The sequence below is a fragment of the Benincasa hispida genome, chromosome 4 (assembly GCF_027475165.1).
Source record: "Benincasa hispida cultivar pf3 chromosome 4, pf3_genome.v1.1, whole genome shotgun sequence".
NCBI classification, from domain to species: Eukaryota; Viridiplantae; Streptophyta; class Magnoliopsida; order Cucurbitales; family Cucurbitaceae; genus Benincasa; species Benincasa hispida.
The window spans coordinates 34,883,583-34,955,671 of NC_143481.1; the positions used below are offsets into that span (position 1 = coordinate 34,883,583).

The 72,089-nt window shown below is 38.5% G+C and overlaps 1 non-coding gene across 1 annotated transcript; it reads left to right on the forward strand.

Annotated features, from left to right (window-relative positions):
- Window positions 1-49,602: 49,602 nt before the first annotated feature.
- LOC120076950 (small nucleolar RNA R71) lies at window positions 49,603-49,709 on the forward strand. Its single transcript, XR_005481695.1, has one exon. It is a non-coding gene; the product is annotated as a small nucleolar RNA R71 (small nucleolar RNA).
- Window positions 49,710-72,089: the final 22,380 nt, after the last annotated feature.

Consider the following 72,089-nt stretch of genomic DNA (forward strand, 5'->3'; position numbering starts at 1 on the left):
GCCCATGCTAAATGATCATTTAGATTTGGCTATGCACTCGTGTAGAAAAGTTCTACTCGATCATATAGTATTTACTAAATGATCACATGACTAATGCTACACGATCAAGTAAAGAGTTTACTCGATCATGTTGCGTTGGCTACTCGATCGTGTAGATGCTGAGGTCAACAATCGCTGAGAATATGATACTCGACGCATGGTAGGCGCATGCATTAAACGATCGAGTAGGCCAGCATGCTCATCGCATAGTCACTGGCTACTTGATCACTCGGTATAAGCTACTTGATCATGTTACTCCACGATCGTTTAGACGATCATGCTTCATCGTATAGTTGTCGTCTACTCGATTGTTTAGGCATGCGTTACACAATGTGCACTGCACGATCGCATGGCCTTCATGCTTCATCGCATAGTCAAAGGCACTCGATCCATGCTACACGATCGTTTATACTCGATCAGCGTCACTCGCCGATCACAAAGAGTTGTTACATGATCAAGGAAAAAGGCTTCGCTTGGGCGGTTCAAGACCTAGTTCGCCTGTTTGTACTGGTTGACTCGATGGCTTATGTAGTAGATAGGCACATCGCATTCTTATCGAGCTATGCACATCGCATGTTGTGAGCCTTCGGGCTCGCACCTTATGCCTAGATTATAGTTTTCCCTAGGGATCACCATTTATGCTTATGACTGTGCCATTTGGGATTATTACTTATGAAAGTACGCTTCGGGTTCGCTCCTTATGTTTATGCATATACGTATGCCTATGATGCGTAATGTGCACCTAGTTTCGATAGGAAGCCTAACAGTTCACCTTGTGGGCCCGATAGTGGGTCGCTTACTGGGTATATTTGTATACTCATCCTTTTCCTTTCATGTTTTTTAGGTAAAGATAAAGACAAATCGGTGAATGACCAGAGAGATTGATGACTTGGCCATTGGGATATGTTATCGCTTCTGCCTTCATGTTGTCGTTTGATAGGAATTGGTTTAGTTGTCTAGCACATTTAAATTTTTTAGTGATTTCCTTCACTCCTGTTGGTTTATTTATTCAATTTATTCTAAAATAAAGTCAGGGGTATCCAAAATAGTGTTTTCAGGATTCTAATGTTTGAACTTTTCTTAAAGGCGTAAAAGTTTTATTTATTTTATTAAATTTATTTATTTATTTTATTAAATTTCTCTTCGAGGAGATTATTCTCAAGCCTAGGCATGCATTTAGTAACGTCCTAGAAGTATCATAGAAGTATGGGTTGTTACAGTTGGTATCAAAGCCTAAGTTTTAGGTTCTGTAGACTGACTTACATCGTGAGTCCAAAATGTCCCTTATGGCCACAAATGGATCTTTCATCATCGCCAAGTATGTTCGTTAAAAGAAAGTCCTCTAGGAATTTATTCATGAAAATTTATCTGAATTATAGTTGTAATTGACGAGATTTTTTGTAAGAGTTTTGTTAAAGTGTTTCTATGTGGTTATTAGGATTTGACACCATGAACTAGAGGAAGGGGCAATCGAGGTAATAATGTTATTGGGGAGCATGAACCCCGATGTATAAGACCTTGAGGTGCAAAGCCCATAGACGCGCGACCCGTCGCCTCTTGACCCTTTTGGGTCAACCTGGAAAAGGGCCTCGAAATTCGATCGTGCCCCCACCAGGATCGTCACCCTCAGAGATTTCGACGGAGTACACTGCCATGGATGCAACAATTGGGAATGTCATCATGAAGGCCGTGGTAGGGTAGCTAAGGGACATTGTGGCCGAGTAGATAGCTCAGCACGTGCAGTCGTAACAGATGTGTAACGACTCGACCCCCTAGGACTTAAGTTAGGCTGTTACTAAATACATGCATGCATGGAATTTAAAACAACACTCTGTTATGGTGAAATAAATGCTAATTAAATAAGGTAAATTTAAAATACTTTGCATTTAGTTTCAAATATTAAAAACAACGGTAGGGTATCCATAAATCATAAATGATAATAAATAAATCTGGAAGCGATTCTTTATAGTAAGTTTTAAACATCAACACCTAAAGCTAAGAAAAACATGAAAAGAAGTTTAAATCTCATGAGCGAAAGCATGAAACTAGTTCTAGTAGCTCGATCAGGGATTTCGCTTGTCACTCGCTAGTGCGCCCCTACTCTTACCTAAAACATAAACATGAGAAAGGGTGAGTATAAAAATACTCAGTAAGCAACCCCACTACTGGGGTCAGGCTAGGCATCTAGAGATGCCTACCCCTAGTGGAACATATAAACTGCTGAAGTCCTCCTGGGACACATACATACATGAAAAACTTGTTTCTATCCTACTGTAGTTAGGTATGCTCATTACCTCTAGTAAGTATCGTAGGACCCACAACCGCTAGTGAATCCTGAAGGAAACACAATCTCTTACGTACACGTGGTTATGCATACACCTCTTTTGTATACACATAACCCACTTAATGTGTACCTCTTTTATACATATTGTTATGTATACACCTCTTTCGTATACACATAACCTACTAAATGTGTACCTCTTTCGTATACCTCTTAAGTATACACCTCTTTTGTATACATATAACCCACTTAATGTGTACCTCTTTCGTACACATGGTTATGTATATACCTCTTTCGTATACACATCACCCACTGCGAGTGTGTACCTCTTTCGTACACCTGGTTATGTATATACCTCTTTCGTATACACATAACCCACTGAGTGTGCACCTCTTACGTACACCTGGTTATGTATATACCTCTTTCGTATACACATAACCCACTGAGTGTGCACCTCTTACGTACACCTGGTTATGTATATACCTCTTTCGTATACACATAACCCATTGAGTGTGTACCTTTTTCGTACAACTGGTTATGTATATACCTCTTTCGTATACACTAACCCACTGAGTATGCACCTCTTATGTACACCCTAGTACCCTCTAGGGATGTATCACTTTCATACATACCAGTCCTAGTACATCTCTTTCATGTACAAGCATCACTTTTATGCAGTCACATAGTCTAGAAAGGAAAAGAGATTACATCTAACTTCATATTACATATAACCTTCACATCATCATGAGTCCTCTAAAGTCTCCTCATCGTCAACCTCATGTTAATTAACCTCAACATACGTATTTAATCTAGTTTTAAATGGATCAACTGTAGCATATCACTTTCATGTACTAAATCATGTAAACAATAAAGTATTTGGGATTTCGTAATATATCATACAATCTACATATTCTCATAATAAGTCGCATAACTATATAGATCAACAAATGTCTAATCCTCATCTAGCTTTAAGGCACTCCAATAGGAGTGTTACTTAACTCATAATTTAAGGGTCATGCTCAATCATCATTTAATATCACTCATAAAATTCTAAATCGAGCTCATATATAATCATATTTCGATATATTACCACATGCTCATATATCCTTCATAAATAGTCCATCCAACCTCAGAACAATCAAAATTATTAAAAAAAAATTGCTATAGGATCCTCAATATTAAATCTACAGTGTATCGCCTGACACAAAAGCGATTCCAGTAATAAGATTACTTACCTTAGAGTTTGAGCTCAATCGAAACATATTTATCCCCTTCCTTACTTAAAAAGAATCTTGAATCGAACCCTATAGTGAAAAATCAAAATTAAACTCCAATCCTAAGAGTATAACCCAAATAAAAAATTCACATTAATACATCCAAAACACTTACTCGAAGTGTTTGCTCAAGTCGAACTACAGTCGAGCTTCAGACATGAAATTGACTGTAGATACATGCCGAATCGAAGTGTGTTACAAATTAACAAGAACCCAATTAAACTCACCAATTGCTCACAATCCTTGCTTGACAGCGACTCGGAATGACCCAATCTCCAATCCAAACTCCGATCACACTGAATTGTCAACCAAAAAAAATATCGAAACTTAATGCGCATCCAAGATATCTAAAACCCATCGTAAAAATCAACGAATAACTTACCGGTAACTCCAAAGTTCTGGCATCATCGACGACTAGAAAACTTGACGACTGCAAAACTCGAGGCTGGGCGTCGATGGCTTCATGGTGGCTGGGGGCTCGAGTTCGTTGCCACCGATCTGAGCGGTGGCAACCCACAGACGGACGAGAGACACTTCGACAGCTACGACAAGCGGCTGGGGAGAGACCTTGTGCATGTGTCTCAGACCATTGACGCGATGAGGTAGGGACGACGGCTAACCTGGAGGTGGGTCTTTGGGTAGTAGACGGAGAAGGGAGATCGACGCGTAGCTCGGCAGATCTGTAGCTTGCGATACGACCGGCCGTCGACCGAAACCTTCAGACGTGACGGCGCGACGTCGTCTAGAGCTTATGTGAACGACTGCGGCGACTAATTCAATGACGAGACAAAAACTGATGGCTTCAGGTCTAGCAGACGTGGGGGGCAGTTAGGGTTTTCTCAAAGGGGGGAAGGGCGTGGTGAGGTTGAAGAAGAAGCGTTTAATTTGTTTTATAAATAATAATAATAATAATAATAAAACTTAAAAACTAAAAAGGAAATAAAATAAACTCTATTTTATTCCTTTTCTTATTCCAATTTATTTTATTAACTTCATTTCTTTCCTAAAAAGTGAAAATAAAACCTGCCATTAATTTCTAAATTGAACAATTTTGTAAGATCAAAATTAAATTCTCGCACTTACACTTGAACTCCAAAATTCCAAAAATGGCCTCCACTAACAAAATTACTAAAATTACATTAATACTAAAGGAAAAAAAAAATACGGGGTGTTAAAAGATGTCACCACTGCTGGCCCTGACACCATAAGTTTAGAACCAAGATAGTGTACCGAATCAGGCTGTGGTAGGCCCTTCCTTGAGGACGGATGTCTATGGGACTTTAAGAAGTATGATCCTTCGATGTTTAATGGGTCCCTGAAAGACATCACTAAAGTAGAGTTGTGGTTGTTTACTATGGACGGGATTTTTCAGTACATGAAGTGCCTAGAAGAGCAGAAATTACAATATGCTGCCTTTGTTCTCATCGATAATGTCAAGCACTGGTGGCGCTTAGCTGAAAGAATGATAGAAGCTAATGGGGGCTAGGCAACGTGAGACCAATTCAAAGAGAAATTCTAAGAAAAGTACTTCTCTGCCCACGTGAGGTACAATAAATAGGCCGAGTTTATGAACTTGAAGCAGGGGACCATGACGATGGAAGAGTATGGGGATGAGTTTAACGGGCTATCTTGCTTCATCCCTGACCTAGTGTTCACTGAAGAGAAAAGCTAAGTAGAAAGCATCGGAGCCTCTGTAGAAGGTTCAGAACACAGACAGATCGCTAGGGCACATCAAGCAGCAAGCTGCTAATTTAGGAGGAGTTTGGAGGGATAGCCTGCATGCAATCGTGTGGGAAGCGTCATTGGGACATTGTTTGATCGGTATAAGGACTTGCTTCAGGTGTAAGCAAGTAGGACATACGACCGACCAATGCCTTAGTAGTGGTACTGGAAATGCGAGGGGTCAACTCTCGAATTCACATCAGGGAAGTTCAAGTAGACAACAATAGCAGGGTCGAGTTTATGACACGACTCGGTGTGAGGAAGAAAAGTTAAACTCAGTGGTGGTAGGTACACTCCCTATTCTGGGACATTATGCTTATGTATTGTTTGACTTTGGTTCGATGCATTCGTTCACATCATCTAGGCTTGTGAAGCATGCTAATATAGAATTAGAGTCGTTGCACTATGTATTGTCAATTTCTACTTCGTCTGGAGATGTTATTCATGTGGCTCAGAGAGTAAAAGCATGTCAACTTGTAATAGCAGAGCATATGTTAGATGTGACCTTGTTGGTCTTGGATATGACGAATTTTGATATGATTTTGGGCATGAATTGGTTGGTTGCCAACCATGCCATCTTAGACTATTTCCATAAAGAAGTTATATTTAGTCCACCGGCAGAAGCTAGCTTTAAGTTCAGAGGAGTTAAGGTTGAGGTTTCGCCTAGGGTGGTCTCAGCTTTAAAAGCTAGAAAGATGGTTAGTCAGGGTGCTTGGGGCCTTTTGGCCAGTGTGGTTGATATTTGAGACCCTGAGGTTACCTTGTCATCCAAGCTAGTGGTGAGGGAGTACCTGGATGTTTTTTTGAAGGACCTCCCTGGGTTGCCACCTTACAGGAAAATAGATTTCACCAATTGGAACCAGACACTACCTTAATCTCTAAAGCTCCTTATAGAATGGCTCCAATAGAATTGAAAGAACTTAAGATCCAATTGCAAGGGCTACTTGACAAGGGTTTTATATGCCTGAGTGTGTCACCATGGGGTGCGCCAGTGTTGTTCATTGGAGGAACTCTAATGAGAGAACCTTGAGCGAAAGCGGATCGACCAAATTCCATAATTCATTGAATATAAAGTTTACAGTAAATAAACAACAAGATATGCATTTACTATTAAATTAAAGCATGCTTTAAAAGAAAAAAAGGGTTTCAAGAAACCTCACATTTGAAGACCTTTTTCTTCACGTTTTCCTCGAACGGATCATGAACTTCTTGAAGATCTTCTTCAACATAAAACTCGAACCAAAACCCAAACACTACCACAATCGTAACCTTGGTATTCTCAGGGTAGGAACCCAGAAGTAGTGGGCTTTGACTATTTTGGTTCAGAGGGAATAGTTTAATGTGGAGGAGGAAGAAGATTAAGAACTCTCTCATAAAACTCAAAAGACACAAAACACTTTTGTCTTTTTTTTTTCTCAATCGTCCAACACCAACAATAACCAAAAGAAGAAATTTTTTTTCTTTTAATTCTCCTTGCCATAAAAATAATCACCCCCACTAATGTGGGTGGAGAGAAAAGATGGGGAAGGGAGTTGTATCTCCCTTCCTTATTATCAAAATAATAATAATATAATATAAATAAATATGATAACTAACTTATCATATCATATCATATATATATATATTATATTATATTATATGTTATATCAAATATAACATATAACCTATAGTTTTAATATTGTGTCACATACAATATAAACTATAGTTTCTTTTATCTATTACGTGGTATTTAATATAAATCATATTTATATTAGATTTAACAACTATGAATCCAATTGATAGAAACTATATTTGAATCTCATTCAAATATTTATTTCCTCCCATTAAGCTATAATGTATCAAATACATTATGACAATTATATCACATATAATTGAAATAACTTAATTATATCATATATAATTAAGTCCCTCTATTAATTTGAACAATTCAACTTAATCCAAAAACTGATTCTCAACTATATTGAGCTACCAAGGAGACCTCATGGACCTGTAGCTTAAAGCTCCAACTGTATATGAATAATTAATTAAACTCTTTAATTACATTATTCACCATTCGTTAGCTGTCGAGCACTCCACTAAAGATTGACATTTGCACTTTTTGTACTACAGATATATTTCTATGTCCATTGAATATAACCAATCAACAGTATGATGACCCTTCACAAATTGCTCATAAGTACAACTAGGCCAAATTACCGTTTTGCCTCTATAGCTACATCTAACTCCTTAAGTACCACTGATCCCTCTAATGAACAATAGATCATAGTCCAACTATGATTAAACCCCTCTCGAGCCAGGAGAGGGTGTGGCGTCACATTGTTCAAGACCCGAAATCAGCTCTTAAAGGAGCAATTTATCTACTTACCCTTGCCTCGGGGAAGGGGTGAATTACATCTTGTGTAGCTGTGTTCTCAGCTCCCCAATCAAACGAATCCCCAAAATGGTAGACTTATTGAGTCGGGGTCTGGCCACTCTCACCCATACAAATCAAAGAACCGCCCTCATAGGCAGAAGTTCACAAGTCACTCAGGATTCAGGTCATGTTACCTATGGTCATCCTGGTGAAATGTAAGTCTCTATTATGAACGACATTATATAACGAGACTAAACATTTCGTGGTTCGGTCTTATACAAACTCCTTTGTATAGAATATCCCCACTCGCATGTCTATACATGAAGATCAGGATCAAATCATTTATAGCACTTTACAATAATTGTAATACCTATAAAGCAGACTATACTTGTAGTGTCACTAGGATAAGGTACCCAACCTTATCCATCTACTACAGACCATTTAGGTTTTCACTTAAACATGATCCACCCATATGTCTCTACATACATGTTTAAGTTAAAGATAAACTTGGATGTTAGTTTATTGGTTTGTTGTTAATGCAACTAAAATATCATATATTTTATTAAATACATAAGAGGTTGTTCTACAATGTTTACAAACTATAGAACCCTACGAGAATTAAGGCATCAACCCTAACAATCTCACACTTGACCTAAAACTAGTGGGGTGTACAATATAATCAAAATAAAAAGTACACAAATAATAAACTAGGGCATAACACGTCCAGTACAATATCTCCCACTTGCCTTAGTCCAGACGTGACCTGTTCCATAGACCTATACTCTGCAGGTGACCATCAAACACTGTAGTCGTGAGAGCCTTTGTAAACGGATCAACAACGTTGTGCTCCAAAGCTATTTGCATGACAATCACGTCCCCTCGATGCACAATCTCTCGGATGAGATGATACTTTCACTCTATATGCTTGCCATGCTTATGACTTCTAGGCTCTCGGAAATTTGCCACAACACCACTATTATCACAATAAAGTGTGATAGGCTTTGACATGTCTGGAACAACTTCCAGACCAGTCAAGAATTTCCTGAGCCAAACGGCTTCCTTAGAAACTTCACAAGCTGTTGTATCAACCTCCATGGTGGAGTCAGCGATGCACCTTTGCTTGGTGCTTTGCCAAACTATTGCCCCTCCGTTAAGAGTGAACACTGATCTTAAAGTGGATTTCCTAGAATCCTTATCAGTCTGAAAATCAGAGTCCGTGTATCCTGTAAGAATCAAATCCTTAGAACCATACATAAGCATGTAGTCCCTTATTCTCCGTAGATACTTAAGGATGTTCTTAACGGCTGTCCGGTGATCTAATCCTTGATTAGATTGATATCTACTTACTATCCCCATTGCATAGTAGATGTCAGGTCTAGTACATAACATTGCATACATCAAGTTGCCTACAACATATGCATAGGGGATTTGCTCATCTTCTCAACCTCTTGAGGTGTCTTAGGACACTGTTCGTATGACAATGTAACTCTGTGCCAATATACGACACTTGAGATAGTACTAGCATTTTATTTTTTTGCATCAAATATTTGACAAGCATCTTGTCCATATACGACGCTTGAGATAGTACTAGCATTTTGTTCTTTCGATCTCGAAAAATCTGAATACCCAGAACAAACTGAGGCTCTCCTAAATCTTTTATTTGGAATTGTGTCGCTAGCCAATTCTTAACTGTAGTCAGTAAACTTATATCATTCCCAATGAATAGGATACCATCTACATACAACACTAGAAAAACTACTGAATTGTTATTGATCTTCTTGTATACACAAGGTTCATCAAGGTTTTGATCAAAGCCATAAGATTTGATCATAGTATCAAACCTTATGTTCCAAGATCGATAAGTTTGTTTCAGTCCATAAATGGACCGATTAAGCTTGGAAACCTTTTGCTCTTGACCTTGGGTTATGAATCCCTCGGGCTATACCATGTAAATGGTCTCCTCAAGATTGCCATTCAGAAAAGCAGTCTTAACATCCATTTTCCAAATCTCATAGTCATAATATGAGGCAATAAATAGGAGGATTTAGATAGACTTAAGCCTGGCAACAGGCGAGAAAGTCTCCTCATAGTCAACTCCCTCTACCTTGGTATAATCCTTTGCCACCAATCTAGTCTTAAAGGTTTGCATCTTCCCATTAGCACCCCGTTTCCTTTTGTAGATCCATTTATAACCTATAGGTTTAACCCCATCAGGTTGATCTATAAGATCCCCTACGGAATTGAAATACATAGACTCCATTTCGAGATCCATGGCTTTAATCCATTCATCTTTGTCAATATCCTTCATTGCATTCTTGTAAGATAATGGATCCTCAACTTTGCCAACAGCTAACATAGCTAGGATTTCAGTTAAACACATATAGCGAATAGGTGGGTTGGCAACCCTCCTACTATGTCGAGGTTCCTTCAACACTTGAGGTGGATTTGACCTACTAAATGAACCTACTTCAACAACTCTTGTTGAGGATTCAGTAGTTTCTTTGGAAGTCTCATTCAACATAATCTTACTTTTGGGCCTGTGCTCCTTTATGTGGTCTTCCTCAAGAAAAGTAGCATTTGTCGATACAAATACTTTATTTTCTTTAGGATCAAAGGAATAACTTGTTTGAGTTGATGCCCTAAATCTCGTAGGGTCCTATAGTTTGTAAACATTGTATGAACAAACTTCTTATGTGATTAATAAAATATATGATATTTTATTCACTTTGTCTATAAAACATGTGATATTTTAGTTGAATTAACCACAAACCAATAAACTAACATCCGAGGTTATCTTTGTAACTTAAAAACATGTATGTGGAGACATACAGGTGGATCATGTTTAAATGATAACCTAAATGGTCTGTAGTAGATGGATAAGGCTAGGTGCCTTATCCTAGTGGCACTACGAGTATGGTCGATTTTGTAGATATTACAATTGTTGTAAAGTGCTACAAATGATCTGATCCTGATCATTCATGTATTATACGTGCGAGCGGGGATATTCGATACAAAGAAGTTTGTATAAGATTGAACCATGAAATGTTTAGTCTCATTATATAATACAGTTCATAATAGAGACTTACACTTCACCAGGATGACCATATGTAACATGACCTGAATCCTGAGTGAGTTGTGAACTCTTGCCTATGAGGGCGGTTCTTTGATTTGTATGGGTGAGAGTGGCCAGATCGTCGATTCAACAAGCCTACTATTTTGGAGATTCGTCTGATTGGGGAGCTAGAAACACAGCTACACAAGATGGAGTTCACTCTTTCCCCGAAGCAGGGGTAAGCAGATAAATTGCTCCCTTAAGGGTTGATTTCGGGTCTTGAACAATGTGGTGCCACACCCTCTCCTGGTCCAAGAGGGGTTTAGTAGGATATGATCTATTGTTCATTAGAGGGATTAGTGGTACTTAAGGTGTTAGATGTAACTACAGGGGCAAAATGGTAATTTGGCCCAACTGTACTTACGAGCAATTTGTGAAGGGTCATTGTACTGTTTATTAGTTATATCTAATGGACACAGAAATATATCTGTAGTGCGAAGAGTGCACTGTCGGTCTTTAGCAGAGTGCCTGACAGTTAACGGATGGTGAATAATGTAATTAAAGAGTTTAATTAATTATTCATGTATCGTTGGAGCTTTAAGCTATAGGTCCATGAGGTCCCATTGGTAGCTCAAAATGATTTAGTTGAGAATCAATTTTTGGATTAATTTGAATTGTTTAAATTAATAGAGGGATTTAATTATATATGATATAATTAAATTGTTTCAATTATATATGATATAATTGTCATAATGTATTTGATACATTATAGTTTAATGGGAGGAAATTAATATTTGAATGAAATTAAAATATATTTTCTATGAATGTGATTCATAGTTGTTAAATTTAATATAAATATGATTTATATTAAATGCCATATAATAGAGAAAAGAAAGTATAGTTTATATTGTATGTGATACAATATTAAAACTATAGGTTTTATGTTATATTTGATATAACATATAATTTAATATAAATATAATATGATAAGTTAGTTATTGATAACTGGTAGAAATACTAGTTATTTATATCATCTTACTTATTATATGCGGCAATAGGAAGGAAAAGTTGCGTTAAACATAGTAAAATTGGCTTAGAAACGCAAAGATTGTGAAAGTATCGGAAACACACCCGCTGACCGCATTGCAATGACAAAAAGGATGTACAAACCTTTGTTTTGTAGGTAACAGGTATCACCGCATGCGACGATTGCTCGTGGACAAAAAGATCAACGCATTCTCGGGGATTTCTGAAACTGTACAGCTTTTCTGATGTACGATCTGAAAAATTGAACGTGGAGCAGAGCGGACATTCCTACCAAGCCTCGACAAGAGAAATTACTTTTCAGAGCGGGACCCCTGACGCAAGAGGTGCTAAAGTCTATAAATAGCAACAGCAACACTCAGCACAGGAGGAAACACACGGAAAAAGAGACGAAAAATAAGTTCTGTACAAGGGACATTCTTCCCTCAAGAACTCTCCTGAGAAGGAAGTTCTCCACCTCATTCCTCCATCATGTCGGCAAGCAAATAGCTCCGATCGGGATCCATGCCAAGACATTGACATGCTGCTCTCTACTGTTCTTACTTTTCGTTCATCGATTGTTGTTCATTTCTTTTCTTTCATTCATATCTCTGTAACAAATGCTTTATCTTTACCAAGTAATATCATTATCATGTTCATCTTCATCTCTCTTTTCACCACAACACATTCATCTTCCATTTCTTTCACCATGAGTCACTAATCCTCCAGGGTGTGGAGGAAGGATTGAGCGAGTAAGTCAATCCATGTTGAAGGAGTCAGTTAAGTTTATTTAACATATGCTCAATGGCATATTCACCTGCGAGAGTAGAAGTGAAGATGTTAATCCACCTTTCGAAAGAAGGTTGATAGAATGCGTTAACTAAAGAAAGAAATATTTCTAGAGATGAAAACAACCTTGCGTTTGGAAATGTTCGTCCCTGATCATCATAGAGATATGGTGACATGGTGACACAGGCGATCACCGAGAGGTGTAAGCCAAGGGAAGACAAAACCTTAGTTACATCCTCATCAGGATCGACAAACTTGCGATATTCTTTTCCCCAAACCCGTTCTCACTCTGATTCTATCCACAAGACTTGCCATCGCATTCTCTTATATACACCTTGCACAACTTCAGTTTATTTACCTGTTTGTTCATTTATCATGCATTTTACTCTTTAGCACCTCACAATCTTAATTTGTTTATGGTCGCATATATCATTTCATTGTCGCACTAGCATCGCAAATCCTTGTGTTTGACCTCGGATCATTCTAAGAAACTCGCGGTGAAATTATACTTGGTTTCATCGCGAGAAAACTTGTGACACGCATAAACTATATGAACGCATTAATTGGCATTCTACAGTGAATTTTGTAGCATCGCATATATCATCGAGTAGCATGATTAAGACATTGCATATCATTTTTGCGGTGGCATTCCATGCCACAACAAGTTTTTGGCGCTGTTGCTAGGGATTGGTGACTTTAGTGCTGATCTTTTTGTGATATTGTGCAGGACAAATTTCTGGAGTACAGTGTGCTTAAGCAAAGAGCAGCTGACAATGTATTTGTACTGGAACAGATCCATAATTCAATGCCGACCCAGAAATCGAGAGAATCTTTCGCAGGAGAGCACGCCAAAATCGTAATAGGTGTCGCAGAGATATGGCGAACAACAATGACAGGCTTGAAGTAAATCAAGAAATGAATCGGCCGCCGTAAGACTGAATCTTCTTGGCTACTGATTGCAATATTCCTATGAGGAACTATGCGACACCCAACTTATATGATTTTTCACCTGGTATCGCAAGTCCAACGGTGGAAGAAAATGCCAGGTTCGTGATTAAACCTGTTATACTTCAAATGATACAAAACACGGGTCAATTTGGAGGTTTGCAAGGAGAAGACCCGCATGCACACCTCACCAGTTTTGTCGAGATGTGCAATACATTCTCCATTCCTAGCGTGACACCCGAAGGCATCAGACTCTATTTATTTCCTTACACACTCTGAGATGAGGCAAGAAATGGACCTATTCTTTGGAGACAAACGAGATTAACTTCTGGTATCAGTTGGTAGAAAGATTTATGAAGAAGTTCTTCCCTCCCGCCATTAATGCAAGAAGATGACGGGAAGCACTAAATTTCGAGCAAGTAGACAATGAAACTCGGAGCACAAAATGGGTGCGCTTTCAACATTTGGTGAAGAACTGTCCGCATATTGGGATTCCAGATTGATTTCTTATGGAAACTTTCTATAATGGCCTGAACAGAGCGACGCTAGCAGTCGCAGACGCCTCAGCATCGGAAGGTTTTATGGATAAGACTTATACTGAAGCGAAAGTCATCCTAGATCACATATCGCGAAATACGGATGATTGGGTTGATGATGGATATGGAGGCCGAAGCATGGAATGAAGGAAAACAGACAGAGCCATTATATCAGTGGACATAATGACCATGCTGGCCGCCTAGATGGCTACAGTCACCTCGCTCCTACAAACCATGGCCATAAATCAAGGAGCACTCTCTCAGAATGCAGTGCAAGCCAGCGCACTACGCAAGTGGCAGCTGTAAGTTGTATACAATGTGGAGAGGCTCATTCAGTGGAGGCCTGCCCGTCAAACCAAGAATTCGTATATTTGGTCAACAATAACCCCTTCAGCAACATATATAACCCAGGTTGGAGGAATCATCCCAACCTCAGTTGGGGAGGGAACACTGACCAGGGAGGCCAGAGGAATCTACAGACCAATTATTCAGGGAATAGAGGAAATCCTCTAGGCTTTCATCACCAAGGTCAAGGCCAAAATCATTATCAGAGACAACCTCACAACCAACCCTCTGTATCCAACTTCACCCAATTCATCATACTTAGAATCACTGCTCACATAATACATACAGAAGAATGATGCGCTCATACAGTCGCAAGCATATTCCATTAGGAATTTGGAGGTACAGGTTGGGCAGCTTGTGATTAAATTGAAAAATAGAACACCTGGTACACTGCCCAGCAACTCAGAATCACCCGGACCTAGTGGAAAAGAACAATGTCAAGCGGTGACATTGGGCAGGCAAGTTTGATCGCCTGCAGGGATGCACTTTGCGGTAACGTTGAAAATCTTTTCCAATAAGCGTCCATCTAAACTATATTTACTGCTTTGTTAAATTAGTTTCCCTTTCAGTTCTATTTGCGTTGTTTATATTGATTGAATGAATGATTTGCGTAAGCATCGCAATGACTTATCATTATGGTTTTGAGATAAGCATTGCGATGTCGGATATATAATGCGATGACGAGTATGCATTGCGTTGTTGGGAATGCATTGCACCCATCTTCCATTTAATTTAAAAAAGAAAAAAAACAATAAAATAAAATTTATGGAGAAGGTTAAATGTACGAGCATTTAAGCTCCCGAGGATCATTATTGCATAAGTAGATTAAAGGACATCTTTTGTCTGCTAGGTCATAATGGTGAGGGGCGCGACAGGCTTTTTGGATTACCAAGGCCTGTCGAGCGCATTTTTGATATTCGTTGGGCCTCTCAAGGCCCAACCTATAACTCCTCCCCCCTAGCCTCATCGAGGAGTTTACTTCCGAATTTTTGTTCAAACCTTCCCAAAACCCTTTGCATGCTCAAAACCTTACCCGTTCTTCCCCTACCCAAAAGTGCCACTCTCTTCTTTCCCTTCACTTGAATCCATGGCCGGACAATCATCACACTCTTCTTTCCAACCATCATCCCCCTCCAAAGCCCCAGTCTCCATACGGGAAGCAACTTTTCTCACCGCCAGTCGCCACCTCACAACCCAGCCAAGACCAGTCCCCAGAATCGCCGAAAAATGCAGGCGTAATCCTTCAGCGTCTGCATCTCCATCTACTCGCCGAGAGGGGCCAAGCACGGAGAGTGCCCCTGCCACCAATCTTAAGGTGGCGCTCCCACTACCTCCAACCGAAAGTGAACAACAAAGAAAAGATGACAAGGAGGTATTTGGGAGCATTATAAACTATTTGGAAAAGGACGGGGGGTTGCTGGAAGCAGAAGTAGTGAACTAACCCCTACCGTTGGAGGAGTTGGTTTCGGCGTTGCAAAGGATGGCCCTTATAATCTTGGATCATAAGGAGAATGCCCCAGTAGACTCCAATGAGGACCCATTAGGGTAGTTATGGAAGATGTGGAGGTGCAGAGGCGGTGGAGCAGCTCACGAAGAAGGTGAAGAAGGAATCGAAGATCAACAGGCAGAAAAAGATGAACTGGCCCAGAAAGAAAAAGAAAGGTAGGAGAAGAGGAGAGTCGAGAGAAGGCAACACAGGTGTGAAGAAAGGCGCCTAAGAAAAGAAGAAGAATGGAGGTAGAGGGCAGAAATCCCAGACATCGAAGGAGAATCCACCACCGCAAGGGTGGAAAGGGGGATGTTAGCGCAACTTGAACCATCATCGCAACAACAATCCTCATTGTCGCATCAAAGATTAGGTACGATGGAGGCTCAACTCTGAGGTTCGGATGACAAAGAAGATCTTGACATCACCCCACTTATGCAGCGTCACAAGGGGAATGCGCCGTAAGGGTCTGCAGTAGACCTAGAAATAATTGAACATATAGAGAAGGAGAGAGAAGAACGAAGGAGGGAATTGAAGGAGAAGGAAGAAAAGATGGCATAGACACACCAAATCATCCCCTCAGCCGATTTGGCTAGACGGCTTCATGACGAGGAGGTTCACCGTCCCAACGCAAGGGCGGAGGAGAAAGAGAAGAAAAGGCTCGAAGATGAGCAGTGCATTGCGCTCGCCTCCGAGCAATTCGAAAAAGAAATGCAAGAAGAGGAGGAAGTTGAGAGGAAGAAGAAGGAGAAAAAGGAGTTGCACCGAAGAGCCAAAGTGCAGGGCAGAATTGAGTTAAAGAGAAAAAAGAGAGAAGAATGGGAAAGGGAAAAACAAGAGCAGGACAAAGAATGGTAACACATCAAACGACAAAAGACCCACCTTGCGTCCGCTCAAAAAAAGGTGGAAGGCAGCGAGTCTTCGCCGGCCAGGAGGCGCCCAAAAGTCTGAAAGAAAAATGATGATTTACTAATGGAAATGGGTTTCTTCCCTGCGCCGGCCTCACTACCATACCTCATCATCAGCATCATAGTGGAGCTTGGATGGGAAACTTTTTGTCAATGCCCATCCATAGTCATCCCTATGGTAGTGTGGGCCTTTTATCATGGTCGGCTCCATGACACTAAAGATATGGTGGTCGTTGACGGGAGGGTAGTGCCATTTTGCACCAAGGACATCAATCAGCTCTATCAGTTAAAGAATTTCCTGGAAGCACCCGACAACAAACTGATTGATGATCCTGTTGAAGAACACATGGAGGACGCATTGAAAATATTGGCACAACCAGGCACCAATTGAACGGTGTCCTTGACTGGCATTAGAACCATTGCATCTAACCATCTGTCGCTAGAAGCACGTCTATGGGTCTATTTGGTGAAGAGATGGCTCATCCCAATCACTTATAACAAGACAATTTCAAGGTATTGATGCATTGCGCGTGACATTCCGATCGATGTGGGTAGACTTTTTGCGAGGCAAATTAGAGGCTATGTAGGCCGCATCAGGGGCCAATATTTCTTTCTGTGGACTATCTCCAGCCTATGCCTATTTGTGGGCCGTTGACATTAAAGAGGAGCCGATGATAGAAGTCTATGGCCTCATTAGCACACAAATCCTGAGAGTCCTTCTCAAGGATTCTCTGCATTGCCCTAAGCCTCCAACAAAGCTGCCCCTCATCGATCTTAATGCGCTACAACTGCCCAGACCAAAAGATGGCTACACAATGACAAAGGCAAGGAAGTTATCCAAGGCAGCGCATCGCATCAGCCACCCAATGAGCCCTTGGAAGATCTTTTACCTTTAGTCATCTGACCACCAAGCCCCACCATTTAGCCCATTTCCCCTCTTCCCGATCATTTTACCAACCTTCTTTTTGTCCCTAACTCCAACCCCCATCCCCAGCAGCATCCATTAGCCATCCCTCGCCACCCTACCTGTCCCCTAGAGCTTCGTCGCATGTTGATAGCTCACACGGTTTAGGTGCAGGCCCTTCCACTCAGCCTCAAACCGATGCAAGTGAGACATCGATGGCACCTCCCCTCACCGCATCCATTGTTGCTACCCTTGAGGATATGCGGAGCTTCTTAACCCAAGAACTCTCCTCCTTCCGCCAAACCCTCATGGAGTTGCGAGAAAGCAACGCAGAGCTACGCTAGGCGATGATTAACATACAACGCAATATCTTTACTTTTCGCCTGAATCAAAGGCAGTTAGCAGAACGCAACCACGAGTACTTCAACTTCTTAACTGCATATTTACATGGTTCCGTGGTTCCTCAACATCTGTGATAGCCCCTTTTCTTTCAAGAAGTGCCACCTGGAGCTCCTTTGCAACCTCTACCCCGTAATGAGCACTCGCCTCAAGTTTAAATTTGGGGGTGTATTACCTTCTTCCCTACCTTTGTATTTTCTTCCTTCATTTTTTTGAAATTTTTGTGTTTGCGGCCATTACAATCTTTTGTACTTAGTCAATTTATATATATTGAATGACTATCTTTCCTTTTTCTTGACCTCTTTGTTTATACCATCCTTTGTAAATTCAATGCCGTATTTCCTTTTTTTCTTTTACACCGTTTATTTGTGCTGCTATGATGAGTATTATGCGTAACCTTAACGCAATTTTTCTGCCTAACACTTAGACAATTCATCGCAATAGTTTCAACTTTACCTTCTCTAGTACAAAACTCTGCTCAAACCTTATTTTCATACTTTTGCCTAAGTGTTTTGTCTTTTCTGTCCAAAACGACGCAATGAGGACCTTGCGACCCTCTAAATTTGGGGGTGGGAAGGGTATGAGCAGATGCAATCAAGTAGATGCATTCATCTTCAAAAAAAAAAAAAAAAAAAAACTCCGCTGTCAGCGCAAGGGAAAATCCCAACCTGATAAGAGTTAAGTCGTGAAAGGAACCTGCTCGTAGTTGGATACTTTGCATGACACCCGTGTAGGTAAGCCAAAACAAAGGTAGGTTGCCAGGATCGATGCAATACAAAACAAAAAAAGAAAAGAAAAGAAAATAAATAAGTCCACTGACCAGCTAAAGTAAAAACTTGGCCAAAGGACAAGAGTTGAAGTTGAGCTTGGTACACAACTGAAGTTGGATGTTCGCATGACACCCGTGGAAGCAAGCCAAAACGAAGAGTGTAACCATGATTAACGATGTCTATGGTAAGACGCAAACCAGGCTATGACATAAAAGGTGCATTTCGTTTTTTACAAGAAAAAGAAAAAAACATCTTTTCGAATCGAGAAGGGAACTTTGAGCAGAAGTTTGTCTAAGGTAAGACTAAAGTAGAACATGCTGAAGAAATGTTCAAAGGATAGAAAGAACAAGTGATTTTGAGAAATTATGTAGAGGAATAGAATTCTAAATAGATGATCGGCACAAAACAAGGACTTAGGACTTAAGCTGAATTTCCTTAGTAGAGGATATGCTTGAGGATAAACATATTTCTAAATTTGGGGGTGTGATAACTGGTAGAAATACTAGTTATTTATATCATCTTACTTAGAATATGCGACAATAGGAAGGAAAAGTTTCGTCAAACATAGTAAAATTGGCTTAGAAACACAAAGATTGTAAAAGTATCAGAAACACACTCGCTGACTGCATTGCGATGGCAAAAAGGATGTCCAAACCTTTGTTTTGCAGGTAACAGGTATCACCGCATGCGACGATTGCTCGTGGACAAAAAGATCCACGCATTCTCAGGGATTTCTGAAATTGTACAGCTTTTCTGATGTACGACTTGACAAATTGAACGTGGAGCAGAGCAGACATTCCCACCAAGCCTCGACAGGAAAATTTAACTTTTCAGAGTGGGACCACTGATGCAAGAGGTTCTAAAGTCTATAAATAGCAACAACAACACTCAGCACAGGAGGAAACACATGGAAAAAGAGACGAAAAAGAAGTTCTGTGCAAGGGACATTCTTCCCTCAAGAACTCTCCTGAGAAGGAAGTTCTCCACCTCTTTCTCCATCATGCCAACAAGCAAATAGCTCTGATCGAGATCTGTGCCAAGACATTGATATGTTGATCTCTAATGTTCTTACTTTGCATTCATCGATTGTTGTTCATTTCTTGTCTTTCATTCATATCTCTATAACAAATTCTTTATCTTTACCAAGTAATATCATTATTGAAGGATTTCATATCTAAGAGTTCCATGAGCACGTTTGGATTGCTCCGATCTCACCGTGATAGAAATATATATTATACATTCAATACATACAGTTATGCAAACAAACACTAATTATTGGCATGCTAAGAACAAGATAAATAACAAGGGAAAGAGTTCCATACCAGTTGAAGACGTTCTTCTCACTTCGGAACTCCAACGCAGCGGAAACCTCCACGCGATCTACCAACACCCAGCAGCAGCATCGACAACAGCAGCACGAACAACGCACGAGCATGAACGCCGTGGGGACGACACCACCACTAAAAAGCCCCGGGTTTTCTCAGAGTGAAAACCCAAAGGTTGGTCTTTGGTGAATTTGGTAGAGGAAGGAGGAAACACAAATCGTGTAGGCGATAAGCAAGTGGGAGGGAAAAAGATGCTATTGCATAGCAGAAGTACTTATCGTTTAGGAGGAGCTACACGATCATGTAGGATTTACTGAACGATCGTTTAGTAAAATCGGCACACTATACGATCGTTTAGAGAAGCTATGTGATCATGTAGGCGACAGTGTTCGATTGTTTAGGCGCGAGGTAGACGATCGTTTAGGCGAAGAGGTGACTATCGTATAGGCTCTCATTTTTCTTAAGCGATCGTTCTCTATTCTCCAGCGGGCGCTCTTATGAATTCTTTGGACGATCGGTCAAAATGAAAACCATTTTCATTTTAACTCATTGGTTACAATAACCGACGTTGCCCCACTAACCCATGTTCAAATGTGAATTTTAGATTAATTATCATATAATTAACCAACTAATTAATTAATAAATATAATCATATTATATTTGTATCCTATAATTTGATATCACATATCTACCATAGTATTTTCTCCTTTACTTGATATAATCGTTTAGTCATCTTACCCTCAAGGCAAGATTCACACACTGGTAAAGAATTTTCTTCTAACTCACTTAGAATTCCATTATTCACCAATCTCTCAATCCTATTGAGATTAATGTGCCCTAAATGTAGATGCCAAAGTTGGGTATTTTCTTTTGGAGAAATTCGTCGACGTTTTGATTGAGTTACGATAGTTCTGAATATTTCAGCATTATGGAGGGAATTAATGGCTAACGGCCTTAGCACATATAAATTCAATTCCAGATTTGCTGTGTAAATAAAAACACCATCTTTATGAATAAACGCTTTATCCACATTAAACGAGATAGTATATTTACTTTGCAATAAACACTTTACAAAAATAAGGTTCCTCTTTAGTTCTAGAACAATATATACATCTTTTAAAATAAGAAACCTATTCTGTAAAGCTAACTGGAGTCCTCCGACTTTCACAGCTGAGACGACGTGCTCGGTGCTTACTCGCATTGTCATCTCACCAGCCTCCAGCTGTTGCCAAGATCTAATCCCCTGAAAAGAAGAACAAACATAGTTAGTGGCGCTCGAATCAATTATCCAGGCAGAATCATCATTCTCCACTAAACAAGTTTCAAGCACAAGTAAATCACATTTACCTTTATCGGCCTTGGCTACTTTCTTCTCTTTTAGATACCGAGGACAGTTCCTCTTCCAGTGTCCATCTTGGTTGCAGTGGAAGCACTTTTCCTTAGCAACTTGTGGACACCTCCTTGGGGCGACAGGCGGTGGGTTAGCAGGTGCCTTCCCTTTTCCCTTACCACCCTTCTTCTTCTTCCCCTTTGCAGAGTTAGAATTAGAAGGTGCAGACTTCGGTCCTGAGGTCGAACCTCTATGGAACGTCCTAGAGGATGAAGAAACATTTGCCTTACCGTTCTGCCTCTCCTTACTTTTCAGTAAAGATTGGTATGTCTGCAACTCGTTGAGGAGAGTTGTAAGGTTATATTTCACTTTGTCAAGAATCACATTGCTAACAAAGTGCATGAAGCTCTCCAGCAATGAATGCAGGATTATGCTAACTTGGTTGCTCTCATCGATGGTAGACCTATTCAACTCCGCCATATTAAAGTGGACTTTCATGTTAAGAACATGTTCACGAACAGAGGTGCCTTCTTCCATTTTGGAGTTGAATATGTATTTAAGAGCCTCATGCATAAGCTGTTCAGACGGTTGTCCAAACATCCCCCTCAGGGACTCCATGATCTCACACATTGAGACCATAGGCTCATGTTTCTTGGCCAAGACTTCAGAAAGACTTGCCAAGATGTAGGCTCAGGCCTTCTCATTCGCTCTTGTCCATCGCTCTATGCCTCCCGAACATTTCGAGTGACATTCGAAGTTGGAATAGGAGGACAAGCCTTCGTTAGAGCAAACATGAGATCCTCGATGATCAGGATCGTCGTGATCATGTGTTTCCATGTTGCAAAATTATCGACAGTAAGTTTTTCAGCGCTTAGCAATGCTATCGTGGCTGTTGTCATTTTGAAAATTTTGCTGAAAATAGGAACAAAATTTTATTAGATTTTGCTAAACCACTTTTAAACCAATTAGTTTTGCAAAACAGTTTCAAGTACCCTAAGTTATAGACTTCTATTTTGCAATGATGCCCCAGTGAGGCAGGACAAATGCCACCGGTGGGGTGATCAGTTGCCCATTTGCTGGGATGAGATATTCTCAACCATTAGGCAGAACCAACTCTTGGAACTGAACTTAACAACCACCATTTTTCGGTCCAAAATCGTTAACCTTTAACTATTTCGCGTAAGTGTAACCCCTCGCTTTCGGTGCTAGAGTCCCGCCCTAATGAGCCCACTGTAGGGAAGAAGTAGATTAAGACAAGAGATTAAGTTACGTTATCCACTTACAGGAGATCAAATAAAGAAACGCGCAGAACTGCCATCCTTTAGGGGAACACTCCCAGGGTGTCTCGAGGCGATGCACAGTAACTTTATTCAACCTAATGAGGGAGACTAAGGGATATGCTGTCGCACTTCCTGCTCCCACTTACTGTGAACACTCTCTCCATCCATCTGTTGGATTTTATGTCCTAAAACTCGTAGTTTGTAAATTAATAAACATATTCTGTTTTGTTTTTCGATAAAGTTGTTATTGAAATTGTAATCTTGAATCCAATAAACTAAGGTTCTGGGGCTATTTAATGTAGTTTGAACTTTATGTAGTGACATAAATGTGGATCAAGTTCAAATATATAGCCAAAATGGTCTATAGTATATGAATAAGATTGGGCACCTTATTCTGGGGACACTATGGATGCGGCCCACTTTGTAGTTAGTACAAACGATGTGATCCTGAATCGTTCATATAGAGAAATGTGAGTGGGGGCATCCTATGTAAAGAGTTTACATAAGACTAAATCATGAAATAGTCATTTTTTACGTTCTAAATGCCGTTTTATGTATAAAACTGACTATTTCGTTAATTGATGACATAGGTAACTTAATCTTAATCCTGAGCTAACTATGAACTCCTGTTCACTCAGAATTATCCTTAGATCTGCATAGGTGAGGGCAGCTCAATATCGATGGCCCAATAAGCCTCCCATTTCAGGGGTAAGATCGGGTGGATAGTTGGGAACATAGGGTGCAAGATGTAATTCACTCCTACCTGTTATAGGGATAGTAGATAGGTTGTTCCCTTTAGTATTGAATCTAGATCTTGAACAAGGGGCCCCACCCTCTCCTTGGCCCGAGAGGGATTCGGTTTATAGGTTGGACCTTAAACCAATTGTTCATTAGAAGAGCAGTGGAACTTTAGGAACAAGATATAGTCTTGGGGGTAAAACGGTTTTTATGACCCAACCGAGATTACGAACAACCTATGAAGGATTAGCTTACTAATCATGGTTATATCAAATGGACACAAATATATCTATAGTGAGGGGAGTGCAACTACGGGACTATAGTGTAATGACCCGTTAGTTAATGAATGTTGATTAGGTCCTCTAAAGAGTTTAGCCAGCTAATCTCGGATCGTTGGAGCCCATGATCTATAGGTCCATTAGGTTCCCCTACTAACTCATATGGAATAAACTTAGAATAGTATGATAGAATGATTCGACTTGTTCGAATTAGGTGAAGAAAGAGAAACCGACAAGTATATGTGATATAGTGGTCGGGTTTTTCAATTTAGAGATACAGTTTTAATATTTAAATGTGATTTAAATATCAAGAATATGAATACGTTCATGTTCGGAAGCTCGAAAATAATGGAAATGGTCAAAGATGTAAAAAGTCAAAGAGTTGACTTTTGACTTTGAAAAGTCAAACTTTGACCGACCTTATATTCAAATGTAATTTGAATTTCGAGAAAATGAATGCGGATTCATGCTCGAGAGGTCAAAATTAGTCAACACGAAAAAAATCATAAAATGTCAAAATGTTGACTCTTTGGTCAATGTTTGACTTTGACCAAATGACTATTTTGCCCTTTGACTAAAGTTAGTGGGAAAATCCAAACTTTTGTTGGATAATTCCACTAACAAAATAGTGGGCTAGGTGTTGACTTATAGTGGAGACATTAAGCCCACTAAGATAGTAGATTATAGGTGTTGGGTTTTATGGATTTGGTTTTTGCAATTGTTGCATGGCTTTTTTCTATAAATTGGGCTTTTCAATTTGGTTGAAAAAAAACTTTTGTCAAATTTAGTTTTTCAAAATTGGGCTGAAAAAAGGAAAACCCAAAACCAAAATTCCATATTCTTTTCTTATATTTTTCTCTCTCTCGGTTTTCTCCATTCACTGGGTCCCACAACCCGATTTTGAGTCAAGAGGATAGTAGGTCAACTCTAGTGGTGGTCCGTTCATGTTCAGGTCGAGATTCAGCGAGGAAAGCGGTTTTCTGGAGCTACAAAGGTAATTTTAATTACTGTTTTTCCTTCGATTGCATGCATCTTTTCTTTTAAATTAAAAGCAATTAGAGTGTAATTAGGTCCTTATTCTGCTGCATATATCTCGAGTTCCAACACGCATATCATTTTTGCGGTGGCATTCCACGCCACAATAGTTATCGTATTTATTTATATTATATTATTATTATTTGAATAATAAGGAAGGGAGTTACAACTTTCTTCCCTATCTTTTCTCTCCACCCACTTTAGTGGGGTGGTTATTATTTTTTTTGGCAAAAGGAATAAAAGAAAAATTGTCTTTCTTCTTCCTTAACGATTTGCAATTTGGTTAAACGATTGAGAGAGTTTCTATAGAAGAGTTTTGTATCTTTGAATGTTCTTGGTGAAAGCTCTTAATCTTCTTCCTCAACACATTAAAACTTTCCCTCTAATCAAATAGTCAAAGACCACCACTTCTAGGTTCTCACTCTGAGAATACCGAGGACTCCATTGTGGTTGTGTCCGGGTTTTTGTTCAAGGTTCGTTGAAGAAAGTCTTCAAGAGGTTCGTGATTTTTTGAGGGATTCGTGAAGAAAGATTCTTCAAAGGTGATATTTCTTGAACTTATTTCTTGTAAAAGCATGCTGTAATTTAACTTTAAATGCATATCTGTTGTATATTTACTGTAAACTTTACATTCGATAATTTATGTAATTTAGTCGATCCGCTTCCGCTCAAGGTTCTCCTCGCACGAGTTCACCTCTCGTTCCCTTGGGATAGCCTACAAATAGGCACAACCTTAAACGTGGTTCCAACTTAGGATTAGCCTCAAGCACATATGTTGGGAAACCCCAGATTCTGAAATGACGTAAACTAGCTTTACGACCATTCCATAACTCCAAAAGTGTTTTGGCAATACTCTTGGAGGGAACGCAGTTCATGATGTATGCTACAGTCTCTACTGCATAACCTCAAAACGAATCAGGTAAGGAAACATAACTCATCACAGACTGAACCATGTCCAGTAGGGTTCGATTTCTCCTTTCTGATACACCATTTTGCTGAGGTGTACTAGGTGCTGAGAGTTGGGATAAAATTCCATGTTCTATCATATAGTTCTAGAATGTTAAATCCATAAACTCTCCACCTCGATCAAATCGAAATGTTTTAATCGTTCTATTTAATGCATTTTCAACTTCAGCCTTGAATTCTTTGAACTTTTCAAAAAATTCAGACTTATGTTGCATTAAACAAACGTACCCATATCATGAATAATCATCAGTAAAAGTGATGAAATATTCACAATCTCCCCTAGCTTTTACATTCATCGGACCACAGAGGTCTGAATGTACTAGCTTTAGAGGTTCTTTGGCCTATGACCTTTTTCAGTAAAAGATCTCTTAGTCATTTTGCTTTCAAGGCATGACTCACACACAAGTAAAAAATTTTCTTCTAACTCGCTTAGAAGTCCATTCTTCACCAACCTCTCAATCCTATTGAGATTAATGTGTCTTAGTCTTAGGTACCAAAGTTGGACGTTTTCCTTAGGAGAAATTTTAAGTCTTTTATGTTGAGTTACTACAGTTTTAAACATCTCTGTGCTATGGAGGGCATTTGTTGCTAACGACCTTAGCATATACAAATTATTTTCTAGTTTTGCAGAACATATATCTGTTAGATTATATTAACGTGCAACGGAGGAAAAACAGAATCAATAAGTACTCTAATCATACTTAATTTGAGTTTAAAATCTGCTTCAAAGTAACTTTTACAGAAGAGCGTTTGCTGAACGCAATACCTTTGAAGTATCCTCTTCAAGTCCAACTGAGTTCCATGTGAAAGAGCTCAATCTTCAAGTAGACAACCACCAAAATCTTCTCTACTATTCTCTTGCAAAGATTGCGTGGTGGAAACACTAAATTGAGCTGGATATATATAAGATATGAAGAGGGTTTGGTGATTTCTGCAGAGTTCCTTTTGAAGTTCTTGTAAGCATGGATCATTATTCATTTCAGAACTTCAATTTATAGAGCTTTCTCTATGCAAATTCATGGCTTACATGAAGGGAAGCTCCTACTTCATGGAGAAATTGGAGTTGTGAATAAGGAAGTTCAATACATAGTGGAGATTTCCAACATTTTGGAAATCTCCACTTTGAAAAATGATTTTCAAAAGATTTTTTCAAAAAATAATTTCTAAAACCACTTTTTATATTAAACTTATTTCATTTCATTTATTAGTTTTATAAAATTAATTGAATTAATTAATTTTTAAATAAAACTAATTAATTAAACCTTTTAATTAATTTTGTTAATTTAATATCTAATATTAAATTAATAATGAAATTAATATTATACAATTAATATTTAAATCATATTTTAAACATTAATCGTTTCTCCAATTTCGTTTAATTTCGATAAAATTAAACATTTTAATTGTTTCGAATACAATAAGTTGAAACCCTAATTGAATTTGAACATTTCAAATTCTACACTTTAATTTCAAAACTTATCAAGATTACTCAATTTACTAATCCAAATTACGAGCTAGTAGAGGGAACTTATGGACCTACATATCATGATCTCCAACGACTTGTAATTAATTGACTAAACTCTTTAAACCGAATTAATCACTACTTGTTAACTACCAAGACATTCCACTATAGCTCGATAGTTGCACTCTTCTCACTGTAGATATATTTTTGTCTATTTTAACCATAATCGGTAAGTCAATCCTTCACAGGTTGTTTGTATTTACAGCTGGGTCAAAGATTATCGTTTTACCCCTGTAAACACATTTTGCTCCTTAAGCTCCCACTGACTCTCCATTGAACAATTGATTTATAGTCCAACTTATAAATCATAACCCTCTCTTCCATGAGAGGGTGAGGCCCTGTTGTTCAAGACAAGACATCAACGCTTAAGAGAACAACACATCTACTAACCCTAAATCGAGTAGGAGTGAATTCCATATTGCAAAGTTATGTTCCCAACTATCTATCCGATCTTATCCCTAAAATGGGAGGCTTATTGAGTAGTGCTATTGGACAACTCTCACCTATGTAGATCAAAGAATAATCCCAAATAAACAGGAGTTCATAGTTAGCTCAGGATTAAGATCGAGTTACTATAGGTCATTGAGTTTGAGATAGTCAATTTTAATAGTAAATGGTTGTTATAAAGAAAAGTGACTATTTTGAGGTCCGGTCTTATGTAAACTCATTGCATAGGATGCCCCACTCACATGTTTCTACATGAATGAGTTTTGGATCACATCATTGTATTAGTATACAAAATGGGCTGCATCCAATCGTGTCACTAGGATGAGATACCCAATCTCATCTGTATACTTATAGATCATTTTGGCTATATACTAAAACTTGATCCATTTTTATGTCACCAAATAATAGTTAAAGTATTCATGTTATAGCCATCGATTTGTTTCTTGTATTTTCATAGAAGGATGCAATATCAATAGTAATTTATTGAATAAAAAACTGAACAATATTTTTATTGATAAATAGAATATGTTAACAACATTTACGAACTGCAAGTTTAGGCCATTCCCAACAGTATTGATCCAGTCGTTATTACGAACAACTTGTGAAGGGTCGACTTACTAATTATGGTTATACCAAGTGGATACAAATATATCTATAGTGAGGAGAGTGCAGCTATCGAACTATAGTGGTATGACTTGATAATTAACGAATACTGATTAATTTGGTTTAAAGAGTTTTAGCCAATTAATCTTAAATCGTTAGAGTTCATGATTTGTAGGTCTATAAGGTCCCTCAATTAGCTCATAAAACATGAACACTTTGAATTAATAAATTGAGTGAATTTGGATTGATATCAATTTGAATTGTTCAAATTGAATTTCAACTTGAAAATGTTCAAATTGAAATTAAGGTTTGATTTTGAATAAGTTCAAATTCAAATAAGGATTTGTATAATTATATTTGATATAATTAACATTTAATTTATTAAAAGTAAACGAAATTGGAGAGTTTATAATATTTAAATATTGATTTAAATATTAATTATATGAATAGGATTCATGTTTTAAATGGGGTGTGTGATTAATTTAATATTTAATATTAAATTATTTAATTAATTAAATTTTTTTAATTAAAAATCAAATTAATGTTAAATTTCAATTCAATTTAAGAAATTGAATTTTGATGTTTTAGATTTAATTAATTATGAATTAATTAAATAAAAGTTTAGTTAATTTTAGAATTGATTAAAATTTGAAATTGGAAAAAATAAAAACTTGGTTTGAGTGGGTTCTTCCCACATTTATATCAAGTAGGAGGTGGTCCTCCCAAATTTACACGTAAATACCACTTCTTCATCAAGTTGTTGGTGCTTGCATGCACTTTGTGTATAAAAGTTCTAAAATTAAAGATTGGAAGGGTGAATTTCTGAGTTCTTTAGAAGACTGCTGCAGAAATTCAGCTTCACCAAAAAATCGACACATACACCCATCACAAATTCACTCTAATTGGAGTTCCACCACTCAAATTCAAGGCTGAGAATAGTAGAGAAGATCTCTTGGTGGTTCACTGCTGAATTAGAGTTGGAATCACGTGAAGAGTAACTTGAAGTTGGGAGAATTCATCAAAGGTATGTTGTTAAGAAATCCTCTTCTGATTTTCTATCAAAGCATGCTTTTAAAACTCAGATTAAATGCAATTAGAGTGCTTATTGATTATGTTTGCTTCCATTGCATGTTTGTATATCCTAACATAAACGACACTAGAAATTTGCAAAAATAGGACAAATTTTCTTTTCTTTCTCTTTCTTTTCATTTTCATTTTTTCTTGCTTTTCTCATTTCTCATTTTTCTTTCTTTCTTACTTTTAGCATTGTAAATAAATAGAATAATTGATTATTTTATTTTTCTTTGTAGATGATTTACTCAATAATAATAAAAAAAACGGAGCTCTCAAATTAAAAAAAAACAAAAGAAAGGAAATTCTCTCTCAACAACAAAACCAGCGAAGTTTCCCTCTACATACCTTCTCTTTTGTTTCTTGAATTCATTTGCTTATTAAACATTGAGGATAATGTTCCATCTTTAAGTTGGGGGTGGGTAAACATTGCATGTTTTTGTTATTCTTTGACTAGCTTTAAAGATAGCCTCACAATTTTTTTTTTTTTTGCATGTCTGGAATCCTTGAGCATCTGAGCTCGAGATTAATAGATTGTTGATTACTTAGATTGATTACATAGATTTTGTGATTTTGCGCTGATATATTTGAATAAATTTAAGGGTCTGATTCATCTCGATGGTATAAGTTTTATTCTTTGAAAAACATGTCTATTGAATTCTTTATTCTTCAAAAGACCATTTTTGCCTTGAATGCAATAAATTCATAATTGAATAAATTCATGTTTGCACATTCAAGAATCTCATTCATTTTGCTTCTATGCATCATTTGTTTTTACAAAATCTCTTGATTCTTATTGATGAAATTTTGAAGACGCACTCTTTCAAGTAAGGATACAAACAAAATTTTAGACCTTCAAAGTTTTTCAAACAAAAATTTGAAACTCATTTTTCAAAAGAAACTTTCTTTTCCTTTTAATTTCATGAAAAAAATCGAATATTTAGTCTTTAGATTTATTTAGACCTTTAAATTGTTAGAAATGTCATATCTACTTAATTTTCTTTGTTACCCTGATAGGACAAACTTTGGTTTAAGAACAACCATCTTGTTTTAGAGGCAAGTCTGGACATAGAGGAATAAAAAGGGTTTAGTGTATAAAAAATTGCTAGCACACACAAAAAAAAAAAAAAAAAAAAGCAAGCTTGCGAATTGAAATAACCAAAATAAAATAACCTTCACTAACGCGTGTGTGTGTGTGTGTACATGGGTAGAGGTGAAAAGAGCTACCTTTATCGTGTTTCTATTAGGGCCTGGAAGAAAAGAGTGATAGGTTCCCGGTGGTGCAAGTGTGAAGCTATCCCTTTAAGTAAAAGAAATGTCATTTACGTTTTGTGTGTGTGAGTTTTTTTTTTTAAAAAAAGGCACCCTTGTATTAGAATTGCCTCTATCCAATATAAGTTAGGTATATCATAGGCCGATAACCAGGCCAGTGTAGGGCAAAGAGGAATTGAAAGTTGGATGTCTTCTTTCTATTAGTTTAGGCCTTTAAGTAAATTAAAACTAGGTAGTCTTTTCTTTTATGATTTTGCAAGAAAAAGACCATTTCTTTTGAAAATAAACTTCAACCTTTTGTTAGCAAAACTTTGAATTTATGAATGCTTGCTTATATCCTTACTTCCTCGATTGTTGAGAAAAGAAATGACAATCAATTCATTGTGTACAAAATACTTGAATGTATAGACCATTAGGATGTGAAGATGAAAATGTATCAACTTGAATTTGTCAATCTTGAATAAAAGAATGAAACTTTAAATAAACAATAAACAATTCATGTTTTTACTTGAATGTATGCATATTTCTAGTTTAAATGTATAAACAATAAACTTTAAGTTGGGGGGTGTTTTGTTAGGTCTTTCAAGGATGTATATTTTCTATGTTAATTCCCCCATAATTGTGTTGATTATTTGCTTTAAATGATAATTTTGTAGGTAAAATGTTCCCCGAGGCGTTTAGGAGTCATTACAAGAAAATCGGGTCAAAAAGATCCAAAATAACCAAGAAAATCAACAAATTGAAGAGAATCGAGTAAACACCAGAATGGCATCGAGTAAAGGACATCCAACATTGAGCATCGAGTATTTAGCAAAATACTGTCAAATACCATCTAATAAGGGTTATCAAGTATTCAACCATCGAGTCATCGAGTCATCGAATTTCTTCTTATTCATTTTCCATCGAGTATGAACTATCAAGTAAAGGACATCCAACATTGAGCATCGAGAATTGCATCATCGTGCACCGAGGATCGAGTATTGATGCGTTATTTTATGCAATGAAATAATGGTAAGGAATGCAATGGTGGAAAATGCGTTGTGCATGCAAGTTTTCTTGTAAGACCCAAATATAAATCCTACTGAGTTGCCTGGTAAGCCTAGGGTCGAACACAGGGACTAAGGAAAACAGTATGCGATGGTAATTTTAGATCACTTTGCGGTAACAAATAAATCAAGGTGTTGGTTGGTTTGTTGTTTAAGGTATAAAAAGTATGAGGTGGATTTGAGGAAAGAGTAATTATGCAACAGATACACTGAGTATGCGGAGGAACGGGTTGAGAAGGTCTTTAACTAGCGTTCCCTGAGAATGCGTTCAAGCTATGCGATCATGCTACACTCATGCAACAATAGTTCATTTTCCAATGCAAATGCAATAGCTCCTAATTTTAGGATGCATGCGATGAATGCGATAATGTCTATAGAGCTTATTCTTAAGTCTCTACTTCTTGCCTATGCGATGATGCAAGATGCACACAAGGACAAGGTGACCACATACAATCATATCCTATCTCTAGGGTGCATGCGATGCGTTAATAGCAAACAAAACTTATTCTTAAGCTTCTATCTCTTGATTACGCGTTTCTAATCTGACTTTCCTGAGCCTAGATTCTAATCTGACTTTTCCAAGCCCTGATTCTATCCTTAGACTACCCTCCCGAGTATCTCTAATGGACGAATGACGCATACATAATACAAGATGATCACATAAAATGAAGATCCCAGGTTATGCTAGCTAAGTGCTTCTCAACCCATTCAACAGATTTATCTACTCATGCGTAATGTAAAGAGAGTGAACAGATATAAAGATGCAATTTTATAAATAGGTTCAGAGTACAAAATGACAATGGAAAATAAGGGTAGGGAGCCTGGTAGCAATTCCTTGCTTCCCAAGGCTTTTACATTGTGTTATCTCTATGCCCAAAAGATGTTCTTGCTTCTGCAAGAGTTGGCCCTCTCTCTATTTTCTAGGCTTCTCGACACTCTTCCGAGCTCACTGATGACATGCCAAAATGTATGTCATCTTAGGCCTTTTACTTAGAATTATGAGGGCTGTTAAGCAGAATATGCGGCAATTATGTTAGGAATTCACGAGAAATTGAGCTTGCGACATTCAGCATTAAGAATCTCAACTAACCTATTATTATGCGTTATTATGCGTTCAATTGTCTATTTTTGTAGCTAACGCAGGAAGTGGACGCAAACGCAAAATTGGACCACCACATAGACGACCGCATGCGGAGAAACTCTCCATCACAAAGGCGAACGCGTTCGATCAATGCATGGACGTTGCGATAATCAGCCGCATGCGTCCATCGCATAGGAGTTGCGCTCGTCAAGCGATTGCGGTCATCGTGTAGAGTTTCGGTATTAAGTGAATACAGTCATTACATGATTGCGGCTATATGATAACGCATGGTAAAGGGGTCAACGCAAGGTTGGTGGAATGAACTCATCAACACATCAACCTCGAGAAAATCAAAAGATGATGTTGACATTTCACCTACCATGCCGTTGGCAGCAGAGGTTTAGAAGGGACTAAACGCGCCGAATGTTAGAATAAGAGTAGTCCATTAATGTTGTCGGCAATCCAGGCTCTATATAAAGAAGCCGATGAGCAGAATTCCCACTTGTCCGGGGATTATCCCTGCAACCCAGGATTTTCCCTATGATCCAGACAAATGCGTGAGAGGAAGCTTCAGAGTTCTTCACCTCCTTCATCTATTCTGAGTGACGACTGGAGCCTTCGAATGGAGCTAGATCTTGGGAGAGTCAGCTCCACCACCCTTCCATGGCACCACCAGCAGCCTTGACGCACATCCGCTGGAAGCAAGTCATTACTTCCAGCCGGTCATTTCATTTTCCCTTCTTCTCTTATATTGTATTGTATTACATTTTATGATTAAGGAATTAATACATGATGTGTTCAATGCATTTCTACATCTCCATCTTCTTTACTTAACATCTTTAACTTTCATTGCATCACTCAGTGAGATTGCTTGAGTATCGCATACTTAGTCATGTGGATTAGGGATATGAAGCATGTAGCAAACCACTGAGAGGTGTGCATTGCGTGAGTGTGTGAGTAAACCTTATTTACTTAGTGTGAAGCTGTAGCAACGCTTGTCTATAGGCCAACGCAATGCTTGTGTATGAGTAAAGTCAGCAATAACCAACTGCCCGAGAGGGTAAGTGGTTGGTCGCATTAAGCAATGTATGCATTGTTCACTAAAGATAGGAATAATCTTGCATCAACCAAGTTTATGCGGTTACCTTGTCTTATGAGCACATCATTCATCACTTAGGCATACTTGGAAGAGTAGTCTAAAATCCAAATCTAAGACTCGGGAGAGCGGATTGGAACACATAAGTAAGAATGGGTAACTTAGGAATAAGCTCCATTTGCTGTCACACAGCGTATGCACCCTACGGATAGGATATTGTATGCATCCAGAAAGTAGGATAAGATGGTATGCGGCTATCACACTCATACAACGAGAGCTCGTGTACGGGTTATGGTGGTTTAGGCAGGCATAGGCTTCCTGGCAATATCGCAGATACACCGCATACATCCTAGAGTTAGGCTCAAGTGTGTGTAGCATGATCGCATGGCTTACGTTGATTAAGGTTGCCCTTGCGGTCACTCTTAAGTACTACAATGAAAACATCTCCGCATTTTATCTATTTTCCCATGCATTTGTTTCATGTCAAGAGTTGTCGTGTCTCTACCTCTCATGCATATTCTCATTGCGTTGTCTGTTAGCTAGGAGTAAAAGTAGTGTTAACTTAGAAACCTTCCCATCCATTCTTTTATTCAACCGTCGCATGCACATTAACCGCATTCATTTTGCTACAAGTCCCTGAGTTCGACCTCAAATCACCCGAGAAACTTGCGTTCGCGTTATACTTGGCGTGAGTGTAAGAAAACTTGTGACAGGACGCATGGTCATCGGATACATTCATTAACGCATAGTCATTCCAACGCATGACCATCGATGCATTCCTATCAACACATACCCTAAGAACATGCATCGCATATTGCGTCTAAGGTATTTTAGTTATCGAGTAAATTGACATCGAATTTCGTGTCATCAAGTTTTTGGCATCGTTACCGAGGACTTGGCAGCTAATTGTTTGTTGAGTTTTGTGTCTTTGCAGGCAACCTTTTTATCTTGGGAGTATTGTAGCTTGTGCGACCAGGCTGCAAACAATGTTGAAGTGTAGGCGATGCACCGAAAGCTAGTATTGACCCCAAGGTAGAAGGGCAATCAGTTGCAAGAGCTGAAGGTAATTCTAAACACATGGTGGCCAACATGAGCCCGACAATTGCTGGAAGTTCCAATGGTCAAGGCAACGAGAGCTATCTTCTGCATGGAAGACTCCTTGCGGTGACAACACTCCTATCCTTACAGGGACATCTTCTACTCTATCTTTACTATGCTTTCTTAGTTTAGGTTACTTTTATTTTATTGTTATTTTGGATATATGGTTGCTTCTTTTGTTGTGGTGCGATTGTTCCTTGCAGGTGCGACAATAAGTCTCCTCGGTGCGTAGTACAATGGAAGAATTCCTTTCATCCTTCAACGCATGGCTTCGATCGTGTGGATTCCAATGCATGATCACATGCTTTATTCCGCCTAAGGTTCTTTTCTTCTTATCTTATATTCCTTATCCTTTTGAAATTCTTCCTTTCCCGATTGCGTTGTTTTGCGATGTTTCTATGATGGTACGTATAATTCACCGCATCTTCTAATTAATCATCGCAAGGCACTCCTTACTTTTATAGCTTCTTCAAATTTTGAAAGTCTTAAGTCTTATTTTGTGCAAACCTTTGCTCAAACGTTTTTTACCACATTCCTGTTGATTTTGTTTTTAGCTTTGCGGTAAGAACGCTACCAACCTCTAAATTTGGGGGTGGCAGCGGTCTTGGAGAATTGTGTTCATTGCTTTGCGATCATTTGAAAAAAAAAAGTGAAGAGAATTTTTTAGAATAATAACTCCATTATCAATGCAATGGGGAAACCCATGTTGATAAGAGTTAAGTTGTGAAAGGCACTTACTCGTAGTTGGATGTCCGCATGACACATGTGGGGGCAAGCCAAAACGAAAGTGAGTGGCCAGGATCAATGCATAAGCACAACTCCTCTGTCCAGCGCAAGCCAAATCAAGCGAGACAGGAGTTGAGTTGAATATGGAACACAACCAAAGTTGGATGCCCGCATGACACACGTCGGGGTAAGCCAAAACGAAGAACTTAACCAGGTTCAATGCCGCATTTGAATAAGTCATTGCAAAGTTTTGAAGTATTTTGAACGAACGCATTCTCAAAAGTTAAACACAAAGTTGCGGTGAATGAGTAAAAAGTTTTTGAGCGAATGCTTGCCGAATATAAACCTAGAAAATATCTTTTTGAAGAAGCAGCCAAAGTGGAGGAGAGCATTGCGATGATGGTCAGAGGTATGTGTAAATTATATTCTGAGAAGCTGGTCATCACAAATGAAAGTAAGACGGTGAGTTAGAATTTCTTGAGTATAACGCATGCTTGAGGACAAGCATGATTTTAAGTTTGGGGGTGTGATGACATGCCGAAATGCATGTCATTTTAGGCCTTGTACTTAGAATTATGAGGATTGTTAAGCAGAATATGCGGTAATTATGTTAGAAATTCATGAGAAATTGAGCTTGCAGTGTTCAGCATTAAGAATCTCAGCTAACCCATTATTATGCGTTCAATTGTCTATTTTTGTAGCTAACGCAGGAAGTGGACGCAAACGCGGAAATCAGACCACCGCATAGACGACCGCATGTGGAAAAACTCTCCATCACAAAGGCGAACGCGTTCGATCAACGCATGGATGTTGGGGTAATCAACCGCATGCATCCATCGCATGGGAGTTGCGCTCGTTAAGAAATTGCGGTCATCGTGTAGAGTTGCGGTATTAAGTGAATGCGGTCACTACATGATTGTGGCTACACGATAATGCATGGTAAATGAGTCAACACAAGGTTGGTGGAATGAATACATCAACGCATCTAGCTCTAGAAAATCAAAAGATGATGTTGACATTTCACCTACCACGCCGTTGGCAGCAGAGGTTTACAAAGAACTAAACACGCCGAATGTCGGAATCAGAGCAGTCCATTAATGCTGTCGGCAATCCAGGCTCTATATAAAGAAGCTGATGAGCAGAATTCTAACTTGTTTGGGGATTACCCCTACAACCCAGGGTTTTCCCTGCGATCCAGAAAAATGCGTGAGAGGAAGCTTGAGAGTTCTTCACCTTCTTCATCCATTCTGAGTGACAACCAGACCCTTCGACCGGAGCTAGATCTCGGGAGAGTCAGCTCCACCACCCTTCCATGGCACCACCGATAGCCTTGATGCACATCCACTGGAAGCAAGTCATTGTCTCCAGCCTGTCATTTCATTTTCCCTTCTTTTCTTATATTGTATTGTATTACATTTTGTGATTAAGAAATTAATACATGATGTGTTCAATGCATTTCTATGTCTCCTTCGACTCCATCTCCATCTTCTTTACTTAACATCTTTAACTTTCATTGCATCACTTAGTGAGATTGCTTGAGTATCGTATACTTAGTCATGTGGATTAGGGATATGAAACATGTAGCAAACCACAGAGAGGTGTGCGTTGCATGAGTGTATGAGTAAATCTTATTTGCTTAGTGTGAAGCTGTAGCAACGCCTGTCTATAGGCCAATGCAATACTTGTCTATGAGTAAAGTCAGCAAAAACCAACTGCCCGAGAGGGTAAGTGGTTGGTCACATTAAGCAATGTATGCATTGTTCACTAAAGATAGGAATAATCTTGTGTCAACCAAGTTTATGCGGTTACCTTGTCTTATGAGCGCATCATTCATCACTTAGGCATACTTGGAAGAGTAGTCTAAAATCCAAATCTAAGACTCGAGAGAGCGGATTGGAATGCATAAGCAAGAATGAGGAACTTAGGAATAAGCTTCGTTTGCTATCACACAGCGTATGCACCTTATGGATAGGATATTGCATGCATCCAGGAAGAAGGATAAGGTGGTATGCGGCTATCACGCTCATGCGATGAGAGCTCGTGAGTGGGTTATAGAGGTTTAGGCAGGCATAGGCTTCCCGGAAATATCGCAGATACACCGCATACGTCCTAGAGTTAGGCTCAAGTGTGTGTAGCATGATCGCATGGCTTACGTTGACTAAGGTTGCCCTTGCAGTCACTCTTAAGTAGTGCAATGAAAAAATCGCCACATTTTATCTATTTTTCCATTCATTTGTTTCATGTCAAGAGTTGTCGTGTCTCTACTTCTCATGCACATTCTCATTGCGTTGTCTGTTAGCTAGGAGTAAGAGCAGTGTTAACTTAGAAATCTTCCCATCCATTCTTTTATTCAACTACCGCATGCACATTACCGCAGTCATTTTGCTACAAGTCTCTGAGTTCGACCTCGGATCACCCGAGAAACTTGCGTTTGCATTATACTTGCCGTGAGTGCAAGAAAACTTGTGACAAAATGCATGGTCATCGGATACATTCATTAACGCATAGTCATTCCAATGCATGACCATCGACACATGCTTATCAACGCATACCCTAAGAACATGCATCACATATTGCGTCCAAGGGATTTTAGTTGTCGAGTAAATTGGCATTGGATATTTATAGAGCTCCAGGGTGAAGAGCTTTTTCTCTCATATGATTGCACTAATGGGATGACATTAATTCTCTATCTGATGCGTTGAATATTTGTCACCGAAAGGTTGAGTGTACTTGCTACAGTATGTCTTTAACGACTTGTCAACTTAATTTGGAATCAACCGTCATCAACTTTCTGTCCCATCGTGATTTATTAAGCTTTCACCCAGATGTGCCCACCTTGATGCACTGGCTCTATGCGGCCACCTTTTTGAGCAGATTTTCGCGAGCGCAAATGATCGCATAGCCTTGCGGTCGCATTCTCTTAATGCGCTCGGACGTTAATTTCTTTAGATCGCATTCCGCCTTGCGTCAATGTATTTTTCTGCACAAAAATACACAAGTTAGCTGTTTTAATGTGATAGACGCATGCGATCGCAATGTTGTGAACTTAATGCTTTTGGACGCAATATTATATGTTTTAACCATCACAATCCTCCATTATTTTATAACTTTTCGCTGTAATATTTAACGTGCATTTTTGCCCGTTATCACACCCCCAAATTTAAACAATATTTGTCCTCAAGCATAAACGAAATATTTTCTTTAGAAAATTGACCGCCTTCTCTTTCCTAAATTTCTCAAGGATGACTTATTCAAATCCTGTGTACCAAATATCCTTAATTTTTATCCAGGCCTCTTAAAATATTTATAAAATTTAGCGACCACAAGTTTAACCTTCAAAGAGACTTTACTAGATTCCGGGACATCGCATGATTTATTTCATAAAAAAACTTTTCCAACTGGGGTGTTTTCAAATGATTTTTATCCTTGCGTATTTTAGATATATTTTTTTTCTATTACCATGCGCTGATCCAAGTGCCTAGCCTTTGTTTTGGCTTGCCCTCATGGGTGTCATGCAAACATCCAACAACGAGCAAGGCGCTCTTTCTCAGTCTAAACTCATGCCCATTTGGTAGCGGAGTTACGATAATTTATTTATGCGTTGGTCACGATTCCTACCTTCATTTTGGCTTGTCCCCACGTGTGTCATGCGAACATCCAACTACGAGTAGGATCCGATCGCAACGTTATGATTTTTTTAAGAACCTAAAAATAGCAAGGTCGAAAATGAATACTGCACCCCAAAATTTAAAACACAACAATGTCCCCATTGCTGAAAGATTGAAAGAAGTCATGCGATGCTCTTAGAAAGTTTCGTAAAAAGTCAGTTTGAAAGAAAGCTAGCAGACTACTAACTTCTAGAAATATTTCATGAGTTGACTGTCTTAAAATTAAGTTGACTCTAGTATATACGAAAAAATAGAGGCATGTGTTTCATCATTGAAATCATAATTGGCAAAGCGAAATAATTCGGTGACTTACTAAATTAATCAATGTTAAATGATTGTGCTGACCAAAGAGGATGCGATGCTAAAATGATCAAAGTTAAAATGCGATGCGATAGTGAAAAATTTAGAATAAATAAAGTCAAGGAAAGATACAACCCCCAAATTTGTTTTGTCGCCCGCATTATTTGTGAACGCATCATTCTTTACGGCGAACTATTCTCTTCGATTGCAGTGGTGGAATAAGCTAGTTGCGTCTTTGTGTAACGCCTCCGCAATCGTTCACCATGATCGTTGCAAAGAAAACATTGAGAGAGTCAAATAATGAAAAAAAGAACAAAGTGAACAAAAATTTTCTCCATTTTTTTTGTAAAGACAAATAAACGATAATTGAAATAACAGAAGAGTAGTGAGAGTTCATTAATCATTGGTAAGAGAAGGATATTCCAAAATACTTACGCCCCTGATGATTTTCTGTCGCATGCCATCGCAGAGGCGATTCGATTTTTCTTCATTTCGGATTTCTTAGGTCTACAGAGGTTTTTTCCCAATGAAAATCACCTCTGCAATATATCTTGACTCTTTGCTCGTTAACCTTGAACGTGCGGGTCCCTTCCTCATTATTCAGCTTGATAACGGGCAGAAATGCATGTTATTACAGTGCTAAGTTATAAAACAATGCAGGATTGCGTTGATAAAAATATACAATATTGCATCCAAAAGCATTAAGTTCACAATATGGCGATCGCAAGCGTCCATCACATTAAAACAGTTGACTTATGTATTTTTGTGCAGAATATGCATTGACGCAAGGCGAAAAATGCGATCCAAAGAAATCAATGGCTGAGCGCATTAAGAGATTGCGTTAACGCAAGGCTATGCGATCATTTGCGCTCGCGATTATCTTCTCAAGAAGGTTGCCGCATAGAGCCGGCGCATCATGGTGGGCACATCTGGGTGAAAAGCGTAATAAATCATGATGGGATAGAAAGCTGATGACGGTCGATTCTGAATTAAGATGGCAACCCGTTAACAATCTACTGTAGCAAGTACACTCAACTTTTCGGTGACAAATATTCGGCGCATCAGACAGAGATATAATGTCATTGCAATCATAAGAGAGAAGAGACCTTTCACCTCGAAGCTTTATAAATACCAGAGGCCGCCTTCAGTAAAGGAATGCGTTCAGTTAGATAATTTTCTCCATAGATAGAAGTAGCCTTGTTCATAGTTTTCTTATACTTAGAAGGCGGAGCGAGAGAAGGGAAGAGATGCCGGAAGATCGCTCTGGTCAACTCGAGAGAAAACCCAGAAGGCGTGGAAAAACAGAGAGAGGGTCGACTCTTGCGAGAGCAAGATTATTTTTTTAGCAGAGTAAAGAAGAACAATGTAAAAGCCTTGGGAAGCAAGAGATTGCTACTAGGCTCTTTATTCTTATTCCACATTGTTATTCTTTATTTCAATTATATATCTATAAAATGGAACTTGCTTATCTACATCTGTTCACTCTCTTAAAAGCATGCATGAGTAGCTAAATCTATCGAGTGGGTTGAGAAAACTTAGCTAACATGACCTAGGATTTTCATTGCATGCGATCATCTTGTCTTATGTTGCGCCCATCACCCCTTTAGAGCTATTCGAGAGAGAGTCTAAAGAAAGAACCTAAGACTTGAGAAAGCTAGGTTAGAATTTAGACTCGAGAGAACAAGATTAGATCTACATAAGCAAGAGATAGAGACTTAGAGATAAGCTCTGTTTGTCAACATGTTTCGCATGCATCCTAGAGATAGGTTATGGTATTATGCGGTCGCCTTGTATGTGTGAGTATCAATTGTCATCGCATAGACAAAAATAGAGGCTTATGTGTAGGTCCTATAGACATCATTGCATATATCGCATGCGTTCTAAAACTAGAAGCCGTAGCATTTGCATTGAGAGATGATTTGCTATTGTATACGTGTAGCATGATCACATAACATGAACTCAATCCTAAGAAGTGTTAGCTGAACCCCTTCTCAACCCGTTCCCCTCATATTCATCGCATCTTTTGTATCATTAACTCTTTTCTTAACTCCACCGCATACATTTATACTGTAAACATCAACCCAACAACTCTTTGATTTATTGGTTACCGCAAAGTAACCTAAAAATTATTGCCGCATACTATTTTCCTTAGTCCCTGAGTTCGACCCTGGACTTACCAGGAAACTTAGTAGGATTTATACTTGTGTCCTGCTGAGAAAACTTGTTGCACAATGCATTTTCCATTACTGTAATTCCTTACATTATTTCACCGCATAAAATAACGCATCACAGCTCGACCGCACCATGCGACCATACTTCTTTGATTATAAAGGGTCCGGACCAGCGTGACTTTAATTTTCTAGGAAAGAGCCATAGCCGCGAATTGAAAAGTAAGACCTTTTGTCCGACGTGGAGATTCTTCCCGCATAGCTGTTTGTCATGCCAACATTTTGCTCGTTCTTTGTAAGATTTGGAATTTTCATAAGCTTGCGTTCTCCACTCATCAAGCTCAACCAACATGAGTTTTCTTGCTTCCCCTGCTGCCTTTAAGTCGAAGTTAAGCTTTTTCACCGCCCACATCGCTTTGTGCTCCAGCTCAAGTGGTAAATGGCATGCCTTACCAAACACCAGTGCATACAGAGACATGCCTATGGGTGTCTTATAAGCGGTTTTGTATGTCCACAGTGCGTCGTTCAGCTTTATTGCCCAATCTTTTCGTGAAGGCTTTACCACCTTCTCTAATATCAGCTTGATTTCCAGATTGGACACTTCAGCTTGACCATTCATCTGTGGATGGTATGCGGCGACCACTTTATGGAGGATATTATATTTGAGCAGTAAATTTTTGACGATGTGATTGACAAAGTGAGAGCCTTCGTCACTTATTATGGCACGTGGAGTGCCAAAATAAGTGAAAATATTTTTCTTCATGAACTTGGAGACTACCGCCGCATCGCTTGCAGCGCATGCTACCGCTTCTACCCACTTAGAAACGTAGTCGACGGCTAACAGAATATATTTGTGACCATTCAATGGTGGGAATGGTCCCATGAAGTCAATATCCTAGACGTCGAACAATTCTAGTTCTAAAATGATGTTCATGGGCATGGCATGCTTCCATGAAATATTACCCGTGCATTGGCACCGGTCACACTTCATCGCATAGTCTCGTGCATCCTTGAATAGTGTTGGCCAATAGTACCGACTTTGTAATACTTTTGCTGTTGTGCGCTGGCCTCCAAAGTGCCCTCCATATGGCAAGTCATGACATTGTGATAATATGCATTGGTGAGTAGCATCTGGTACATACAGGCGCAGAATCTGGTTTGACCCCCTCTTATAAAGATTTGGCTCATCCCAATAATATGATCTGCATTCATGTCTGAGCCACCTCTTTTGGTGGTCGGTATAATCTTCGGGAAACTACTCACAAACCAGAAAATTTACCACGTCCGTGTACTAGGTAATTCTTCAATCTTAAATAGCTGCTCGTCTGGGAACGTTGTGCTCACCTCTGACTGGTTGTGGTCAACTTCTGGATTTTTTAATCTGGATAGATGGTTTGCAACCTGGTTCTCCGTCCCTTTGTGATCAATAATTTCCATATTGAATTCCTAGAGGAGGAGAACCCATCTAATCAATCTCGGCTTCGCGTCTTTCTTTGTCATCAAATATTTTATCGCCGAGTGGTCAGTGTGAATGAGTACTTTAGTTCCCAGCAAATAAGCTCTGAATTTTTCCAACGCAAATATCACCGCAAGTAGTTCTTTTTTTTGTGGTGGTGTAGTTTGTTTGAGCAGGATTCAAGGTTTTACTAGCATATGCGATGACGTATAGCATTGTTTTCTTCTTCTGCGCCAGCACTGCTTTCATCGCATAATCGCTTGTGTCGCACATTAATTCAAAGGGCTGTGTCCAGTCTAGTGCGATCAACACATGTGCGGTTATTAATATGTTCTTCAAAATCGTGAATGCGTTGAGGAATTTGTCATCGAAGTTAAACTTTCTATCTGCCTCCATCAACGCACTTAATGGTTGTGCAATCTTTGAAAAGTCTTTGACAAAATGTCTATAAAAGCCAACATATCCCAAGAAGCTCCCGAAAGCCTTTACATTCATTGGAGGTGGGAGCTTTTTAATCGCCTCAATTTTTGCCTTGTCCACCTCCAACCCATCCTTGGAGACCTTGTGCCCAAGCACAATTCCTTCCTTCACCATGAAATGGCATTTCTCCCAATTAAGCACGAGGTTCGTCTCTTCACATCTTTTCAATATCTTCTCCAGGTTGTTGAGACAGACTTCGTATGTTTGCCCATACACAGAGAAGTCGTCCATGAAAATTTCTACAGAGTCTTTGAGATACTCGGAAAAGATGGCCATCATACACCTTTGGAAAATGCTCGGCGCATTGCAAAGGCCGAACAGCATGGGTCGAAACGCAAATGTTCCATACGGGCAGGTGAATGTAGTTTTTTCTTGATCTTCAGGAGCAATCATGATCTGGTTATAACTGGCATATCCATCCAAGAAGCAGTAGAAATCATTTCCAGCTTGGCGATCTAGCATTTGGTCGATAAAAGGCAAAGGGAAATGATCCTTCTTTGTTGTCGCATTTAACTTGTGGTAGTCCATGCAAATCCGCCACCGGTGACGGTTTTTATTGGTGTCAGTTCGTTATTTTCATTAGGGACTACCGTCATCCCTCCTTTCTTCGGCACGCATTGCACGGGGTTGACCCATGTGCTGTCGGCTATTGGATAGATGATGCTCGCATCTAACCACTTGATTATCTCCTTCTTTACAACCTCCTTCATCATAGGGTTGAGTCTGCGCTGATGTTCGATCGATCCTTTGTGATTCTCTTCGAGACGAATCCTATGCATGCAGTATGCGGGGCTGATTCCTCTAATGTTTGCAAGCATCCAGCCAATTACTTTTACATACTTTCTCAGAATGCTTAGCAGCGCATTTTCTTGGTCTTCATTTAGTGCATAGGAAATGATTACATGTAGCTTTTCATTCTGCCCCAAAAACGCATACTTTGGGTGGTTAGGAAGGGTCTTCAGCTCTATTATTGGTGATTGTTCTAAGGATGGTTTTATTGTTTTTCTTTCTTCATTCACTGTCAGCTTATCTTCTTTGGATACGATCATCTCATCTTCTTTGGTTGTTTTTCCTGTGATCGTATTGCATGCTACTATGGATGTGGTCGCATCCATATCTTCATTTTCATCTTCAGACTTTTCTTCTTTATTCAAACTTGGTTCATTGTCGGATTCATTGAGGTATTCTTCATTCGGATATTTCATGGCTTAAATAATTGATGCATTATTTTATGAGGTGAAATCATGGATGAAATGCGGTGATGGAAATACATTGAGCAACAAGCTTTCTTAGTGGAATCCAAGTATAAACCCCACCGTGTTTCCTAGTAAGTCTAGGGTCGACTCAGGGGCTTGGAAAAACAGTTTGCGGTGATAATTTTCAAGAAGACTTTGCGGTAACCAAATAATCAAATAGTTGTCTGGATTGTTGTATGCGGTAATAAAAATAAACAAATGTGGCGGAGTTTCGAAAATAGTTGATTAAACGGAAGATGCGATGAGTATGCGGTGAATGGGTTGAGAAGGGTTCGACTAATACTTCCTAGGATGCGTTCATGTTATGCGACCATGCAACACACATACAATAGTAAACCATCTCTCGACGCGAATGCTACGGCTTCTAATGCTAGAACGCATGCGATATATGCGATGAGTATGTAGGACCTACACATAAGCCTTTATTCTTATTTATGCGATGATAAAATGATACACACACAAATAAGGCGACCACATAATATCATACCTATCTTTAGGGTGTATGCGATGGATGTTGACAAACAGAGCTTATCTTTAAGTCCCTATTTCTTGCTTATGCAGATCTAATCTTGCTCTCTCGAGTTTAGAATCTAACCTAGCTCTCTCAAGTCTTAGGTTCTTTCTTTAGACTCTCAAGTAGCTCTAAAGGGGTGTTGGGCACAACATAAAATAAGATAATCGCATGCAATGAAGATCCTAGGTCATGTTAGCTTAGTTCTTCTCAACCCATTTGATAAGTTTAGCTACTCATGCATGCTAAGAGAGTGAACAGATGTAGATAAAGAAATTCCATTGTATAGATATAGAGTTGAAATACAAAATAACAATACAAGAAGAGAATAAAGAGACTGGTAGCAATCTCTTGCTTACCAAGGCTTTTGCACTGTCTTTTCTACTCTGTTCAAAAGATAATCTCGTCTCGCGAGAGTCGACCCACTCTCTACTTTTCCATGCCTCCGGGTTCTCTCTCGAGTTGCCCTTAGCGATCTTCCAACATCTCTTCCCTTCTCTCGCTCCTCCTTAAAACAAAAGAAAAACTAAGAACAAGGCTATTTAAGGGAAAAATTCTCTAAGTATCCGAACTTGCTGAACTAGTTGAACCCCTTTTCTGAAGGTTGCCTTCTATATTTATAGAGCTTCGGGGTGAAGGCGGCTTCTCTCTTATGATTGCACAGATGGGATTGCTTTAATTCTCTGACTGATCCACCGAATATTTGTCACCAAAAAGCTGAGTGTACTTGTTATCGTTAGCGGCTTGTCAACTTAATTTGGATTCGACCCATCAGCTTTCTTTCCCATCGTGATTAATTATGCTTTTCACCCAGATGCGCCCACCAAGTTACGCTGGCTTTATGCGGAAATCCTTCTTGAGCAGATGTTCGTGAGCACAAATCTCCGCAAAGCCTTGCGGTAATGCTGCACTCGTCCATTGATTTCTTGTCATCGCGCTTTCTGCCTTGCATTAATGCATATTCTGCATAAAAATACAAAAAATTAACTATTTCTATGCAATGAACGCATGCGACCGCAAGGTTATGAACTCAATGCTTTTTGGATGCAATCTAACATATTTTATCAATGCAAACCTTCATTGTTTAATAACTTAGCACTATAATAACGTGCATTTCTGCCCGTTATCACACCCCCCAAATTTAAACAATGTTTGTCCTCAAGCATAAGCTAAAATTTCCTTTAGAAAGTCGACTGCAAATCTCTTTTCCTAGATTTCTCAAGGATACTTCATTAAAATCCTATATACCATAATTTCCTCAATTCTTATTCAAGTCTCCTCTTAAAATATTTCTAAGATCTAGGGACCGAAAGTTTAACCTTCAAAAGGACTTTACTAAATTTCGGGACATCGCATGGTTTATTTTAAAAAAAACTTTTTTTCATTGAGGTGTTAAATGATTTTTATCCTTGCATATTTTTGACATTGTTATTTTCCTTTAACCTTACGGTGATCCAAGTGCCTCGCCTTCGTTTTGGCTTGTCCTTACGTGTGTCATGCGGACATCCAACTACGAGCAAGGTGCTCTTTCTTAGACTAAACTCATACCTATTCAGCAGTAGAGTTGCGGTCATTTATTTATGCATTGATCCTGGCGACTTACTTTCATTTTGGCTTGCCCCCACGTGTGTCATGCGGACATCCAACTACGGGTAAGTGCCCTTCATAACTTAACTCTTATCAACATGGGTTTCCCCATTATGTTGACAGTGGAGTTGTTATTCTCAAAATTTTGCTCTTTTTTTTTTCATAAAGCTAAAAAAAAAAGGTCGAAAATAAATACCTCACCCCCAAATTTAAAATACGGTAATGTCCTCATTGCCAAAAGATTGAAAGAAGTCATGCAATGTTCTTAGGAAGTTTGGTAAAGAGTTATTTTGAAAGAAAGCTAGCAGACCTCTAACTTCTAGAAATATTTCATGAGGTGACTTTTCTAAGATTAAGTTGACTCTAGTGTATACAAAAAAATAGAAGCATGTGTTTCATCATTGAAATCATAATTGGCAAAGAGAATGCATGTGGTGACTTACTAAATTTATCAATGTTGAATGATTGCGGTAATTAAAGAGGATGTGGTGATAAGACTTTCAAAATTAAAATGCGATGCAATAGTGCAAAATTTGGAATAAAGTCAAGGAAGAATACAACCCCCGAAATTTTTGCTATCACCCGCATTGTTTGTTGACGCATCTTGCTTTGCGGTGATCGTCTTCTTTTGGATTGCGGTGACGGAATGAAGTAGTTGTGTCTTCGTGCAGCGCCTTCTCAATCGTGTACCTTGATCCTTTGCATAAAAAACAATGAGAGGGTCAAATGATTTTAAACAAAACAAAATCTTTTACCACAATCGTTCAGCACGATCGCATTTTTTTTTTAAAAAAAGAAAAATGCAGATAGATAAACAATAATAACAAAGTGATTGCGATAATAGATAATAACAAGATGATGAAAGTTCATGAAGTATTAATGCAGGAAAAAGGATATTCAAAAGAGTTGCGTCCCTGATGAGGTTGAGTCATATAGTAGCTCAGGGACTGTTTATTCCAAGCTGGGCTTTTCACGTCCATGACGACTTGTTCTTCTTTTCCTTGTGTCCTCTGGAATCTTGACTGTCTTAATCCGGAGCTTTTCCCTGTTAATGTTCAACACAATCTCCCCCTTTCGCACATCAATTTGAGCGCGACAGGTCGAAAGGAATGATTGTCTCAATATGATGGGTGCATCTTCGTCCGTTTTATAACCCAAAATGAGGAAGTCTGCCAGCAAGATGAATTTATCAATTGAGATTGTGGCATTTTTCAACTCTCCTTCAGGATGTATTCGGGACCCGTCCACAAGTAGAAGAGTCTCTATCATGGGCGTGAGTGTGCCAATATTCAACTGTTTGAAGATTGATAGTGGCATTATGTTTATGCTCACCCCAAGATCACATAGTGCTTGGCCACTGTAGACCCCTCCAATGGAGTATGGTACTGTGAAGATTCCTGGGTCGCACCTTTTTGGTGGGATCATAAAATTTGCATTATTGCCATTGTCGTGACCTTGTCTTCATCATTTTGTTTCTCTTTCAATCTTTGTGGAACTGGTGGTAGCTAGATTTCTTCTATCTCATGTTCTGAAGGCTTGAGGGTGGACGAAACTTCAGGGTTCATTTTCTCAGGCTTTTTCGAATTATAAGTCAACGGGTCTTCGGTTGTCACCACATTCAAATTGGTCATAATGGGTTCCTCCCTTACTTCCGTAGTCATTTTGTCACTTAGCAAAGAGTCTGCTAAGCATTATTCCTTCCCTGTACCCTCAGCATTGTGAGGAAGCTTAGTTGAGCTCTGCAGCGCTCCTTGCGGTCTATTTTTCAGCTCGCCCGCAATTTGTCCCAGCTGAATTTCGAGATTTCAAATTCGTTGCTTGCTTCTAAAGCACTTATTCGTTCTTCTGAATGTACTGCTTCAACAAGCTCTCTAAGGGCGAAGATTGCGGTGTTTGTGAGCTGCTAGCTTGGTTATGCATTGGACCGTTTGTTTGCGGGAAAAATCCAGGTGGCCTTCCTTTTTGCACCATTGGTTGGAAGTTTTGTTGTTGATTTTTCCATGAAAAATTTGGGTGGTTTCTCCACCCGAGGTTGTATGTATCGGAATAGGGATTATTCTTTATGAAGCATACTGACTGCGGATTTGCTGGGCATTCCTCCATCGAATGAGAGTCTCCACAAATGACACAACTTGCGGTCGTTTGAGCAATTGCGTTGACCTGCCCTTTCTTCTCTCCAGTGTTATTAATTGTGATGCCTTGAATCAAACTCATCCTCGCAGTCATCTGGTTTGTAGGGATGCAATGGACCTATTGTATTCTCAATCTCTGATTCTCTCTATCCAATCCTCGTGATTTTTAGAGATGCAATCAAGGATACTCTTAGCATCCTCATATGTTTTGTCAAGCAGACAACCAACTGCTGCCGCATTGGCAGCGGTCTGCGAAGCAGGGTTCAGTCCTTGGTAAAAAATCTCCATCTGTAGGCAGTTTGGTAAGCCATTATGTGGACAATCTCTTACTAGCCGCTTAAACCTCGCCCAAGCATCATTGAGCGATTCGTCATTTTCTTGTTCAAAATTAGTTATTAATTTCCTTCTCCTGGCATTCTCGGTTGGTGGAAAATACTTCTTCATAATCTTTTTGATGACTTGTTCCCACAAGGTTATCTCTCTCGGTTCGAAAGAATATGCCCAATTTCTTGCCTGATCACACAAAGAAAATGGAAACAGAGTTAGTCGAACTTCTTCAACAGAGATATTCGGGAACACAAAAGTGTTGCAGATGTCTATGAAGCTTCGGAGGTAGGCGTGCAGGTCCTCGCCACGCCATCCTCCAAATTGTCCTGCAGTCTGGATCATCTGCAGCATCACCGATTTCATTTCGAATCGGCTTCCATCAAGGGCAAGCCTCATGATTCCTAGAGAGAAATCGTAGAGGTTTGGCAATACATAATCCCGAATGGGCCTATTGCGATTGTTTGCCAGTAGAATTGGATTCACCATGACGTTGTTTTCGTTTGGTGCTCCGTTTCCAGGCTGCTCCGCCATATCATCTTTATCTGGTTGTTGTGGTTGGCGGCTGTCTCTTAATCTCCTTTTGAACATCCACTCAATCTCTGAGTTGTAATTCGCCAGAGATTGAGAGCTGCAAAGAAATTAGAGAAATTACTGTTAGCACACTGATTTGCCAAAGTCCCCGGCAACGATGCCAAAAACTTGATGCGTTATTTTATGAGGTGAAATTATGGATGAAATACGGTGATGGAAATACGTTGAGCAACAAGCTTTCTCAGTGGAATCCAAGTATAAACCCCACTGAGTTTCCTGGTAAGTCCAGGGTCGAACTCAGGGACTTGGGAAAACAGTTTGCGGTGGTAATTTTCAAGAAGACTTTGCGGTTACCAAATAATCAAATAGTTGTCTGGATTGTTGTATGCGGTAATAAAAATAAACAAATACGGCGGAGTTTAAAAAAGAGTTGATAAAACAGAAGATGCGATGAGTATGTGGTGAACAGGTTGAGAAGGGTTCGGCTAACACTTCCTAGTATGCGTTTATGTTATGCGACCATGCAACATACATACAATAGTAAACCAGCTCTCGACGCAAATGTTATGGCTTCTAATGCTAGAACGCATGCGATATATGCGATGAGTCTATAGGACCTACACATAAGCCTCTAAATAAGGTGACCACATAATATCATACCTATCTCTAGGGTGCATGCGATGCAGGTTGACAAACAGAGCTTATTTCTAAGTCCCTATCTCTTGCTTATGCAGATCTAATCTTGCTCTCTCGAGTCTAGATTCTAACCTAGCTCTCTCAAGTCTTAGGTTCTTTCTTTAGACTTTCGAGTAGCTCTAAAGGGGTGTTGGGCACAACATAAAACAAGATAATCGCATGCAATGAAGATCCTAAGTCATGTTAGCTTAGTTCTTCTCAATCCATTCGATAAGTTTAGCTACTCATGTGTGCTAAAAGAGTGAACAGATGTAGATAAAGAAATTCCATTGTATAGATATAAAGTTGAAATACAAAATAACAATGCAAGAAGAGAATAAAGAGCCTGGTAGCAATCTCTTGCTTTCCAAGGCTTTTACACTGTCTTTTCTACTCTGTTCAAAAGATAATCTCGCTCTCGCGAGAGTTGGTCCGCTCTCTACTTTTCCACGCCTCTGGGTTCTCTCTCGAGTTGGTCTGAGCGATCTTCCGACGTCTCTTCCCTTCTCTCACTCCGCCTTAAAATAAAAGAAAAACTAAGAACAAGGCTATTCTAAGGGAAAAATTCTCTAAGTATTCAAACTTGCTGAACTAGTTGAACCCCTTTTATGAAGGTTGCCTTCGGTATTTATAGAGCTTCGGGGTGAAAGGCGGCTTCTCTCTTATGATTGCATAGATGGGATGGCTTTAATTCTCTGACTAATGCGCTGAATATTTGTCACCGAAAAGCTGAGTGTACTTATTATCGTTAGCGGCTTGTCAACTTAATTCGGATTCGACCGTCATCAGCTTTCTGTCCCATCGTGATTAATTATGCTTTTCAACTAGATGCGCCCACCAAGTTACGTCGGCTCTATGTGGCAATCCTTCTTGAGCAGATGTTTGCAAGCACAAATCACCGCAAAGCCTTACGGTAATGCTGCGCTCAACCATTGATTTCTTGTGATCGCGCTTTCCGCCTTGTGTCAACGCATATTCTGCATAAAAATACAAAAATTAACTGTTTCTATGCGATGAACGCATGCGACCGCAATGTTATGAACTCAATGATTTTTGGACGCAATCTAACATATTTTATCAACGCAAACCTTCATTGTTTAATAACTTAACATTGTAATAATGTGCAGTTCTGGCCGTTATCAATAATGTCAAACCTGAGCTTCTGTCCATTCACGCTCAACGTGATCTCTCCTTTGTGCACATGAATCTGGGCGCATCCGATCGATAAAAATGGTCGCCCAAGGATGATGGGCACATCATTTTCTGCTTGATAGTCCAGGATGATGAAGTCTGCTGGTAATATAAATTTGTCAATCATAACTAGAACATCCTTCACCTTCCCCTTTGGATGTACAAGAGATCTATCCGCTAATTGGAGAGTCACCGTCGTGAGCGCAAGCTACCTCACATTCAGCTGCTTGAAAATTGATAGGGGCATCAAGTTGATGCTGGCCCCAAGATCGCATAGCGCTTAACCGATGTATAAACCTCCAATAGATCAAGGTATAGTGAAAATTCCAGGGTCGTGCATTTTTGGTGGGATTATAGATTTTGAACTTTATGTCAAAGCCACCATTCCGAACTTACCAGTGCTTCTCTTCTTTGTCACCATATCTTTTAGAAACTTCACATATGCGGGCATCTCCTCAATTGCTTCAGTGAACGGAATGTTAATATGCAACTGTTTTAACACATGAAGCGTTGATACTGTACCTAATCAATTTTCTTCTTTTTGAGTCTCTGAGGGAATGGTGGCAGCTGTATTCTCCGGTCCCCTGTTCTTTCTGCTCTGAGGTGGACGCAATCTCTGGTTCTTTCGCCTCATTTTCTTCAGTTTCTCCTCGAGTCATTGCAATCTTTGGTTCCAGCACAATTGGAATAGTCCGGCTAGGCTTCTTCTTCTTCCTCGCCACAGTCTTTTCGCTCCGCAACGTCATAACTTGACATTGCTTTTTTCCCATACCCCCTGGGTTGTGCGGGAGTTTCGTTGAACTTGGCAATACTCCTTGCGGTGTATTCTTGAGTTCGCCCGTGATCTGGCCTATCTGAATTTCCAGGTTGTGGATGAACGTTGCTTGATTTTGAAGCACTATTTCGTTCCTTTCAATATATTGCTTCAACAAACCGTCCAAAGAGGAAGATTGCGACGCCTACAAACTGCTGGCTTGATTATGCGTTTGACCGTTGGTTCGCGAGAAAAATTCGGGTGGCTCTTCTTTTTGCGCCACTGATTGAAAATTTTTCTGTTGATTCTTCCATGCGAAGTTAGGGTGGCTTCTCCACCCAGGGTTGTATGTGTTAAAAAATGGATTATTCTTCACAAAATAGACTAACTATGGGTTTCGCGGGCATTCCTTCACTGCAAGTAGCACAACTTGCGGTCTTCTGATTGATTGCGTTCACTTGCCCACTATACGTTGTTGGGCTATTGATTGCGATTCCCTGTATCAAGTTCATCATTGTAGTCATTTGACTCTGAAGGGATGTAATGGCCCCATTATTCGTGTCACTGTCCTTGATTCTCAATCTTTGATCACTTTCTCTCCAGTCTTCATGATTTTTAGAAATGCGTTCAAGGATATTCTTGGCCTTATCATAAGTTTTATCCAGTAGATCTCTAGCTACTGCCGCATTGGCAGCCGTCTACGATGCAGGGTTTAATTCGTGGTAGAAAATCTCCATCTGTAAGCAGTCTGGTAAGCCGTTATGCGGGCAATCTGTTACCAACCTTTTAAACCTTGCCCAAGCATTGCTGAGCGATTCGTTAGTATCCTATTCAAAATTGGTGATCAACTTCCTTCTTCTGGCATTCTCCGTCGTAGGGAAGTACTTTTTCATAAACTTCTCAACTACTTTGCTCCCATGACGTAATCTCCCTTGGTTCGAGAGAATAAGCCCATTTTCGTGCTTGATCACACAACGAAAAATGGAAACAAAGTTAGTCAAACCTCCTCAGCAGAGCTGTTAGGGAACACAAACGTGTTGCAGATCTCAATGAAACTCCGGAGGTGGGCGTGCGGATCCTCGCCACGCATACCATCAAACTGTTCGGTAGTTTGGAACATCTACAACATCACTAGTTTCATTTTGAATCTCGATCCGTCAAGAGCGGGCCTCATGATTCCCAGGGAGAAATCATAGAGGTTGGGCGACGCATAGCCCTGAATGGGCCTATTGCAGTCGTTCGCTAATAGTGTTGGATTTTATGTCCTAAAACTCATAGTTTGTAAATTAATAAAAATATTCTGTTTTGTTTTTCGATAAAGTTGTTATTGAAATTGTAATCTTGAATCCAATAAACTAAGGTCCTGAGGCTATTTAATGTAGTTTGAACTTTATGTAGTGACATAAAGGTGGATCAAGTTCAAATATATAGCCAAAATGGTCTATAGTATATGAATAAGGTTGGGCACCTTTTTCTGAGGACACTATGGGTGCAACTCACTTTGTAGTTAGTATAAACGTTGTAATCCTGAATCGTTCATATAGAGATATGTGAGTAGGGTCATCCTATGCAATGAGTTTGCATAAGACTGAACCATGAAATAGTCACTTTTTACGTTTTAAATGTCGTTTTATGTATAAAACTGACTATTTCGTTAATTGATGACCTAGGTAACTTAATCTTAATCCTGAGCTAACTATGAACTCCTGTTCACTTGGAATTATCCTTAGATTTGCATAGGTGAGGGCAACTCATTATCGCTGGCCCAATAAGCCTCCCATTTCAGGGGTAAGATCAGGTGGATAGCTGGGAACATAGGGTGCAAGACGAAATTTACTCCTACCCGTTATAGGGATAGTAGATAGGTTGTTCCCTTTAGTATTGAATCCAGATCTTGAACAATGAGCCCCACCCTCTCCTTAGCCCGAGAGGGATTTGGTTTATAAGTTGGACCTTAAACCAATTGTTCATTAGAGGATCAGTGGAACTTAAGGAACAAGACGTAGTCTTGGGGGTAAAACGGTTTTTATGACCCAACCGAGATTAAGAACAACCTGTGAAGGATTACCTTACTAATCATGGTTATATCAAATGGACACAAATATATCTATAGTGAGGGGAGTGCAACTACGGAACTATAGTGGAATGACTCGTTAGTTAACGAATGTTGATTAGCTTTGTCTAAAGAGTTTAGCCAGCTAATTTCGGATCATTGGAGCCCGTGATTTATAGGTTCATTAGGTTCCCCTACTAGCTCATATGGAATACACTTAGAACAATATGATAGAATAATTCGAATTATTTGAATTAGGTGAAGAGAGAGAAATCGACAAGTATATGTGATATAGTGATCGGTTTTTTAGTTTAGAGATACAGCTTTAATATTTAAATGTGATTTAAATATCAAGAATATGAATACGTTCATATTCAGAAGCTCGGAAAGAATAGAAATGGTCAAAGATGTAAAAAGTCAAAGAGTTGACTTTTGACTTTGAAAAGTCAAATTTTGACCGACCTTATATTCAAATGTGATTTGAATTTCTAGAAAATGACTACAGATTCATGCTCGGGAGGTCAAAATTAGTCAACACGGAAAAAATCATAAAAAGTCAAAATGTTGAAATTTTGGTCAAAGTTTGACTTTGACAAAATGACTATTTTGCCCTTTGACTAAAGTTAGTGGGAAAATCCAAACTTTTGTTGGATAATTCCACTAACAAGATAGTGGGCTAGGTGTTGTCTTATAATGGAGACATTAATCCCACTTAGATAGTGGATTCTAAGTATTGGGTTTTTATGAATTGATTTCATGCAATTTTTGCATGGCATTTTTTTATAAATATGGACTTTGAATTTGTATTAAAAACTTTTGCCCATTTTGCCAAAATTGTTTTCAAATTTGGGCTGAAAAAAACATACTATTTTGAGGAAAATTCATAACCCAAAACCCAACCCAAAAATCCATTTCTTTTTCCATTTCTTTCTCTCTCTCAGTTTCTTCATCCACCGGGTCCCACAATCCGGTTCTGAGTCTAGAGGATAGTAGGTCAACTCTAGTGGTGGTCTTGAAGAGTTCGGGTCGAGATTCAGCGAGGAAAAGCGATTTTCGGGAGTTTCAAAGGTAATTTTCTAATTTACTGTTTTTTCCTTCAATTGCATGTGTTTTTTCCTTTAAATTAAAAGCAATTAGAGTGTAATTAGATCTTTATTCCGTTACGTATGTCTCGTGTTCCATCATATGGTATCAGAACATGCTTTAATTACGCTTAATTGCTTTTGGTGGGTGTTTTTTTTCCTTTCGATTCAAGTGTTGAATGAAATATGAACTAAAGTGGACTTATTATGATTTTGGCATTGTTTTTCTCTAAATTTCTTGTGGAAATTTGTAATTGCTCATATGTTTATGAGCATTAATGTGTGAAAAGGGGTCTGTAAATTTGTTGGAGTCATTAGAGTTGAAATTAGGTTTTAATTGCTTCATTCCGGGAGAGAGGACAACTTCAAATTTGGAGAAAAATGGCTTATAGACCCGAAAATGCTCCTAGACCCGACCCGCCAGCCCAACGATTTGACCCGGTTCGGAGAAGCCCGCGCGTACCAGCTGTCTACAAAGTTTTCATCTGGCCTGTTTTGCGCTCCGACCTGGTTTTCTCTGCCCGCCGACCTAGTATCACCGCCCACCTGCTCAGGCTTTCGCGCTCCACGACCCGAGCATTCTATCAACCCGACCCGCCCCACGCCTCCGTTGACTGCGCCAGCGGGTGTTGACCAGCCAGTCCAGACCAGTTTGTTTGACCTGATTGAGCTGGTTTGACCGGTTCAACTTGGTTTTTGGAGTTTTTAGGCCGGTTCGAGTGGTTTCTGAGCGGTTCCAGATGGTTCAAAGTGTATGAAGTTGGTTCCGAGAAGCTGGTTGCTGATTTCTGTAATAAATTAGTTATTTGATTATTTTTAATGCCAAAATCCGTCCACTTTAGTGTTGTTTACCTATTATGCATGTGATGTATAATGTTGTTTGATTATGTGTGCATATAGTATGCCATATAGTTTTAAAACCCCACCATAGGAAAAGCATGTGACATGCATTTGTTATATCTTATAAGTGTTATAAAATATATACTATGCATGCTTAGTTTTAATATAAGTGTTATATTAAAGCATCTTTGTTTGAAGGAAGAATATTATAGATGAATGCTCTAGGGTTATAATTGTTATAATTTATTTTATAATTGTTATAAAATAACCTAGACTTCTAAAATCTATAACAAAGATAAGATGCATGCTTACTTAGGGTTAAACTTCAAGCAATCCCAATTTTCATAGAAAATAGGTCGATATCTTGTAAAACCGAAAGTTACAAGAAAACTCACCCGGCAAGATCTTGGCCAAAAGTCAGATAAGATGACTAAGGTTGAAAGTTTTTAAGTTGACGGTTCACGGAACACCTACTACTTGGAGATCGAGCTGGCGTCTGAGTTAGGTTAAACCGGTTTTATGAGCATGCGTGAGCAGTGTAAGGTAATAAAATTTGTTTATCACCTAGACATCGTAGGTTAAAAATCCAGTATAAAAGTTATACTCGAATGAATCATCTAGACTTAGGATATGTTTAGTTAGCCGAAATGTATCGCTAAGTATTTTGTACCCTAACCGTCTAGAACACTTCAACTGGAGAGAAGTAATGTACTTTTAGCTCTAAGGTCCTTGAGAGTTCACACCGTGAGATTCATGCTTGGCTTTGGGCCGTTATGGGAGCGGACTTCAGTCAGAGAGTGTTTGCATGAGTCAATACCAAGGTGAATAGAGGAAGTTGTTCATAGTAAGTGGGAGAAGGAAGTGTGTCAACACATATTACGGTCTCTTCCATTAGGTCGCACCGTGAGATTCCTATAATGCACTTGCATGTCTGCCTTGAAGCGACCTTGCCAATCGAAGGCCTGTATTATAGGATTTGGAACTTCGCAAACTCTAGAAATTGATAGGGTCTCTCAGGTCCGTTTTCATTCTTGTCTTTCCAACTTTAGGAGCATAATGATTTCAATCTTTGAGGTCTAAAAATGGAGGGTCACACTTACGAGAATTACTAAGTGTTAGTAAATTCTTGACCAAAGTAGCGATAACTGAGTTACTATAGGGATAAGAGTTATTCTGGTGATAGTATCTAGTCAAGATAGTCTTGGTTCAATGGAGGAATAGTCGATCACCCCTCGGTGAAGGTTATTCTAAACCATTGAAATATCGTTGCAAAATATAATGATGAAGGGTACATTATTAGATTTTTTGCTAAACTTGATTGGATTTAAAAGATTAATGTTTTTTACTAAAAAGGATATGTCTTTTTCAGCATGAATAGCTCAATAATTCAACTCTTAGTGTAACACTCGGAGTGTTTTAACTTTCAAGGACGAAAGTTCTTTGAGGAGGGAAGAATGTAACATCCCACACATTTTTTTTATATAATAATGTAATTTCAGTAACGTTATCCTTGGTAATTCAATAATTTCTTGGTTGAAGGGCATTTTTAGAATTTTGGATCTCAAGTATAAATGTGGGAATTTGGGTTTGGCAGAAAAATTAAAATTATTAAATTTTGAATTTCAATGTGAAGGTTATGGCAGGAATTAATTTTCCTTTCGAAATGGAAAGAAATTATTATAATTACACATTCTTTTTTAATTATTATATTTTAAAACCCCCATCAATCCTACATTTATTATTATCTTTTCTTTAAAAAAAAAAAAAACCCCACAAACACTCTCCTTCTTCTTCCTCAAATGGCAAAACCCCCCAATTTTTTTTTCTTCTTCTTTCCTCCCAAACCCACGAACGCTGTTTCCCTCACTGCCCAGTTTTCACTGCCGCATCTCCCTTTCTACCATTTCGAACGACGTGCGCCTCTCTCACTGCCATTCAGATCCGAACGTCGCGTTTCCTTCACTTTCTCATCAGACCCGCCGCCGCGCGAGAGAGACTCCTCGTCAATCGCAGCACCTCACCGGCTTAGATCTGTCCAGATGTCGTTCCCTTACACCTCACCGGCTCAGATTCGACCAGCTGTTGCTTCTTCACACTTCGCCAGACACAGAACCGTCGTCGGCTGTCTTTCTTGTCGCCGTCGGACCTGCTCTAGGTAAGGTTGTGGTAGATCAGTTCGATCTCTTAGCCATTAACGTTGGGTTTCGTCATTTTGATTCACAGTTGTTGGGTTTTTATTTGAAGGTGAGTTTTAGCGAAACTTGGAATTTAGAGGGAGCACCGTTAAGGGAAATTGGAAGTGACCTTCATCCTTTGGGTAAGTTTTTGAATATTTTGGACTTGGGTCTGAAGTGTTGCTGTTATGGTTGAACTGAAATTGTTTGAGTTGTTTTCAGTGTTAGGGCCGCTACTTCTAGTTTCCGTTATAGTTTGGCCGTCGGAGCTTCGTTATCCATAAAGTTTCGATTGAGGTAAGTAATCTTACCACTGGAACTGCCCACGGGCCAGGATTTAGTTGTATGCTAGCATGATAAGTGTATGTTATGGTAAATGTTAGCATGTTGATTGACAGTATGACCTGAATCAAAGTATGTTCTGGCACAAATTCTGATTTGTTTACATACACACCTAAGTACTTGATCGTTAGTATGTGATAGTATGTGTTTTCATATGTCGAGGTCTGATCTGCTGGTGTTGAGGCATACTTGCATGTTGTGGATTTATGATGTAAGTTATACATGGATGATGTATAATATGATATTAAGAATTATGTGTATGTGATGAAGCCATGGTATCAAGGATTTTTATGTATGTTTTAGAACTGTACAATGTTGAATCTTAGCACGTTAAGACTGTGTGAATATCCTAATTGATTAGTTGTGTTTCCTTCGGGATTCATCAGTTTGTGGTTCCTTCGGGTTTCACCAGTTTTGTGTTTCCTTCGGGATTCACCAGTTTTGTGTTTCCTTCGGGACTCATCAGTTTTGTGGACATACTTAACTACAATAGAATAGGACTCAGTCTCTTGTCTGTTACATGTATTTATATGCCATATGCGGGTATCTAGAGGACATAGATGCCTAGGCTGACCCCAGTGGTGGGGCTACTTACTGAGTATTTCATACTCATTCTTTCTTATGTTGATGTTTCAGGTAAGGATAGAGATGCACCGGCGATGGCGCAACGGGATTCATGATCGAGCCATTGGGACTAGTGTTTACGCTTCCACATCATGAGATTTAGAGTTCTTTTCATGCTCCTCTTAATGTTTAGTTTTGGTGTTTGAAACTTATTATTAAGAATTGTTTTTCATATGTATTTATTAACCTTTATGATTTATGGGTACCCTATTATTGTTTTTAACAATTGTATTTAATAAATGTCTTTTGAACTTCTTTTGTTTTAATTAGCATTTATTGCAAATAACTGAGCGTCGTTTTAAATTCTTTGCATGCATTTATTTTAGTAATGACCTTACCTAAGTCCTAGGGGGTCGGGTCGTTACACTTAGCTTCCGAGAAACTAAATGGCGATAATTACTCAACATGGAAAAACAATCTGAATTCAACACTAATAATAGATGACCTAAGATTTATCGTAATTGAGGAATGTCCTCAGGCCCCAGCCTTGAAAGAAGCACAAGGTAAATATGATTTACTAGTTGCTGAAACATGTTTAGTGGAGTATGATACCTCAACTTGGATATTGGATTCAGGAGCCACTAATCATATTTGCTTCTCTTTTCAGGAAACTAGTTCCTGGAAAAAGCTTGAAGAAGGCGAGATCACCCTCAAGGTTGGAACAGGAGAGGTTGTCTCGGCCGAAGCAGTGGGAGACTTGAAGATGTTTTTCAACGATAGATATATCATACTTAAAAATGTTTTGTATGCTCCTAAAATGAGAAGAAATTTAATATCTATCACATGTATATTGGAACAAATGTATAAAATATCTTTTGAAGTTAATGAATAGTTCATTTTTAGAAAAGGTATTCAAATTTGTTCTGCTATACTTGAAAACAACTTATATAAGTTAAGACCAACTAAAGCAAAATTTTTCTTAAATACTGAGATGTTTAGAACAGCTGAAACTCAGAATAAAAGACAAAAAGTTTCTTTTAATGCCTATTTATGGCACTTAAGACTTGGCCACATAAATCTCAAAAGGATTGAGAGATTGGTTAAGAATGAACTCCTAAATCAGTTAGAAGACAATTCTTTACCTCCATATGAGTCTTGTCTTGAGGGAAAAATGACTAAGAGATCTTTTACTGGAAAAGATCTCAGAGCCAAAATACCCTTAGAGCTCGTACATTCGGACCTCTGTGGACTGATGAATGCCAAAGCTCGAGGTGGGTATGAATATTTCATCAATTTTATTGATGATTATCCAAGGTATAGTCATATTTACCTAATGCATCACAAGTCTGGTTCTTTTGAAAAGTTCAAAGAATATAAGACTGAGGTTGAGAACCAGTTAGGTAAAACAATTAAGACACTACGATCAGATCGAGGTGGGGAGTACATGGACTTAAGATTCCAGTACTATATGATAGAACATGAAATCAAGTCACAACTCTCTGCACCTAATATGCCTCAGCAGAACGATGTATCTGAAAGAAGAAACAGAACCTTGTTGGACATGGTTCACTCAATGATGAGCTTTGCTAAGTTACCTGATTCCTTTTAGGGACATGTATTAGAGACTGCTGTCTATATTTTGAATAAAGTTCCCTCTAAAAGTGTTTCAAAAACACTTTATGAGCTATGAAAAGGGTGTAAAGGTAGTTTACGTCACTTTAGGATTTGGGGATGCCCGACACATGTGTTGGTACAAAATCCTAAAAAATTGGAACGTCGTTAAAAAATATGCCTATTTGTAGGTTATCCAAAAGAAACAAAAGTTTGTCTATTTTACGATCCTCAAGAGAATAAGGTATTTGTATCGAAAAATGCCATATTCTTAAAGGAAGACCAATAAGAAGTCATCAACCTCGTAGTAGACTAGTATTGAATGAAATTTCCAAAGACGCTACAGATAGAGTTAGTTCATCTACTAAAGTAGTAGATAAAACTAGTACATCTGGTTAGTCACATCCTTCTCAAGAGTTGAGAATGCCTCGACGTAGTGGGAGGGTTGTTCATCAGCCTGATCGTTACTTGGGTTTAACAGAAACACAAGTCGTCATACCTGATGATGACATAGAGGATCCATCGACCTATAAACAGGCGATGAAAGATGTGGACCATGATTAGTGGGTCAAAGCCATGAACCTCGAAATGGAGTCTATGTACTTCAATTCTGTCTGGAAACTTGTAGATCAACCAAATGATGTAAAACCAATTGGTTGTAAGTGGATCTACAAGAGAAAACGAGACCAAGCCGGTAAAGTACAGACTTTTAAAGCTCGACTTGTGGCAAAGGATTATACCCAAAGAAAGGGAGTGGACTATGAAGAAACTTTCTCTTCCGTTGCCATGCTTAAGTCAATTAGAATACTCTTATCCATTGCCACCTTTTATGACTATGAAATTTGGCAGATGGATGTCAAGACAGCCTTTCTAAATGGCGATCTTGAGGAGAGTATCTATATGGCTCAACCAGAGGGGTTTATTGCACAGGGTCAAGAACAAAAGGTTTGTAAGCTTCAAAAATCCATTTATGGGTTGAAACAAGCTTCTAGATCTTGGAATATAAGATTTGATACTGTGATCAAATCTTATGGCTTTGAACAAAATGTTGACAAGCCTTGTGTTTACAAGAAGATCGTCAATTCTACTATAGCGTTCTTAGTTTTATATGTTGACGATATTCTACTCATTGGGAATGAAGTAGGTTACCTAACTGACATCAAGAAATGGCTAGCAACGCAGTTCCAAATGAAGATTTAGGAAATGCACAGTATGTTCTCGGGATTCAGATTATTTGGAATCGCATGAACAGAACACTAGCCATGTCTCAAGCAACTTATATAGACAAAATGTTGTCTAGGTAGCACAAGCGAGAGTCTTTCCCGCTCTGTGGGGTACGACACATTCATGAAAAGCGAGAAGCCGCGGGGGATGTAAGAGAGTGGGTTAGCGGGAGTTCTTAGTTAGAGTAGTTCAAACTGTGTGACTAAGATGCAGAATTCCAAAAGAGGTCTATTACCTTACAAATATGGAATTCATTTGTCAAAGGATCAATGTCCTAAGACACCTCAAGAGGTTGAGGATATGAGACGCATCCCTATGCTTCCGTAGTAGGGAGCATGATGTATGCAATGTTATGTACTAGACCTGACATATGCTATGCAGTAAGGATAGTCAGTGGGTATCAAGAATATAAATACGTTCATATTCGGAAGCTCGGAATAATGGAAATGGTCAAAGATGTAAAAAGTCAAAGAGTTGACTTTTCACTTTGAAAAGTCAAACTTTGACTGACCTTATATTCAAATGTGATTTGAATTTCGAGAAAATGACTGCAGATTCATGCTCGGGAGGTCAAATTTAGTCAATATGAAAAAAATCATAAAAAGTCAAAATGTTGATTTTTTGGTCAAAGTTTGACTTTGACAAGATGACTATTTTGCCCTTTGACTAAAATTAGTAGGAAAATCAAAACTTTTGTTGAATAATTCCACTAACAAGATAGTGGGTTAGATGTTGGCTTATAGTGGAGACATTAATCCCACTTAGATAGTGGATTCTAGGTGTTGGGTTTTTATGAATTGATTTCATGCAATTTTTGCATGGCCTTTTTCTATAAATATGGACTTTAAATTTGGATTAAAAACTTTTGCCCATTTTGCCAAAATTGTTTTCAAATTTAGGCTGAAAAAAAAAACACTATTTTGAGGAAAATTCATAACCCAAATCCCAACCCAAAAATCCATTTCTTTTTCCATCTTTTTCTTTCTCTCAGTTTCTTCATCCACGGAGTCCCACAATCCGGTTCTGAGTCCAAAGGATAGTAGGTCGACTCTAGTGGTGGTCCGGAAGAGTTCGGGTCGAGATTCAACGAGGAAAAGCGGTTTTCGGGAGCTTCAAAGGTAATTTTCTAATTTACTGTTTTTTCCTTCAATTGCATTGTTTTTTCCTTTAAATTAAAAGGAATTATAGTGTAATTAGATCCTTATTCCGCTGCGTATGTCTTGTGTTCCATCTAATAGAATGGGATTCGCCATGATATTATTTTCATTTAGTGATGCATTTCCTAGTTTTTCTGCCATGTTATCTTTCCCTTGTTGTTGTTATTGGCAGCTGTCTCTCAATCTTCATCGGAACATTCTTTCAATCTTTGGGTCGTAATTTGCCAGAGATTGAAAGCTGCAAAGAAAATCAAAAAATTACCGTTAGCACAATGTATTGCCGAAGTCTCCGACAACGGCGCCAAAAACTTGATGCGTTATTTTATGCGATGAAATAATGGTAAGGAATGCGATGGTGGAAAATGCGTTGTGCATGAAAGTTTTCTTAGTAAGACCCAAGTATAAATCCTACTTTGTATGCGGAGGAACGGGTTGAGAAGGTCTTTAGCTAGCATTCCCTGAGAATGCATTCAAGCTATGCGATCATGCTACACTCATGCAACAGCAGTTCATTTTCCAATGCAAATGCGGTAGCTCCTAATTTTAGGATGCATGCGATGAATGCGATAATATCTATAGAACTTATTCCTAAGTCTCTACTTCTTGCCTATACGATGATGTAAGATGCACACAAGGACAAGGTGACCGCATACAATCATATCCTATCTCTAGGGTGCATGCAATGCGTTAACAACAAACATAACTTATTCCTAAGCTTCTATCTCTTGATTTTGTGTTTTTAATCTGACTCTCCCGAGCCTAGATTCTAATCTGACTTTTCCAAGCCTAGATTCTATCCTTAGACTACCCTCCCAAGTATCTCTAATGGACAAATGACACATACATAATACAAGATGATCGCATAGAATGAAGATCCCAGGTTATGCTAGCTAAGTGCTTCTCAACCCATTCAACAGATTTAGCTACTCATGCATAATGTAAAGAGAGTGGACAGATATAAAGTTGCAATTTTCATTTTAGAAATAGGTTCAGAGTACAAAATGACAATGGAAAATAAGGGTAGAGAGCCTGGTAACAATTTCTTGCTTCCCAAGGCTTTTACACTGAGTTATCTCTATTCTGCCCAAAAGATGTTCTTGCTTCCGCAAGAGTTGGCCCTCTCTCTATTTTCTACGCTTCCCGACACTCTTTCGAGCTCACCAAGACAATCTCTCGGTGTAAGCTCCCTTCACTTGCTTCCGTCTTCTAAGTAAAAGAAAAACTATGAACAAGACTAACTTCTATCTAAATGGTGAATTCTGTAAACTGGGCGAACTCCTTCAATGAAGATGGCCTTCAGTATTCATAGAGCTTCAGGGTGAAGAGATTTTTCTCACATATGATTGCACTGATGGGATGACATTAATTCTCTGTCTGATGCGCCGAATATTTGTCACCGAAAAGTTGAATGTACTTGCTACAGTATGTCGTTAACGGCTTGTTAACTTAATTCGGAATCGACTTTCATCAGCTTTCTGTCCCCTCGTGATTTATTAAGCTTTCACCCAAATGCGCCCACCTTGATACGCCAGCTCTATGCCACCACCTTGATGCGCTGGGTCTATGCGGCCACCTTCTTGAGTAGATTTTCGTAAGCACAAATGATCACATAGCCTTGCGGTCACAATCTCTTAATGCGTTCGGACGTTAATTTCTTTGGATCCCATTTTCGCCTTGCGTCAACGCATTTTATGCACAAAAATACATAAGTTAGCTGTTTAAATGCGATGGACGGATGCGATCGCAATGTTGTGAACTTAATTCTTTTGGACGCAATATTGTATGTTTTAACCATCGCAATCCGGCATTGTTTTATAACTTTGTGCTGTAATAACGTGCATTTCTGCCTGTTATCAAGTATGAAACAGAAAACTCGATTTTTAAACAATAGAAAACTCGATGCATTCATTCTTTTCTTCTGGATTTTGATGCGATTCATCCCCGCACCTCACGATACTATGCTGCTGGTATAAATAAATTCAGTTCTTCAGCAAAACACAGATGAGATTTCATTTTTCGAAAAAAGAGAAACCCATTCTAGAGAGAGAAACTTTGAAAAAAAGAAGAAAATCCCTTTTTTTTAGAGAGAGACTTTGATTTTCAAGAGAAATTCTTGTAATTTTCTGTGAGATTCGATCGATTTGTATTCAGACTTTGTATCAATATGCAACTATCAATGGATTGCTTGAAGAATTTCATCATTCGTGAGTAGGCAATTCTTTTTCTTGGGGAATTATGTAGATTGACATTTTCTTGAGGCTTTTCTTGAATTTTCTTTCATATAATTACTTTCTTTTCAATGTTCTTGTTGAGATTTAGAATAAAATTATTAATATTTAATTGACGACTCAAGATTAATCAATTTTTGTATGCAAAAAATTACATGGTTCTATAACAAATTGTAATTATGGTTGCAATAATTAGTAGTCTTAATAGAAAATGTGGACTTCTTTTCCTCTTTTCTTTAAAGAATCTATTAATTCAGAACATTTATGCAATCAATCATAAATTTTCAGTCTTTTGATTTCAAAATTGGAATAGTTAAGAAAACCCATGAATTTAATGCAATTTAGGGACTGATTGTGAAATGTCTTTAGGAAGCAATTAAGACCTAGATTGGGGTTAATTGTGAAGTTAGCTAATTAGGGTATTAGGAATTTATTTTTAATGAACTATTGAATAATCTAATTGCATGATTCTGTGTTAAGTCAATGTTAGAATTGCCTAGTTTACATAAAATCCCCAAGATTTCATTTCAATTGAATCTTATCTCATAATCTCTCTTATTTCTCTCATCAATAAATTCCCTATATCAATTCTTGTTGTTTTTGTTTTTTTGTTTTTTTGTTTTTTTTTCTAGTTAGTTAGTTTTTAGTTCCTAAAACAAACAATCCCCCTCCCCATTTAATCTTTTGTATTTTGGAATTCAAGTAGTCTATTTTAGGCAAATTAATTGCGGTTCTCTTGGGATCAACCTCTTACTTCCACTGTACTACATGTTAGTTCTCGTTGTAGTTAAAGCTTTATAAATTTCATTTGTTCTAGGTAAGATAGAACAAACAATACCTATTTTCACACTCAAACATTCTGTTAAAACGAACCTTAAATCGTCTATCACCAGTATTGTGTTTAAAATTGATTTCCATGTAGCATAATTGTCCCCAGTTAATTTATCTGAAGCTAATAATTGTACTAATGAACTACTCATCAATAAAAATTTCATTATTAGTGAATTGCTTTTAAACCCAATTATGTTTTTGCAAAGTAATAATGTACCCTAATTTTATTATTTTTGCAATGATACTAGTGAGTCAGAATAGGTGCTATAGAAAAGAAGTCAAATACTCCTTCACTAAAGCAAGACATTCTTGACTAAATACTATCGCCATAATAACTCATATTTTGAGTCATTTAGCTACTGTTTTTTGTCAGAACTTACTAACACTTTAGTAATTCCATAAGTGTAACCCTCCATTTTCACACCTTAGAGGTTGGCCCCAACAATGCTACCAAATTGGAAAGTCAAGGTTGGAAAACCCTAAGAAATCCTATCCATTTTTGGAGTTTCAGTTGTTATGAATCCTATGTTACAACCCCCCGAGGGGATAGCGTCGTTAAACGACTAGCAAGGCCGACATAAAGACGATAAGTAGGTACAACGTAGGAATCTCATGGTCCAAACAAAAGAAAGAGACCGTAGGATGTGTTGACACATATCCTTCACCCACTTATTATAAACTACTTCCCCCATTCACCTTGATCTTGACCCCATGCAAACACTTTTCGAATGGAGCAGTCGAGGTTCATAATCGACACGAAATGTTGCACGGATCTCACGGTGTGAACTTTCTAAGGACGTGAGAGTTGAAATCAATATATCGTATAATTGATTTTACATTGAAAATCTTCCCTTCATTCACCTTGATCTCGATCCCATGCAAACACTTCCCTAATGGAGCAGTCGAGGCTCATAATCGACACGAAGTGTTGCACGGATCTCACGGTGTGAACATCTTATGATGTGAAATTTAAAATCAAAACATCATTTTTTTTATTTTACTGTGAACAACTTCCCCTATTCACCTAGATCTTGATTCATGCAAACACTTTACGAATGGAGTAGTGGGGTTCATAATCGACACAAAGTGAAGCATGAATCTCGATGTGAACTCTTAGGGACGCGAGAGTTAAAAATAACATATCGTGTACATTATTGATCTCTCATTGAAGCATTCTGATAAATTTCTGTTGAAGTGTTCTAATAGCATATCATATATGTTATTAAACTCCCACTGAAGTGTCCTAACATTTGTTTGGGTATACTTTTACTCAGATTTGTTCCGGCTAATTAAACAATCTAAGTCTAGGTGTTTATCCAAGTATAACGTTTATATTTGGATTTAACCTACGATGTCTAGGCGATAAACCAGTTTTAAAACCTCACACCACTTACGTATTGCTCATATACCGGTTGAGTTTGTAACCATATTTTACAAGATATCGATCTATTTTAACTATTAAAACAGGTGGTTAACTTACGTGAGCATGCAACTTATCTTTATTGTGGATTTTAAATGTCTAACCCAATTTTATAACAACTTATAAAACTTTAGACATGTTAGGCATCCATAACATACATCAGATATCTCATAATATAACACTTATATTAAACATCTGAAACCTTATGCATACTATATATTATAATACTTTATAACATACTTTCAATGCATGTAACATGCTTTCTATGGTGGGATTTTAAATCTACATGGCATACTTTATGCACATACAAGATTTATTTAATTATAACATACATCACATGCATAAATAACTAAACACATACTGATATGGTTTTAGTTTTGGCATTTCAAGCAAATAAAGACCTAATTATTACAAAATTCAGCAAAAATCGACTCCAAAACACTTTTGGATCGCTCTAACTGCCTTGAACTGGACCCAAACCTCTCAAATTAGACATCCAATGCTCAAACTTGGTTTGAATCAGGCAAAAACCATCGAGTATCATCAAACACCGAGTATGCCATTGAGTATGATGCCTTCAAGTCATTGAGTATGCCATCATGAATCGAGTATGAGTATCAAGTATGCCATTGTGCATTGAGTATGACATCGAGCATTGAGTATGCCATCAAGCATCGAGTATTTCACAAAATACCATTGAGTACCATCAAGTATGGCATCGTGCGTCGAGTATTTCACAAAAATACCATCGAGTACCATCGAGTATGGCATCGTGCATCGAGTATTTACCAAAATACCATCGAGTAAGGCATCGTGCATCGAGTATTACCAAAATACCATCAAGTGTGCCTTCGAATACCATTAAGTATGGCATCGTGCATTGAGTATTTCACAAACATATTATCGAGTACCATCGAGTATGGCATCATGCATCGAGTATTTACTAGTGGCTGAAAATCCAGTTCCTACTGCTTGACCTTCTTTACTTCTTTCTTCAATTACATCCTAATTGCAACTCTAATGACTCCAATAGAATTACAGACACTTAATCACACATTAAGGCCCATCAATCAAGAGCAATTACAAGAATTACAACGTAATTGAAGAGAAAATAATGCAAAAACTTAGAAAAACCATATCAGTTCATCATTTTCATACAACTTATGGAAAACACCCACCAAGCCAAAATTAAGCCGAATTGAATGCTTAAATGATGCTCTGATACTAATTGTTGGATTACAGAAACAAGTAGAGGAAGAAAATAAGATCATTAAGCATTCTAATTCCTTAATTTTGACAATAAAATAAGTATGTTCATAGGGTAATAAGATGGTTTCAAGAAACACACACCTAATTTTAAACATGAATCCTATTCATGTAATTAACATTTAAATCAACATTTAAATATTATAAACTCTCTAATTTTGTTTAATTTCGATAAATTAAACGTTAATTAATTATATCGAATATAATTATATAAACCCTAATTTGAATTTGAACTATTTAAATTCAAACCCTAAATTCAATTTGAACATTTTAAATTGAAAATCTATTTGAACACTTCAAATTGATATCGTTCCAAATTCACTCAATTTACTAATTCAAGGCGTGTTCATATTTTCCAACTAATAGAGAGACCTTATGGACCTACAGATCATAAGCTCCAACAATTTGAGATTAATTAGCTAAAACTCTTTAGATCGAATTAATCAATATTCATTAACTACCAAGTCACACCAATATAGCTCGTAGTTGCACTCTTCTCACTGTAGATATATTTGTGTCCACTTGATTTAACAATAACCAGTAAGTCAACCCTTCACAGGTTGTTCATAATAACGGTTGGATCAAATGCTATTTTACCCTCAAAATTACAACTTGCTCCTTAAGTTCCACTGATAACTGGTAGAAATGAAAGTTATTGTAGCTTTTTATTTAGTATTATGTGGGCTAACAAGTAGAATATGTGGTGATTATACTAAGAATTCATGTGAAAAGTGAGCTTGCGTCGATCAACATTAAAAATCTCGGCTAACCCAATATTATGCGTTATTCTGTGACAAAACGTCTATTTTTGTAGCTATCACAAGAACGCATGCGGTGAATCCCAGACCATGACAAGGGTGATCGCGTATGTTCATCGCATGGATGTTGCGGCTACAGGATAATAACTATGATAGAAGGGTGAACGCAAAAGTGGTGGAATGCAATGGTACTTCGAAAACCAAGCATGAACGCATACCTTGGGAGTATAAAAAAGATGATGTTGACATTTCACCTACCACGCCATTAGTAGCAGAGATTCAGAGCAGATCCATCACGCCGTTAGTGACAGAGACTCAGAGTGGGACCATTAATGCTGTCGGCGATTGAGCTCTATAAATAGAGCCTTAGAGCCCAAATTCAAATCATTCGAGCTTTTGCCTTAAGACAGATCCTTGTGATCACATATGAGAGCGTGAGAAGACATTCTTTGAGAGTTCTTCATTCTTTCACCCATTTCAAGTGACGATCAGAGCTTTTCCGGAGATAGATCTCGAGAGAGACTACTCCACCACCCATCCATGGCACCACCGACAGCCTTGACACACATCTGATGGAAGCAAGAGATTGCCTACACCTAGCCCTTCATCTCTCTTCTATCTTTGTATTGTATTACATTTTGGCTTAAGACATTAACACATTTTGTAATCAATGCATCTCTTTATTTCCTTCGACTTCATCTTCATTAACTTCCTCTTTATCGTCCCCTACTTTCATTGCAACGAACTAAGTAAGATTGCTAGAGTATCGAATACTTAATCATGCAGCATAGACATATGAAGCATGTAGAAAACGAACTAAGTAAGATTGCTAGAGTATCGAATACTTAATCATGCAGCATCAGAGGTGTGCGTTGCGAGTATAGTGAGTAAATCCTCTTTGCTTAGTGTGAGTCTGTAGCAATGCTTGTCTATGAGCGGTCGCAATGCTTGTCTATGAGCTGATCAGTGGTGACTGACTGCCCGAAAGGGTAAGTAGTGGAACGCACTGAGCAAAGTAAACATTGTTCCTAGAGATAGGAATAATCTTATGTCAACCATGTTTTATGTGAACATCTTGTCTTATGAGTGCATCATTCATCATTTGGACATAGTTGGGAAAGTAGTCTAAAGACTAAATCTAGGCATGAGAGAGTCAGATTGGATCGCATAAGCAAGAGTAGAAACTTAGGAATAAGTTCTATCTGCTATCTATACATCGCATGCGCCCTAGAAGTAGGATATGGTGGTATGCGGTCACCTTGTTTTATGTGTGTTAGATCGCATAAGCAAGAATAGAGACTTAGACATAAGTTCTATCGACATTTTCGCATATGCATCGCATGCGTATATATTTTTGTATAGCATGATCGCATAACTTGCACTGGCTGGGGTTACTCTTGCGATCAAGCTTAATGATGCGGTGGAGTCATCCTCTCCACCATTTTATCTATTTTTCCATGCATCTTATTACGCGTTAACAGTTGCCGCGTCTCTACCAACTCTCATAGTCATACTTCCATTACTTAATCTGTTTAGTTAGGAGTAGGAATAGCGCATAGTCCCTTAACTTTGTTATACTTGGCGAGAAAGCAAGAAAACTTGTGGCAGGAACGCATGGTCATCGCATATATTCTTAAACGTATATTGCATATCCCTTAGTCCAACGTATGACCATCGACGCATGGAGATCAACGCATATCATAAGATGCACGCATATTTACTCTCCATTTTCCATGCATCATCCACTGATCCTTTAATGAATA